The 72,089-nt window shown below is 37.9% G+C and overlaps 1 protein-coding gene across 1 annotated transcript; it reads right to left on the reverse strand.

Annotated features, from left to right (window-relative positions):
• Positions 1-10,164: 10,164 nt before the first annotated feature.
• Positions 10,165-54,539, reverse strand: LOC121309374 (transient receptor potential cation channel subfamily A member 1-like). The gene is made up of 27 exons (XM_041242261.1): positions 54,456-54,539; positions 53,656-53,827; positions 53,254-53,429; positions 52,852-52,959; positions 51,274-51,382; positions 49,194-49,339; positions 48,057-48,193; positions 47,125-47,173; positions 45,770-45,869; positions 45,161-45,261; positions 32,825-32,994; positions 31,994-32,158; positions 26,361-26,475; positions 25,811-25,977; positions 25,061-25,151; positions 21,680-21,739; positions 21,416-21,514; positions 20,965-21,035; positions 20,165-20,336; positions 19,327-19,416; positions 15,464-15,633; positions 14,832-14,961; positions 14,507-14,689; positions 14,325-14,393; positions 12,243-12,347; positions 11,655-11,764; positions 10,165-10,375 (listed from the first exon to the last, which is right to left on the reverse strand). The coding sequence occupies exons 1-27, from the start codon at positions 54,537-54,539 to the stop codon at positions 10,165-10,167; spliced, it is 3,360 nt and encodes a 1,119-aa protein (XP_041098195.1).
• Between the last annotated feature and the right edge of the window lie 17,550 nt (positions 54,540-72,089).

Genomic DNA, 72,089 nt, shown 5'->3' on the forward strand with positions numbered 1-72,089 from the left:
TGATATCCAATTATTCAGTGGCTTGAAGAATCAATAATGATGCTGCACTAGTCACAGGCAGGCAGTATACTCTAGTCACATCACTCTCCAGACAATTAATTAAAGCATCATACATACCCATATCTTTCTTCAAAAAAACATTTTACGAATGGTATTCCCATTAAGCATTTGTTCTTTTGTATTCTACTGAAAGGGCAGCCTGTCTCAATAAAAAAGGCTTCCAATTCAGTTTAGGTGTGGTCAATATAAAGACAAACTATAGCAGCATATCCTTTTCCAGATATTTTGAAAATGATTTACAAGCAGAAAGCTGAACCAACCTAACTGATTGCAGACACTATAATTTCCAGATGGGACCAGCACGATATGTACCTATTTTTAGTTCATAATGTAATGTCCTTGTAGTGATATAATGTTAGCAGTATGGCTGACCGTACTTACTGTTTGTAAAGTTGGCAGCAGCACAGTACATGTTATTTGGTTTGGTGAATGCATTCCACTTACTCAACATTCTACATACATTGTTTTATTGTGTGTTTTTTTTTTTTTTTTTTTAATACAATGGCTATCATTATTTAGAGCAGTTGCAAGTAAAAACAAGAACACGGTTAGGCTCTGGCAAGAGTTTAAAGTAGGCTTCTACAGCTAAAACTGCATTTGGGAAATGTAAACATGGGCTACATTTACAACAAAAATAGAGGTTGCACGCTATGTTACGCTATTATTCCTGAAAAAAAAAATCTTGACCCTGTCCTTTTTACTTTGACATGGTTTTATAGCAAACACCTAAGTGCCACACCAGTGGGTGTCAGTTGATTGAGAAGGGTCTATGGTCATATTTCAGGTACCAACAATTAAACATGCATTGCATTAAAAAGGGTGTTTCAAACACTTTGCAAGATTTTAGAATGATATTACAGAAATATTCCAATGTTACTGAGCTCATCGTGGTTTACAGCACACGTAATTGTAATTAGTTGATAAATGTTTCCATTGCAATTCCCTTGTAGCACCTTTGAACTTCTCTGTAAGGGGGTACCTCAGGGTTCAGTCCTTGAACCCATCTAATATACATTTATATGCTGAAAATACTATTTTGGCAGGATACTCTGTACAGGCAGCACAGAAGGATTTGTAGGCTGCATTTAAAATTGTATAGCATATTTCAGGACAGATTATTACTTAATGTATATAAGAAACTATACTGTTGTGTATCAATAACTTCACTGTAAAATTAATTTCAAGTTAAAACAAAATATGTCTGGTAAAAGATTTTTTTAAATTCTAAATTCAGTTACAACTACTGTAATTATACTAACAGAAGTGTTAAAATAACGTTCAATAGCGGGATTGCGCTATAGTAGCTGGTGATATTTCAGTTTTTGTAGTAAGCCATGTACATTTTTTTTGGAAGTAACATTAACAGAATTAGTGTATTTGAAATATACATTTATTAAAAGAAATGCACAGTATAAACAGATTAACCTGTTTTGAAATTATTCAGAGAAGTCTGATGTAGTTCTGGCCCTTTTCTATTTTTCTTGAGTAAGGAAGTATATCCCTGTCTCACTAAGATGACGACTCTTCAATTTGTCCCTTGAATTTTATGAATGTTGACCAATGGAACAATGATAATCACATCAATCTGGCACTGGCCTAGCCCCTCCAGGCGTTCCACTCTTGGTACGTGCATTCCCAAAATTTAGAAAACTACAGAACGATGACTGTATGATGACATCAAAATTCTAGGGAAAAAAAAGGTCTATACTGGGTACCAGAAATCATTGTAAACATAACCATATACCAACACAGTCAGCCAAAGCACACAGCTATATAGTATAAAAAAAACATACAAGATTGTAAGACAAAATATACATGTTTCTAAACTTTGTTTAAAACATATTTTTCATCAGAAAAGCTATTACTGTATATTTGATATGTGGTTTTATGCTATAAAAGGAGATCAATTGAGTTTTGGTATGTATATTTTGGAGACAATGGTGCTTTGGATGTTACATTAAATCTGTTAATGTTACATCCCAAAAAAAAATGTACATGGCTTAGTACAAAAACTGAAAGAGCTCCCTAATTAGATGTTGTAGAGTACATTAACAAATTGACAGGATGTTGAAGAGATTTAAAAAGCTGCAGTGGGAGAGTATTAAAGGAAGTTTATAAGATACGAAGGACAATAAGTGAGTGTGCAGTGCTCACCCTAAACAACATCTGCGCTTACAAAAACATGTTACAGAATGTGCCACTTCTAAATGTGGGTGGTGGAGTAAAGAGAATGTAAACAATAGATTTTAATGGAATAACACTTTCTGACCACATTTTTGAAATGTCAGATCCAGGTCTCATAATGCACTTCCTATCTACATCCACCTCTGCCTCTGGTTAATAACCACTCAATAACTGAAACCTCTGCATCAAACCTCCACTGTGGTTTCAACATTAATCTTTTAGATTCTACAGCCTTCAAGTTAGAGAATCTTTCTAATATTGACATCATGTATAAAATAAGTATTTCTTCCTCACTTATATATTTATTTTAGACCCGGAAACACACTATTGTATCAAAGAGGCAGAAACGATGTAAGTACTTTGACTGACTTTAATGAAAGCTTTGCAATAACTAAGAACATTAATTTCCGTTCTGATTCTCCTTCCTGTTCTTATACAGTAATCAGCATACTATGTCATTTAAGAGTGCCATCAGCTGTGCCTATTTATAATGTAAATCCCATGATCAATCAATAAATCATTATTTATTTTATATAGCTCCTTTCATAGTGGACCACCATCACAAAGTGTTTTACAAGATAGTGAGGGACAATGCATAATATATTAAATATATGGCATAGTACATTAAATACAGCCGTAAAAAAAAACAATGCAAATACATTAAATATAGGCACAATACATTAACTAAAAGGCTAGGATGTGAATTCTAAACATGTTTGTGTCAAGCAGAATTAAATGAATAAGATGGAGTCAGAAAAAATCTGAAATAGCAATTTAGTCAACAGCTAATAACATATCAGGCTTAGAAAGCATTACAAGCAATTGGCAATTTTGTAAATGATTAGGTCTTTCTCACATACAGCATCAAATGCAGTATTTGATTAAAAGCCACGATGTAACTTTTATACAGTTTAAATTGTATAAAACAAATTAATCAGCTCCCTTTTCTGCTGATTTTTTTTCAGGCTGGTTGGAAAACATTGTTTGCATTTTCTTGTGGGATTTCTGATTGAGGAATCAATTTGTATTACTATATCCTACCCACTAATTACTGGCCAGGAGGAACTAAGGAATACAGGATGGGATTGAAAATGGGGATGGAGGGGTATAAAGAATAAATAAAAAAATAACATAGCACACAATTCTCTTTTTTGATAATTTGAAATATTTATGTACAACACATCCAGGTGCAAATGGGTGACTGAATCTCTGTATGTGGATCATTATTGCAAAGCAGGACATTCACAGTTTGATAATGTCCGATTATGTTTTTACCTTCTTTTCCACCAAGTGCTAACACCATGTAACAATTTTTTTATTTTTGGTTCCTGGGTAGTAAGTGTTATTTCCTAATTGCTTATGCCTCAGAAGTATAGAAAATGGCTATTATTCCCCACAAACTTTGCTTTTGTGACCAGGACAGTGATATTTTGAAATTTACCTATTTTCCAGAACATTCCAGATAGATTCAGTGCTGAGTAAACTTGGAGTAACTTCTAGAACTTTCTAGAACTTTCCAGTAATATAAATAGTAGTATAAATACAGGGGCCTTAAGCCCACCAGTTCAGTTTAGTTCCAGCTGCCTAAGTGGATGCATATCTGCATTTTTCTGAGATGGCATCAAGAGGCTGAAATGGTGGCATTCCTGATGGGTCTCCAAGGCGGTTTTACCAAGTTTCCCTGCTATCTTTGCCTTTGGGACAGCAGGGACACCAAGGCGCACTACCACAGGCGGGACTGGCCACAGCGGACCGAGTTCTCTGTGGGGAGGAACAACGTCAAGTGGGAGCCACTGGTGGACCCCCGGAAGGTGCTGATGCCACCACTGCACATCAAATTGGGCCTTATGAAACAATTTGTCAGAGCTCTAGATAAGGAGTTGGCAGCCTTCAAGTACCTTCAAGACTTCTTCCCTAAGCTGTCTGAGGCAAAGGTCAAAGCCGGTGTCTTCGTCGGACCACAGATAAAGAAGATCCTGGAGTGCAATGAATTCCCCAAGAAGCTCACTAGTAAGGAGAAAGCGGCTTGGAACAGCTTTGTCGCAGTGGTTCGGGGCTTCCTGGGCAATCACAAGGCCGAAAACTATGTGGAGCTGGTTGAGACTCTGGTGAAGAACTACAGCACAATGGGCTGTAGGATGTCCTTCAAAGTCCATATCCTTGATGCTCAAATTGATAAATTCAAGGAGAACATGGGAGCGTAATCGGAGGAGCAAGGCGAGCGCTTCCACCAGGATATACTGGACTTTGAACACCGCTACCAAGAACAGTATAACGAGAACATGACGGGAGACTACATTTGGGGGCTGATTCGTGAAAGTGATTTACAGTATAATCGTAAATCCCGAAAAACTACTCACTTCTAAATCTTTTGTAGTCATTTTTGTATTACTTTAGTATAAATACATGTTAATTTGGATTCATATGTTGTTTTTTTCTGACTTTACGTGAAGAAAAAGACCGTTTTCTCATTGGAAATAGGTACGTTTCAAAATATCACTGTCCTGGTCACAAAAGCAAAATTTGTGGGGAATAATAGCCATTTTCTATACTTTTGAGGCATAAGCAATTAGGAAATAACACTTACTACCCAGAAACAAAAATTGTGTTACATAGTGTAATCTAATACAAAATTCAATATATACATGCTGCTAATGGTGTCTTTTTTGTGAAATGAGGAAATTAACCCTCTAACAATTCACAGTTCATACAGTAATGCAATTATTTCTTGTTACTGGGATGGTTTTTAGCATCTAAATGTTCCAACTAGATGTTTATTATCCTATTATGTTTGTCCTCTGTATTTATCTATAGTTGACCCTGCATAGGTCATTATTTATAAGGCATACAGATGTCCTTTTCCATTTTCCTGAAATGCGAAGAATGTGTTTCATGATAACCACAAAGCTATAGTGCTATTATGTTTCTTGTGGTACATTATTTTCTTTTTAAATGGATTCAGTGTTCAGAAATTTGAATAATGGTAATAGTAACCTCTAGTGATAGTGCTGAGATTCTTCAATCTGTCCTTATAATGTTTTATAACTGCCATCTCTGTAAGGGTGCTCCATGTTCATCCATTTTCTGTCCAAGGTACCCACGAGGGTGATTTAACACACATATATATATATATATATATATATATATAACAATTTATATTATATTAAACAATAAAAATGTATATATCTATAAAAATAGATTTAACATTTTTGTTCAAGCCAGGATAAACTCTTGTGCTGTAATATCACAAGTGTCCCTCAGCTCCTATAGTCTGGTGATGTGGACACCAATCTACTATGAAGTTAGCTAAGACCACCAAAAGGCACCTGACATCCACCATATTTTAGTTGACTATCAATCATCATAAATCAGCAACCTGTAGGTTGCAGACGTTGGCAAAGAAACACTGAGACATGACCGGCACACATTTTAAAGATATTTTAACGATCTGCTGCAGTATTTAGATTTGCTTCTGGGTGGTTTATGTAAACATCCTCCTAAGGGGAATAAAAAAACACATACCATGAACAATCATTGAGTATTCAGTTTATACCACAATTATATATTTAAAATAAATAGCTATGTATATAAATATATATATCCCTTTGGAATCTACCACGCTATCTCCCTCCTCTTCAGCAAAGAACCTTGGAGTAATCATAGACCCCTGCTTCTCCTACTCCCAGCACATCTCCACTCTAGCACGCACCTGCCGATTCATCCTGAGCAACATACAAAGAATCCGACCCTTCCTAACCAACTACTCCACACAACTCCTCATCCAGGCCCTGGTACTCTCCCGCCTAGAATACTGCAACTCCCTCAGGGCTGGCCTCCCTGTGTCTGCCACCCGTCCGCTCCAGCTCACCAAGAACTCAACTGCTCGCCTGGTTTTCTCTCTGCCTCGCTTCTCCCATGCTACTCCACTAGCTCCCGGTCACTGCTTGCATCCAGTTCAAGACTGTTGTACTCGCCTTCCGAAGCCTTGACCAGACTGCAGCCAGCTACCTCCAGACCCTCATCTCTCCCTACACCCCCACCCAACCTCTCTGCTCCGCCTACACTAGAAGACTGGCTGTACCTCAGCTACGGTCCCCTGCCTCCAGAGCCCCACTCCTTCTCCACCTTTGCCCTGCAGTGGTGGAATGACCTTCCTGTGGATGTCAGGACTGCCCAGTCCCTGACCACCTTCCGGCGCCTCCTCAAGACACACCTCTTCAGACAACACCAGTAAAATTCAACTCTTCCCTTCTGGACAATATAGCACCCTGCATTTAATGTGCTTGAACTTGCACTTATCTACTTCCTATTTTACTGTATTTTATCCTGCACTTAACCCAATCTGTAGTATCTTGTATTTCACCTGCACTCGTATCTAAACCCGATGTGACTCTCAACAATGTTATCTGCTCTTGAACTGCCCCGATATCAAATCATACTGTGTTTTATATTTGCTCTTATTCAACGCAGATTAATTTCGAACCCTGTTTATGGCCTTTTTGCAACCATCTTTTTAAATCGAACCTTGAGCTCAGCCTGTCCATTTGCAGGCATCTGTTGTTTCCTTTACTATCGTGGTAACTGGCCTTTAACTAAATTCACAAGGAAATCTGGGTCCAAATCAAAACAACAATGGAAATCTGAAATTATTTCAGACATTTTACAGTTGTAAAAAAGTTGTATAAAACTCAGTGGCAGTATTGTTTGAACTACCGGAGCACAGCTCTGCCCTGCTTTTCAATTAAATGGACAGGAGAATGACAGGGGGTGTCTGCTACCATTAAGCAAAGACTCCACCCTTATCACATCAGATTATGATAAGGAATTCATCCTCCACACCGATACTTCATGTGTTGGTCTGGGGGCAGTCTTGTCTAAGCAGGTCGACAGAGTAGAGCACCCCATCCTCTACATAAGTTAAAAAAAAATGCTGCCTCGGGAGCGTAACCACTTTGTCATTGAGAAGGAATGTCTGGCCATTAAATGGGCCACTCAAACCTTATGCTATTACCTATTGGGTCATTCATTCAATCTCGTCACTGACCACGCCCCACTGACCTCACCGAGCAGTACAAGTACCAAATGCTGTTAGGCCACCTCAAGCTGCCCCTTGCATAAAAGTTAGCCAAGGCCTATATGCACGACCCTAAACCGGACACTGCTGCACTCCAGGCCCTGAGGATAATTATGGACAGCCATGTCAACTTGTTCAGTGTGAGATAGGCACCATCATGAATGCTCCACCAAGTTTGAAGACGCCAAAGACTTTGACGACTTTGCGCTATCCGTGCACTCCATGGTCAGTATGCTGCAAATTCTTGAAGGAGAAAATAAAGAACTAAAGTGCGGCTCACAAGTCGACCAACTCATGAGCAAGCTACCTGCAAAATACCGCAATGGATTTGTAGAGTACTGCATTAACCATGGTATACTGAGAGCTGATGCCGACCAAACCTACACTTTCTGTGACCTGTCTGCCTGGCGGCCGACCAAGTCACGCGCTAAAGGAATCTCTAACCGGGCAGCCATCCTCTATAAGGGAGAGACCCAGAAGCCAGATAAGAGGGAGCAACTCTCTACATTCAAGAAGAAAGAGCAACCAACATCAGTCTACTACAACGCCGAGCCAGTGCCTATCAATCCAAGGTCATGCCCCTCAAGCAGTCGGTCATCAACTACAAAGATGAAAGACAAACTGAAGCCAATGGATGCATTAAGTTGAAGAAGCTCTCCACAGAACAGATTATCAAGTGAATTACAAAGAAAGAACGCTGCTGGTAATGCGGTTGATCACACTTACCAAAGTCTTGCACCCTCAAGATGTCTTGTAAGGAGCTTCACCTCACCGTCCTGCATGATGCTGTTCAGAAATAATGCAAGAATGTTCTTATGACAGGCGTCAAACCTAAAACTATCTACTTCGACCAGCAGGACTATCCTCACAAGGTGATGCTGAAGGTGATAAAAGTGCTTGTACACAATGCAGGCTGAGCCATTGAAACCTATGCTGTCCTCTAGGACAGTCATCTTAACTCCGGCAGTCCAGCAGCTCACAACCAGAGCAGCCTTCACAGTCAATACTCTAGGCCTCTCAGAGTATTCTCACCTGACAAATGCCCTGCAGAAGCAATACCCTCACCTGCATGGGCTCCCACTACCTAAGACAGACAAGTCTCTCTCTCTCTTTGAGTCTGCATGTAGTGTTTATATGCAGTGGTTCAATTGGCCAAACATGTAAGCAATCTGCACTCATTTATCAGCGTCCCATTTCTCACAGCTCCATTACATGTGTGTGCTCCAGGTGGAAACAAAAACAACAACATGAAATCATAACATGTTCACACAAATCAAAATAGTCTCCTTGAAACAATCAAAATAGTGAGAAATAGTGATAATAGTTCATGAAAAAATTTTAAAAATTAATAATAATAATAATAATAATACTAAAACGAAAAGAAAACAATTCATTATCACACAAAAAAAAAAATACAAATATCAAATAGTTTATAGTTATAGCTTATAGTTAAACGTGATACGAGTGTTTAACATTTACTACATTGATAGTGTTGCTTGATTACCACGAGGCAGCATGACCATATAATAGTAAAATGCACAATCTTTTTATTTACATTATTATTTTATATGGGAGATCAAATACATAGAATAAAATCCATAACAACAACTAGAGATTAAGTATTAGTTGACTTCAGCATACACTACAGATCGTCTGCACTTATTGCAATTTATAAAAATAATAGTAATCTGTTTCCTGCCAGTCAGCTTGCAGTGGCTTATCCAATCTAGACACTCAGCATAAAATATTATTAAACTGAGGCGAGGAAACGTTGTCATTGTAAGAAAGTTGTCATTTTATTTGGAATGCCTTATATTAATATATAAAGAAGAAAGTTTGTCTGTCTGTCTGTTCCTTTATGCATTTGGATCCCGTACGAGCCAGTGCAACCAAACTATGCATGGCCTCCTCTTTCATCCAGGGGAAGATCGAGGGCTATGTTTGGATCCAAAATGTTGACCTCCAGGGTACTTTATTTAGTAACCCCATTGCTGGATCACTACAGTAGCCATGTATCTCAAATTAAAGAAAACCACAAAACCATAAAAACAAAACAAAAAAAAACACAAAAAAAAAAAAAAAAAACAAAAACCAAAAAAAAAAAAAAAAAAGTTAAAAAAGGAAAAGGGGTCAGAGCGCATTGTGCGACACCCAAGATCAGTAACTTATATGTAGTACCTGCCTGTCTAGACAGAGCAGGGCAAGCGCCACAGAATGGACAAAATAGTTAGCAAGACTATGCCACGGAGGGAATTTCGCCCTCAGAATTATAGGGTTAAACAATAAACTAGGTCTCTTAATTTACTTGGTTCTTTTAAAGGGAGTAGAGTATGATTCAGGAGGAGAGAGAGGCACACTCACACAATAATTAAAAGGAATTACATGTTTATTATTAGAAACCTGTTAGGTTACAGGAACTCGGACGGATCAAATAAATAGCACACAATAAATATAAAATCAATAAATTACTACAAATCAAGAACAGCGTCAATAAATGCAGTGTTGTCGTGTAGAATAGTTAAAAATACAATAATAGTACCAAGTAGAAAGTGTGCAAATACGACAAATCAAAGTAGAAATAATCAATACATAAATCAAAATAAATCAAAAACAGTTGAAATCACAAATGTGCAAACCATTAAAAACAACAGTGTGCAAGTGGAAACCTCATCACTATCGCTAACTATTCTATTTCTGTACACACTCAAAAAACATCAAAACACTTGAAACAGGATCGTATTTTTTAAAGGGATATGCACCTAAAAGAACTGAACACAAAAAACCATAATAAGTAGGCAAATCAATTTACATAAGTCCTTCTATTGGTACACCTATTTGTTCATATGTTACAGACTCTTTAGTTTTTTGTCATGCACTGCTTTTACCAAAGAATTCCACTTGCTCTGATTGTGGAGCAGCTGCTGCCTCTTCGCATTGCCATACTGGAAAAGCTCAGTGTCATCTTGCTCATCAGCTTCTGACACTATTTCCATTTTTTGAACAACAAGTTTTAGAAGGTTGTGCTGTTTTTCCAAAACCTTTGAAATATCCTTCAACCTGCAAAAAAAATTAGTCAATATTTTTTTTTAATTGTGTAAATATTTCCGAGATGCATTAATTTCTGTTAAAGAACATGATAAGTTTATGTACTTATTTATTTATGTATTTATTTGCATTTAACACCAAACTGATTTTTAGCAGAGAAATGCTTTGAAGTGAATAAAACGTGTACAGTGCTCCCTCGCTATAGCGGGTCTTGGGGGACACACAATATGAGCGTTATAACCAAACAAAACACATCTACAAAATAAAATAACTCCCTCTCTATAATGCATATATAGTGTAGCAAAAATGTAATTTTCCGTGAATTAACCATGCATAAAGCACCAAGTAATCAACGCTATATTTTCTACAAAAAAAAAGGTAACATTCCCACTAATGAATAATTTAATTAGCAGTTTTTAACCCTTTGCTGTCCATTTATTCAGTGCTTGTCAGACGCGTCAGGTCCTTCAGAGTAAACTGGTTTAAAAAGCATTGAATTGTAATGTCGGACCTGGTCCAACATAGGACTGCAAAGGGTTAAACTATAAATAGCCTGGCTAAACGGTGGTCGGAAGTTCAGTTCGAAGCGACAGAAAAGCAAACCAAGTGCGAGATGGAGAGCAGGTTGGAAGAAGGGAAGAGGGAATGGGCTCACTCCAGGTTCGGCTGCCGGAGCAGGGCTGAAGCGAAGCTGAAGCGAAGCTGAAGCGTCTCCTCTCCCGGAGAAAGCAGCAGCTCTTCTCGCAGCAAAAAAGTAAATACTAGGAAAGATAACCACGTAATAGGCCTAATTATTTAGTTATAAAAAATGTGGAATAAGATGTGTGTATTATAAAGTGTCAGCTCAGCTTTTTTTCAGTTCAGATACTGTATCAAAAGGGAGAGACAGAAACAGAAGTTGGACTAAGAAGTTGTTTACAGTTTTGAACAACACTGGTGCTGTATTTACGGTAGAAATATTGCATGAATCACTAGTATAGGATATTGGGGGACATGGTGTAGGAGCGCTATATCCGAGGCTCGCTATAACCGAGAGTCTTATAGCGAGGGAGCACTGCATATTTGAATTACTGGAAAGCTATTTTTTCTGATCCTTCTAAATGCATCTCAATGTGAGTCCTGTAGACTGTGTATTTATCTAAGCAACGATCTGCAAAGGGCCAGTGCATTACTTGAAAAACCTGACTATACCAGGCTGTGCAGTTCTGGGGCTAGAGTGCTCTTTCGTTCCAAGTTTTATTTGTACAGCATTACCGTGGCACAACACCAGTGTCAAACTGATCATTGTTACCTGTACTTCTGTGTCTGAACTTCAAATTCCAGAGGCGTTGACTGACAATGGCCTGTGTTCAGCCGGGTTCTTGATTCAGGCTTGCCATTCCAGTTCCAGAAGGCATGAAACTGTTGAGAAATGTCACAAACATTATCAAGTAAAACAAGATATCTGGTACTCCACAAGGTTAAAGAAATCTGTTTTCAAGCCATGCTTTTAGACTGTCTTGCAATCCGGGGTAATTTCAGCTGGAGGGTGAAATTGCCTCCAACTCTTCACAGGCTTCTTTCATGTCAATTATCAATTAACTGTATCCCCTGTTGGTTGACATGCTTTCAGACAGTAGCATCCTGTTACCCAGAAGACACTAAAGGGTTGAAATGACCAAGAAAGTAAAGCAATAGACTTCCTTGAAGGCAAGGCCAGAAAACTGAATACCTAGTGTAGTACTAGATGTCTGTTTTACATTTAAAATACATGTGTTCTGTAACATGTGTTTTCTATAAAAGCTGCACAGTTGGCTACAATTCCTTTAAATGTGCTGTAAAAGGAATTATCAACCCAGTATTGTTTGCCTTATGGACTGTAGTACTATATTGTACATACCTTTGACCCACAGGCTCTGTTAGGATATACTGTAACTTTGACCTGATCCACTCGTTTCATAAACCAGTATGGCAGCTTTTCCTCCAAGTTAGTGTGGAGATCAATCTGTAGACGGAAAATTTTAGAATTATTTTATTTAATGACGTTTATAAACTAAAGTTCGGGAGGAGGGCCGGCTCCTACACATTTCGTCATCTCAGTGTAACCTATGAAAAACATATAAATACCCATGTAACACCTCTCTTCATCCCTCCACCTCCCCCACCTCCACCCCAGCAGCTTCTCTAGGGTACAGTCTATCACTGGGGTCTCCTGCCTCATCCAGACGGCCAGGTGGTGGACCCTCAAACCAAGCAGGTTTGATGCCAAATTGTTTCTTCCATACATTGTATAATCATCAATAACATATTTCCTTAAACTTAGATTTCTGTGTTGTGAGGTTTGTCCTGAACTACTGAACAAATTAATTTTTTAAAGTACCAGTAACTGGGTTGAGAACAACATTGCAACATAATCTATACTGCATGGGTGTTAGTGCACATGTCTGAGTCCAGTGGCACTCAACTATCCCACCCTACCCCAGGCCAGGTCTTTGATCCAACCAGGTCCTAAATTAATTATTTCAGCCTTCTAAGGATCAATTCACGTAATGACTTGATTGAAACCAACCTCAATCTGGAATGGCTTTCATAGGCGAAGGTTGCATCAATACTGTGCATGTAAGACAGTTACAGGTACATGTAGTGGGAGTGTTTCTTTCTGTGAATATTATGTTCATTCATCCTAGATACTGTATATGATCGTCTAAGTGCAAGGACAATGCCCTGTATATGATAAAGATAATACTAGAAACAAAATCTTTTAATCACACTGCCACAGACACAACGTTAATACCAAGTTTCATGACAACTGGAAAAGCGCTTCTCCAGATATATGCCATGTGTGTTGATTGAACATTACAGTCAGCATTTGTATATATAATACCCAGATACACATCAGTCACGTTTTATCATCTTTGTCTTAGACATGTTGCATTTTTCTACTCTGATGCATTATGAGCATCGACAATTTACTCAAAGCCTCCACTACTGTTTTCTACTATTATAACAACTTTGACTTGCATAAAGAAGGAAAAACATTGAGTGAAATAGCTTGCATCACTTGATTTTCAAGGTGTGGTATCCGAAGCATTATCAACAAGTACAGAGAAACATCATCTGTAATTGACTAACCCAGGACTGGAAGATACAAAAATCTGTCTAACAAGGATGAGCAATACTTGAAGGTTTGACAGGTGTCGTTGTCCATAAAATCAACACTACAAATGTCACTCTTGAAATCAGGACTTAAAGGACGTGTTGCAGTAAGAATACCTATGTTAAGAATGGGACGCAAGACTAAAAGGTTAAAATATGCACAAGAACACAGAAATTGGACTATGGAACACTGGTAAAAGGTGCTTTGGACTTCTGCCAGTTCTGTGGTCAATTCAACGCTTGTCTTCTTTCTTTTCCTTAAGAATATTATCTTCATGTATTTCTCATCCTTGTTAGACATCTTTTTGTGTCTTTCAGTCCTGGGTTTGTCAATTACAGATGATGTTTCTCTGTACTTGTTGATAATGCTTCGGATACCACACCTTAAAAATCAAGTGATGCGAGCTATTTCACTCAATGTTTTTTTTATTTTTTTTTATGCAAGTCAAGGTTGTTGTAATAGCAGAAAACACTAGTGGAGGCTTTGAGTAAATTGTTGATGCTCATAATGCATCAGAGTAAAAAAATGCACCATGTCTAAGACTTTTGTACAACAGTGTTTATGTGTTTAGTAATAAATGAATGCACTTACCCATCACAGGCGATTTCCGACTTCATAACCAGTAACCAACTACAGTACATCTAAATAGAAGTCTATTTATTTTGAATCGCAATCCTTTCAGCTATGTATTTTTTACGTTGTATCTTTTTTGTGTTCCCTTAAAAAAACAAGGGTTGGAATGGGCCAAAATGAAATATTTATACTCTGAAAACCCAAACCAAAATGAATCCAGCACTTTCTGTTCCTTCCAGGTAAATGACTTACCTGCATAGCAATCCTTTTTAAGCAAGCATTTCTCTGGACCTCAGCAATATCTCCAACAGCTAAACCAATCTAAATATTGAAATATTAACATTTTAGGTGTAAATTTGTGTACAATGGTCAGCACGCTTGATACAATATTTTAGGCTGAGAAATGTTTGAATAAAGTAAAAAAAAAAACCAACCAGCAAGTTAATGAAGAGGATTGGCATCAGTAGTAAAAACCAGCAGAGAATTAAAAAGGTGAGAAAAGGAAAAGGTAATCTATTCTCTATGAGTGGGGTAAGAAAATTGTCCTGGTAACCAATATCTCCCAGCATCATAGCAAAAGTCTGCATTATGGAACGTGCAGGAGTTGCAAATGTTTCCTGCAAAAAAAAAAATGGTGCCTTTGTTTAATGTTTCATCACAAATTAATACATACATCTTAATACATTTCCTGTTACAAACATACACTAATGTTTTTTACTAAATTGTATACATAAAGATATAGTTCATAGTTTGTCTAACCTGTTCAAGCATTAGAGTATAAAATGCTAGGGCGAAGGCCAAATTCAGGAAAAAGAACAACAGGATAATACAAAAAAGAGTTCGGAGGATCTCACTAAACATCACAACGTAAATCCCAAAACGTTCAAACCTGTGGACAGGGATAGAAAAATGGTCATGAGCCTATAGAATAATTCATGTATTGATATTTCACTCACCAGGGTAAGCCTCTTTAAGATATCTTAACTTCTATTAACCTGTGTAACAGTGTGTCTTTCAGTAATAGATTGAAGTACCATATTTTAGGGGCAGGGAATGAACTAGTGTAGCAGCAGCAGAGAATACAATACAATTTGTATTTATTTTATTTTATAATTAGCCTATTGTTGCTTGTAGACTTTAAAATTGTCAACATTTTTGCAGATATTATACATGTGTTTGTTGTAACTAATCAAAAATGTAAAGGCTCATCTAATTGCAATTTGACTCTCTCCATTAAGAAACGAATATTCAAAAAAGATATACTACCAACATTTGTAAATTTATTTATGAAATAAAGCCTCAATGACATGTACATACAGTAACATACACGCCCTTGTACGTAAATTAATATTATATAGGATCTAAAAATAAATACAATAAACACAATATACCTTTGCATATAAAGGAGAAAGTTGATCCAGGAATGAAACACAGCAATGGCCCCACATTGCCAGGGCCAGTGTTCCTGAGAGTTATACAAAAGGGGGATAACAAAGAGAAGAATCTCAACTGTTACACACCAGTCAAAATAATTTGAGTAGCCAAGTAAGTATCTCCAGCGCTGTGAAGAAAAACAGTAAAAATGTCAACAAAAAACAAACATTCTTGTGCGTACACAGTGACACTTGTTTAAAGTTGAACTGTCTGTCATGCTTCTTGCATCTGTGTATGCATCTTTAATTCTCTTTTAATGGAATGACAACCATTACCGAATGGGAAGAGCCCTCTCTGATCATCAATCCCTGCGCATATATAAAAAAGCTGCCCTATCAGGGCCCTGCTGTGAGGAGGAAGTACCTACCACGTCCTGCTGAAGAGGGACATCCTCACAGTAGCATATCGCCATTTCCTCTCTCACTTCACTGAGACAGATCACAGATTGCCTTGTGCTTTCTTTGTCCGAATTTGGCTGATCTGTTGATTTCTACCTTCAAATTTTAAATCGTTCATTGTAAAATCATGCTTTCGAGCATTAGCAAGAGTGCTCCTGCCTGATTCTCCTGCCAGTTGAATAGAGCTGGTTTTGACTCCTCTTATGAGATTGGCAAGCGGCCATTACTCTCTTCCACTACCTCGTGTATTTTCTCTACCATGTTTGGAGCTGTTGTGGTGCTGTAAGTTGACCCTGTGGGCTCGTGACATCGTCCTCTAGGCCGATTTTAATCGGCCACAGCGATGAGAAAAAAAAAAAAAAACAGCTTGGGCCTAGCGCCCCTCTCAAGCCTCAGGCTTTCCTAGCGCGGCTGCACGGCTACACAGCCCGGCATCGACCGCTGCGAAGAGAATGAGGTCAAGGGTCCTCTGCAAAGGTCCTCTAGGACCCCCCAGCCACAGTGACCAGGGAGCTCCCCCGCACACCTGAGTCACCCTCCCCTTCTCCACCACTGGTGCAGAGGCATAAGCGCCTCTCAGGTGAAGCGAGATGGTGGCAAGGCGGTACCACTCGAGTGGGCGCTCACCAGGGGACAGACAGACAGTCACCGAGCAGGTACCGCTCTCCTTCCTCGTGTAGACGCAGAGGCTACTCGTCGGAGCGTATTAGAGACACCCAAGCTCGGCTGAGCAACATTTTCAGGAGCTGGCAGAGACTGTGAGGGCTCAGCAGACAATGCTGGAGACCCCGTTTAAATCTCAGGGCAGACGGCCCCCTACCACTGGGCGCCCCAACTTCCCCAGTATCGCTCCCCATCCCCAGCACCTAGACACCCTAGCCCAAACAAGATGTCTTTTACAGCGTCGAGGTCAGACTTGACTTGTCTGACCCAGCCACATCCATCAGACAAGCCACAGCAGGGGGCTCTCTACCGCCCCTGTCGCATGTGTCACAAAGGGAAGAGTTTCGAGCACTCATGCAGTGTGCAGCTGCAGCCACGAACACTCCTTGGCCAGCAGAACAGGAGGGAAAGGGCAACAGCTTCTTACAGCAGAAAGGGCACCCACAGCATGCCCTCCCCTTGTGCCAGGATTTTCTCGAGCTGGTTCGCTCTTCCTGGAGCAACCCAGCCTCAGCCCTCTTAGCCTCTAGAACAGCAAAGGTCCTGCTACACACTGCAGGAGCCCAAGAAGCGGGCCTAGGCATGTTCCCCACTATCGGGGACACGGTCACAGTACTGGTGCAGGGATCTACCTTCACCAGCGGGGACAAAGACCCGACCTGCCTGTCCAAGCACTGACGCCAACTGACGCCATGCTAAAAAAGGCGTATGCGTCAGCGGCACTATCAGACAGAGCGGCCAATGCAATGGCTATACTGGTCCTGTACCAGACACAGCTGGCTGAGAGGCTGCAGGAGCGGGCACAGAGGCTGACACAGGGGAGCTACTGGTGGTAACAAGAGCAATGACCGACCTAATGGGGGAGTTAGGTCAGGCATCATGCAGGTTTCTAGCAGCGCTGGTAGCTGCTCGCAGACACCTCTGGCTACCCCAGGCCAAGGTTGTCAAGACTGAGAAGGTAGCGTTATTAGATGCCCTCATTACACCAGGGCAGACATTCGGAGCAACCCTAGATGTGAGCCTTGAGAGGTCTCACAAGGCCACGGAGGTCGCTTCGAAGTGCTTGCGCCTTCCTGCTTACCGCCAGCACCCAAGGTGGCCTTTTCCCAGCCTGCAGGGGCAGTGGGGCCTGAACGCTGCCCTCCACCCCTGAATAGACAAGCAGGCAGAGGAAGAGCCTTTGGCAAGTGACCACCGGCCAGGGGTAACTGGTTCTCTGGCTGGAGACCGAGGCCGGGGCCTAAGAGAGACCCGCCCCCTCCCAAGCCCAAGGGAGACCGCCCCTGAGGGGCTCCAGCTGCCACCAACCCCCCTACACTCCTTCAACAGGAGATTGCCAATCTTCAACAGAAGAACGTTGTGCACATCTAGCGCAGTGGGTGGCAGATGCTATACGCTTGGCATATGAACAGACGGACCCCCCCTTACCGGGGGACATTACGGGGCATTCTACCAGGGATCAGGCAACTTCGTGGGCTTTCCTTTATGGCGCCTCCTTGGATGAGCTATGCAATGCTGCTACATAGACAGGTAGTCAGATATTTGTGCGTTTCTACCGCCTTGATGTTGCAACCCGAGCGAGACCCTCTCTGGGCTCTAGGTTGATGCAAGCAGCATGCCCTTCAGCATCATGTGGGCTCTGAGGCTATTGCCGTGAGTCTGTACTGTCGGTAATCTGGAGCCATGACAGCTTTGGTACAGCTTCCCATTCAGTAATGGTTGTCATTCCACTGAAAGAGAATGTTAAGTCATTACCATAACACTGGTTCCCTGAAAAAGAATGACAACCATTACCCTTCGAGGTCGTGTCCCCAGCTGACCTCTGATTTCAAAAGAAAATGGCGATATGCTAGAGTGAGGACGTCCCTCTTCAGCAGGAGGAGGGAGGGACTTCTTCCTCACAGCAGGGCCCTGATAGGGATGCTTTTTTTTATATATGCTCAGTAATTGATGGTCAAAGAGGGCTTTTCCCATGCGGTAATGGTTGTCATTCTTTTTCAGGGATCCAGGCTTATGGTAATAACCTAACGTTGTGTTTCTTAGCTGCTTGCAGTACTTTCCTCATTCATCCACTAGATGATGCTGAGGACTTTTAAAGGCAGTGAAACCTGAAACTGATGGTGTATTGGCAGGTTACCTCTTAAGGAGTCATGGTAGTTAAACACGAACAACTGAGGAAAACTTGACCCCCTACGTTTTTATTAATGTTACTACTGTAGTTCTTACAGAAAAATTGGTACCAGTGGTCAGTTACTGGAGGTTACCATCTGCAGCACCAGGATATTTGACCACGTATAGCTGATGTAAAATCTGTTAAACTTAATTTAAATGGGCAAGATTTGAAATAAAAATAAATAAATAAATAAAACAGCATTTTGAAAATGTTTTCTACCAAAGATTTCGACTGTATATTATGTATATCATTAAAAGGTTTAATGATATATCCCACATTTTAATATAAATTGGGTCAATTGAAATTCAAAGGATAATTTTTCTTCCTGAAAGAAAACTATATGTAAACCCAAGTTGCTGTAAAGGTACTGCCAAAATAGCATGGCAGAAAGGTGACACGTATTTTTATTGTTACATGTAAACCAAGCCATAGGATGTGGCTGCTCAAGGCAGGTGCCTGCTTCCTTAGGAGTGATATGTGTACCCGAAGGTCACCCCACCACTTCCATGTGCACCCTTAATAAGCAACCATGCAAGCTGGTTTTGCCAGTAAAAAGTCAATTTTAAAGTGTGCTACTGTACATTACCTCCCGGTATAGCTGGATCATCTCTTTACCAATTGCATAAAAAGTCATGACAAGAACCAGTATCATGCAGGCTCTATAAAAATAGTTATGCTGTAAGACAGAACATTTCAGTTAGGATAGTCAGACATGTGTATTGTCTCAATATACTGTAAACCCCTTTTATTTTTCTATGTCCATTTTATTGCTACCTTAAATGGTTGCTTATGAAAACACAACTAATGTGTCGTATATACTTTTTTCAAAAATACATATTTTATTCTGTTTATCTAAATTACTATCAAAGGGTCTAACCTCCATCTGGAAATGAATACCAAACCTTCAATGGTCACTTTCAAATGTAGCTTTACAGCCAAACATTTCTCCTATAAGAAAGATACACACATGGGTTCTCTTGCAAATGCAGGACTGAAAGATAAGCTAAAAAAAAACAGTAGTATTCAACATTGAAAAAATATAGTGTGTAGTGTCATGATTGTCATATTAATGCCTCCAATAGCTTTCGCTTTACATACTATTGAAAGCTTGTTTACTGGTATTTATCAGACAGCTGAAAAAAAATCTCATAATCTTAAGAGTTCAGTTTGAACATCTAAGACTGCTGATAAGGAAATACTTGGGCCAACTAGATAATTTACACTTCCTCATACGGTATGTTTTTGTGTAAAGCACTTTTGAAATGTGATTGGTGACAGATGGTAAAATAGTAAATTAGTAGCAGTAATTTGGATATTTTTGGTCTGCACTAATGGCTTTCTAGCTTGAAAGTCCTGGACAAGGCTCTAAATATTATTACACTGGTAATTTGCCTATAATCTGTTTTTTTTTAGATTTGACATACCTTATTCAGGGCCTGAGTACTCATGGTCACCTGTTTAACTTCTGTTCCATTCTCTGCTGTTCCATTCACAGATATTTCTGGTCTCAGATTCACAATGAGGATTGTTAGAGGCACCAAACCAAGACTGTAGATAGCCAGGTTGAGAACATGGGCTTTTAGTCCATAGGCAAGCCTACACAGTACAAAGAATGCATTTCAATTTATAATGCAAAGAAGTCTTTTGTCAGAAAAGGGATAGGTTGTGTCTTTACCCTTTAAGGGTTTCTTATTTTTGCAATGAGGCGCACAAAACAAGGTTTACAGTTTACTGACATGTTGGATCTGGTCATCTAAATTGTCAGCTTCATGTTTTTAAGAAGAAACCATTTGATCAACCGCTCAATTCTTTGTGTACAGTACCTTAAATGGTTAAAAAAAAAAAGTGCTGTAGTATTAAAACTGCAGTATACTGTGTGCAGCAGCTGTGCAGTAGCTGTGCTGTAGTATTGCAGCAGGAGACACTTGAACTTGACTTTTTCCATAACACAATTAAAGCAAGAATCCAATTTGAGTATTTTAGGGGAGCAGTCTTTACACACTGATATTAATTGATCAATTAATTTTATTGTGTGCGTAACATGCATCTGAACACAAGGGCAGAAACAGTTTAGGGCTGGTTTGCAAATGTATGGCCAGTGGAGAAATAACATTTCAAAGATTGCACTATAAATGATGTAGAGAACCTACACTTTGTATTTTTGTATATGCAAACATATGTAGTGTATTCTATATTCCCGGTATACAATATCTTTACGACTTACCATTTCATTTCTAAATATTTCTTGCTGACAGGGTGGGTCAAAAGCTCAACACGGTTAAACTCTACCATGGCCTGAAAGAACACAGATTATCAGTTATAGGTTGTTTTAATATTGCATTTTCTGATTACATGATAACACAAAGCAAATATTTGACATAAAAAACACATTTACACACAGTTTTTATACTGGCATCAGAAAGGTCTCTGACCTGATCATAACTTCATAATATCCTAACACAAGACAGGCCATGTTCACAATTTTTTAAGAACTGTTTGAAGGAATGTTTTTTCAAACTTGGTTTTTATGACGCCTTTTTCCCCCGACTGTTTTGAGGTTACAAGTTTTTTATCTACTGTGAGAATATTCATAAACTCTTTAAAAAACTGTTCTTAACAGTCTTAAAACTTTTGTGAAAAGGGACCAGCATTTCTGTATTATTCTGACTGCTTACATTCAATGAAACAAGAGGCTGACACTTCAGATTCTTATCTTCATGTGGCAGCTTTTCATTCTTCATTGGACACTGAAGATATTGGAAATTGTACTCAATCTGTAGAAATAAAATCAAATATGTACCTTTTAATTGGAAATCAAAACAGAAATATGCAGAGATTTGTAAACAACAATAATAATAATAATATATAATAATATAATAATAATAATAATTATTACAGAATTGAACATGATAGAAATACACGTTTGATTTGACACTCACACAGTAGTCTTGACTATTGACATCATCTTCTGATTCTTTCATAGATCTGTCCAAAAGCAACTTTAAGAAATATAAAAGCATATTAGTAGAAGTGAGACCCTAATTTGATCATATACAGTACTGGCAAACCACCTTAAAAGTACAACCTAATAAACATTTTGAATAATTTAGTTCAGTTTTCAGATCATTAGACGTTGAGAATTGTTCTCATATATCAAAGCACTACATTTTCTAACAATGATTTTAAACATTGTGCAGAGTAGGGATAGGAAAATGTAGTCCTGGAGATTAAAATGGGTACAGGTCTACATCCCCCAGAATGCATTGGGCTTGGTATTGGAGCCAGTAATGGATAACACCTGGCTCTAATAGAATGAGGGACACCTGCCTGTAATTAGACAGGCAGGTATATAAAAGCAGGTTTAACTGTGTTAAGAAGGCTGTCTTTGTGAAGAGACCTAAAAGGGTGTACTTGTATGGTTCTCCTGAAAATGTAAATGGTACTGTTGTGAATTGTACCTTTGTGTTACAAGTGTTTTTGTTGAACTGGTAATCAGCTTAGCTTCAGGGATTTGGAAACATTTAGTTAGTACTCCAATGGGAGTACATTGTTTTGTTTATTTGAAGAGTTCTGTGTGTAGTTTTTTTGTTTAAACTATTGTTTTGTTACTTTGTTCCCTTTCAATTCGAAAACGCCCACCAACATTACTTTTGGGATATGCCTGCCACAGGTTACGTATTCACTGAGCATTTTATATCAGAGATGCCAATAGGCCACTCCGAGGAGTGACGTCCTTGGTTCCTCCTTCCAAGGGAACAAATAGTTACTCCACGGAGCTCACTTCCTCTTTTGCTTCTCACCCTGGTAAGCTAAGGTACTAACCTGTCCAGTTGCTGTGATTGAATCTGTATTAAAGAGCTCTCACTTGAGTTTTACTAGAGTTCCCCTGTTTTTTTTTTTTTTTTTTGTAAATATTGCTGGAAGTCAGCTTGCCACTTCCCTGGAATCAGCAACTCAGCTTCTGTGAACTGAGCTAATCGTTGTGCAACTGCGCTTTGTTATTCTTTCTCTCTTTTCACCAGCTTGCATTGCAGATCGCTTTCTAACCCACAGCAGTTGCTGTTTTATGTCATTTGCAGCTAAAATGTTGAGTCGACTCCACCCGCCTGGCATGGTGACTGCTCTACCCCCACAGCCTGGCTGTTGTATGTGCGTGTTGGTTTTTTTTTTCTTCTACTACTCTTGCAGTTAAAAAAAATGATAATAATAACATTAAGACAAGGCGTGCTTGCCTCCAAAAAAACAAAACAAGGGTACTGTGGCAATGTGCCCCGCCCCTGTGTGAATTTTTGTGCTTATATGCTGTGTGTGGTGTGTTAATGTGGGTGTATAGGTATTGGTGCACGGGATATAAATGGCTCTGTGTACCATGAGTGATTTAAAATATATAGTTCTAGTTAGGCACAGGGATTGCACTTCACTTCACGTCCTTTTAAAAAATTAATAGTATGTGAGCACAGGGTTGCACAAATTAGTTCACATGCTGGCATTCAAGTGAATAATTAATTAGTAATTGAATCCCTGCACAACAGTGTGTATATATAGATGCACATTTTACTTTCTCAGGGTTGTGTGTTTAGTGAGCAGAGAATGGGCATGGTGAGGAGAGTAAAACAAACTAAAGGAAAGTAAATAGAACTGTTCTAACTCGCCATGTTTGTTTGTCTGTTAGTCCACTGTTTAAGAATCAGTCCGTTTTGTTTGTCTTTATTTTGGCCTCAAGTACCGTGTGCTGGTTTTGTTTACACCTTTCATTTTTCATTAAAACACTGAGTGCAGCCATTGCATCTCAGTTTCAACCCCAGTACTGCCTGCTTGTGTGATTCTTTCTGGCCTGACGTCACTACTCTCTTTTTTCTTACTATCTGGTAGCAGTTAAGCCCACGCCTACTGCAGCTCTTTGAGCCAGTGCTTCACTCCAGTGTACGCTGCGCACTGACCCGGTCGTGTGACTGCATGCAGTTAAGGCAAGGCTATCATCCACGCTGTACCCCGGTGCAGCACCATGTGCTTCTGCATACTGCTCTCCTGTTGCTTAACTGCACTCGAGCCTGTATATGCACCTTGGCGTATGCTGTGCACTACCCTGGGTTGTGTGATTGCCCGCAGTTAAGGCTAGGCATCTGTCCCCAGTACCCTCTGTGCTCGGCATCCCCGGTGCTTCGCGCCCTCGGTGCATTGGCTAACAGCCTCGCTGCTTCGGCATCTTGGTGCCTCAAGGTACCCTTGGTGCTTCGACACCCTCAGGACCACAGAGCCTCAGTCCCTCAATTCTCTGGCGTTAGACGCACTTGCTGATTGGCACCCTCGGTGCTTTCAGCGCCCTCGGGACCTCAGATCCCCAGCGCCTCCATTTCGAGGCTTGGTCTTGCCCTCAACGATGCCAAGAGCCAATTAGTACCAGTGCAAAGTATGGTTTTCCTGGGACTGGCTGGACTCCCTTGCAATGTGATCCTGCCTGTCAGATGACAGAGTGGCTGCCAAACAAAATGGTCTATCCCAGTTTCAACAAGGATCGATAGTATCAAAAGTTGCTGGGTCTGATGGCCGCAGCCTCATCAGCCCTCCAACTGGGATTACTCCATATGCGCCTGTTTCAGGCGTGGCTCAATACCTTTCAGCTAAACCCCAAATGCAACAAGCACAATCGGCTGACTGTAACTCCTGCATGTTGGGAAGCCTCTCACCTGCGTGAAGGTGTAAGTTTATTCACCATTCCCATCAGAAGGGATAAACCCCCAGAACTTTTTAATTTTAATTCGATCAGTGATCACCCAGTGATCAATTAGATCGCCCCAGGTTGTCCACATATTGTGCCATGTATTGCTGGGCATACAAATTGGTCTGAATAACCAAGTACTCAGTCATCAGTGATGAACAACTGGAAGAACTTAATTGGGGTCAATCCAGTTTTGTTCACACTGGTACCTTGTGTGCCAGAAAAAGGTGGAATTTGAGGCTGGATGTTGTTGGGAGAGTCCAATTGTAGAGTGGCTGAAATCCACCACTCCTTGGTCCATGATCTACTATACCTTGTCCAAGTATGTCTATTAACTCCTCTTCCTCACTACTGCTGGATTTCTCACTGGAGGAAGAGTCATTCGGTACATATTTACTACCAGAGTCATCAGGCACAAAATCTCTCTCTGAGACTGCAACAGTCTCCCTCTGGTGCAAGTGAAACTCAGTTCCCAACCTTAGAGGCCCAAGAAAACCTTGCTTTGGGGAACTTAGCAAGACTTCTATAGAAAAGCTGTAAATCACATTAATAATACTGATCTTGACACTCTTTTTACAAACACAATTGAAATTAGGCTTACCTTAAAACTTTTTGGAATGAATTCAATCATCTCCAGTTTAGGGTCTCTGTTCGTAGATCCACATTTAAAAGTTGTAATAGCTTCATGGCACCTGAAGTACAAACACTTATCTAGGCCAGTTTTCAAATTGATATATGATTCTGTTATGTAACCAACGAATCACAGTTATTATATACATGTTTTTTTATTTGTTTATATATATATATATATATATATATATATATATATATATATATATATATATATAGTGTGTGTGTGTGTATATATGTATATAAATATATATATGTGTGTGTGTGTATATATATGTATATAAATATATATATATATATATGTGTGTGTGTGTGTGTGTGTGTGTGTGTGTGAAGTAATCATTCTAACAAAATAGTGTGTGTTAATTAATTTAATTGTCAATAGAATTTTAACCCATTTCTTTACATGTAAGTCCTGTGTGATTAGTCATCTCTGAGCTATTTCTCCCATATTTCCAGGACTACGTGGTTCTTGAAAGGTAGTGGCAACAATAATCTATTGAACTGAAAAAGCTAACATACTGTACATTTATATTTTGTTAGAATGATTACTTCACAAAACTTAAAACATTATGTCCCATTTCAGATTTGAACTAATAGCTCTATTGTATTTTTATTATTATTTTAAATACTAAATCTGCAATGCAATCCAACATACATTTCTAACATCTGTTACAGTATTTCTTCAGATATGCTTGATGTTTTTAGTTTTTTAAGTTACCTTTCACTCTCAATGACAACAGAGGCCACTTCATTTCTCTCTTGGTGTATAGCTTCATGAAAGAAAGTGGCCTCACTTTTGTTGAATGAAATCTCCGCTCCTTTATTCAACAGAAGGCTTATAGAACCGGCATGCCCTTCCCTTGCAGCTAGGTGAAGGGCTGTGTTCTTTATCAAGAAAACAAAATGATCAATTTCAAGAAGTCAATACAACTACATTTTACTTCAAGGTAATTGATAGTGGGTAATAGGAGAAAAGCCTTTTATGACATTCCACACTGTGAAAATCTGTCATTGATACAGTAGTAGGCAAAAAAAAAAAAAAAAACTATGGACTGTTGCATGTGAAAGTTAGTTTTGTTTTACTACAATTACTATGTACCAGATTTTGTTTTATCTGTAATAAGGAAAAGGTTTTGAGTTACAAAATGTAAATTCAATTGGCTTAGATCTCAGGGTTTCTACCAAATAGCTTGTATATGCTGAGACGATGAAAACACACTGTTCATGGATTAATTATTTCAATTTAACAGGTAGGAATGCACACATACCCCATCCTCATCAGCCTTATCTATAAGCTTTATGTTTTTTTCCAAAAGTATCTTCATTGTTTGAGTATAGCCCTTCACTGCAGCATAATGTAAGCATGTCCAGCCTTTATAATCACTAAAAAAAACAAACAAAAAAAAACACAACTTTCTTAACTTAGAGACAGAGATCTGTGATTATTTACTGGTAATTGATGTATTCTACAAATTGAATCAACATTTTGGACATACAACCATATACAGTGCCTTGCAAAAGTATTCAGACCCCTGACCAATTCTCCCATATTACTGAATTACAAATGTGTTCAATATTTTATTTTAAAACACTGAAACTCAAAATCAATTATTGTAAGGCGACATTGGTTTTATGTTGGGAAATATTTTTAAGAAAAATAAAAAACTGAAATATCTTGCTTGCATAAGTATTCAGTCCCCACACATTAATATTTGGTAGAGCCACCTTTCGCTGCAATAACAGCTTTAAGTCTTTTGGGGTAGGTATGTACCAGCTTTGCACACAGTGTCGGAGTGATTTTGGCCCATTCTTCTTGGCAGATTTGCTCCAGGTTGTTTAGGTTGGTTGGACGACGCGTGTGGACTGCAATTTTCAAATAGTGCCACAGATTCTCAATGGGATTGAGATCAAGACTTTTACTGGGCCACTATAGGACATTCACCTTTTCGTTCTTGAGCCTCTCCGATGTTGCTTTGGCTTTGTGCTTGGGATCATTGTCCTGCTGAAAGGTGAATTTCCTCCCAAGCTTCAGTTTTTTAGCTGACTGAAACAGATTCTCTTGCAGTATTTTTCTGTATTTTGCTCCATCCATTCTTCCTTCAGTTGTAACAATATGCCCAGTCCCTGCTGATGAGAAGCATCCCTACAGCATGATGCTGCCACCACCATACTTCACTGAAGGGATGGTGTGTCTTGAGGCATGGGCATAGATTTGCGCCACACATAGCGCTTTGAGTTTTGGCCAAAAGCTCTATCTTGGTCTCATCTGACCACAAAACCTTTTCCCACATCGCAGCTGGGTCACTCTCATGCTTTCTGGCAAACTCCAGACGTGCTTTCAGATGGTACTTTTTGAGTAACGGCTTCTTTCTTGCCACCCTCCCATACAGGCCAATGTTATGCAGAGCTCTTGATATGGTTGACTGGCGCACCATTACTCCACTCCCAGCCACTGAACTCTGTAGCTTCTTCAAATTGATTGTTGGCCTCTCTGTGGCTTCTCTCACAAGTCTCCTTCTTGTTGGAGCGCTGAGTTTTGAGGGACGGCCTTTTCTTGGCAATGCCTGGGTGGTGTGATGCAGCTTCCACTTCCTGATTATTGATCCAACTGTGCTCACTGAGACATCCAAATACTTGGATATTATTTTGTAACCTTTCCCTAATCTATGCATTTGTATTACTTTATCTCTAACTTCTGTGGAATGCTCTTTGGTCTTCATTTTCCTTCAGATTCACAGCCTTACCAATGATCCTTCAACAGTGGGGTTTTTATCCAGAAAATGTGACAGCAACTTTAATGGTTCACAGGTGGAGGCCAAAGGTAAGGTAATTGTGTCCTCGTCAGGGCAATTTCTTTCATCGGTGCAAACTGGGAGCTTCCACAGCACAGGGGTTGAATACTTATGCAAGCAAGATATTTCAGTTTTTTTTTTTTTTTTTCTTAAAAATATTTCCCAACATAAAACCAAAGTCACCTTACAATAACTGATTCTGAGTTTCAGTGTTTAAAAATAAAATATCAAACAGAACAAAATTTCAATGTACCATTTCTAATTTGGTATTATGAGATAATTGGTCAAGGGTCTGAATACTTTTGCAAGGCACTGTATGGACAATCTTATCAGAGATGGTGTTAAGCTGTGAATCAGGTTCTAAAAGAACTACTTTGTCTACTGTATACCAAAAGAAAGGGAAATATGGTTGATACATAAGCAAAAAGGCCTGATACAGAGGGCGTTACCAGGCATTGTGGATGGTCCTTAAAGTCCAATGTGGAGGCTTTTATACTTAAATGTTACAGCACAATTAATTTTTATTTGCATTTATTTTGTTTTTGTATGTATCCTTCCACAGAAGCACTAATGAATGAACATTCTACAAAATATAGTCCTCCATTATGCCTATTTTATTTCGCTATAAAATTAGTGTACGAAAGAGTTGTCATTACGTTACTGATTTTATTTCCTCCGAATAGCCTGCAAGTATATTAGATCATTTTTTGGTTGGTTTGTGGATAACCCTAGTGGATTCTTCAGACATTTAAATATTTCTCCAGTGACTTGATGGGGCAGTTTGGATCATCGCGGCACTCGTACATTTACCGATCGCATTTTGATATGCTGTAAATAAAACATGAACCTTTTAAATGACTCCTACGTGTTTTATTGCAGTAAGGACTTGGTGCTCTGGGACAGCTGCTCAATCACTGCCTTCCACTTTTGACAGGCGGTTTACAGTGAGAGATGATGTTTTTAGAGGCATGCAGTGGCGGTTGGTTAACAGTGTTGGCATGTTTGCCAAACCCCCAGCATTTTTGTAAATGAATTGCGCGTCCCATTGTCTAGGTGACGTGCATTTCATTTCCCCCGCTCACGTGACACTGGCACATCAACAATGCAGCTCATCCCATCTGTTTAATAGACTGAAGACGGACTATGTTCGCTCAGAAATGCGAGCACCTAAACCCGCTGTGCACATGCGCAGTAGCAACCAGTCGTCAGCCAGGACTGGTTATGATTAGTTTAAAAAGGTGTGGATGGAGCACTGCCTGGTAGTGAACACGGTGATCAGTGCGCATGTGTCAAGATAACCAAGGCTAAATACAAACTGCACAAAACTTTGTCTCTGTCTTGCGGAGTGTTGCTTTGCAAAATGACAGAACACGTTTAAGCTGTTTCCATATTGCTATTCTGATTATTCTAAAAGTATCTAAAGTCGAATTATTCTTGTCTATCTTCGTCTGTCTTTATTTCCACATATATTATTGTTTTCATAGTTTTGATTTGCCTTTATTTTGTGCCATTTGTCCTGTTTTCTCCCGAGGCTGCTGCTCTTAAGCAATGCTTCTTGCCACGTTTGGCAGTTTTATTGTTAATTTACAGAGTACCAACCACTACCTGTTTAGGATAATCAGTTACTAAATATAGCATTACAGTATATGTGTATTTGATATTTATAGTATTTTATATATTTATTAAATCCTGTTAATCTATGTCAGGTCTTTTTTCTTTATTTTCTAGATTTTTTTATATTACATCAACAGTCTTCTCTGCCAATTCTGCCTGTTTGAGTAAATCTGTTAATAAATAAATATAAAATCCTGTCGATCAGAATCAGGTCATTTTTCTTCTTAATTATCTATAGTTTCTTGAAAATACACTTTTCTACACTAAATCTACGTGTTGATTACATTTATTTTTCATCCATTTGCCTTAATTAGGACTTCCATTTAAGGTTTTATCGTTTCCTGTTCTAGAATTGAATTGGATTAGATTTAAGTCATTAATAATTTAATTATGCTATACTGGAGGAATTGCAGAACAAATCAATAGGTTGGGACAAAGCAGACCTCCCATAAAATTAGTGCAGGTGAAGAGTGACAGAGGACGAGCATACACTCGAACATTTAACAAGTCCTGGTTTAAGCCGAGGCCATGGGGTTGTGCAAGTGAAAGCCACAATGCACTGTTTTGCTTTCTTTGTCTCCCTTTTGCTAAGGCTCGGGGTGACACTGGTGCAGCATGGTCAAGAACTGGAGTTACAGACCTGAACCAGTTCAAGCATATCCAATGCTTGGAACTACCTCTTATGCATTGACTTAAACAGTGTATGAAACTAAAGATTTTAAGTGCTGAAAATGCATTATGTGTGCTTGAACTGATGATATATAACAACTTGCACAAAACATTTCCGGAGATTACAAAACTACTGAAGATAGTTGTTACCACTCCAATGACTACAGTAGAGGCAGAAAGGTGCTTCTCAACACTGAAACGGATAAAAACCTTCTTGAGAAACAGTATGAAAACTGAACAATTCAATGATTTAGCCATGTTATCAATTGAAAAAGATATGATGGCTGACATTCCTGACTTTAATAATAAAGTAACTGAAAATTTTGCCAGGATAAGACATCACAGAGCAAACTTTTGTATCACTTCCAGCAAGAAACAGATCCACTAGATCAGGGGTTCCCAAAGTGCGGCCCACGAGGACGTTTTGTGCGCCCCCCCCAAAGCCTACCCTCAACCACCTGCCCCCTTTCTGACCATTTACTTTATTATTACATTTTCTGAAAATTTTCGTAAAAAATTGCGCATGTAATCTGGTAGGAATTAATAATACACAGCAATTGAAGTTCATAAAAATTCCCAAACATACATTTTTTACATGTTTTGGATTAAATCTGGACCATCTCAACTTAATTTTATAAATTAAGTTGTTACGGTCATTATATGTGCACTGTCCCTTTAAAAAGAAATGGTGCCTACAGTGCACAGTAGATTTGCCGTGCTGAAGGAAAATAACATAGAACCTCCTAAGAAAAGAAAAAGCGCTTTAATTATTATTTTGTCATCTCCTATCGCTTTCCAAAGGGGAAGATGCTCAAAGACTGTGATATCAAGATGTGAAGATGGTAGGTGTGGTACCAATCAACAATCGATCGATTTAAGACATTAGCTAGCTGCTTCTGTCGTTGTTTTGTAACAGAGCGACTGCAAGAAACATTTCGGTTCAGTATACAGGCACTTTTCTGTTTGTTTATTTTATTATTTTCGAGCAAAACTGTATTCGCTTCAACTATATCGTAAAATGCTCTCCTTAAATATATATATATATATATATATATATATATATATATATATATATATATATACACACAGTTTCAGGTAGTATATTAAAACTGATTAATAAAAATTATTTACAGTTTGTTCTGCTTAAATCTAATAATATATTTAACAGCCCTGCTAGTAGTCATTGGTGTTTTAGTTTGTGTGACCAGTACTCTTTTACAGCATCGGTAGATCTCAGAGGTGCTCGTATTCTCTTCCGGGAAGTTTTGACTTACCCATTATTCAATGAACATGTTATTAAAAAGGTTGAAATTTACTTGTTACATTTTGTTAAAATAAAACTGGCAGAGTGATGTTGTTTGATTTGTTTTTGTAATGCGGTTACAAACATTCTAAGGGTATATACTAGGGATTATTTTGCTCTTGCTCAGCCAGTCAGAGTGCAGGAAATCTTTCCACTGACGTATAAATCTCTCAAGCTTAGCCAATCAGTGTGTGGGTAATCTTTCTGTTGAAGTATAAAGTATAATAGAACTTTGGACTTCTATTTGAAATGTAAAACTGGAGTCCTGAAAATTTTGATTGTTATGCAGTTACACTATAAAACTTGTCTTGTCTTGAACAGGTTACCCCCCCCACCCCCCCCCACCACTCCCCACCACCACCATAGCATGTTGTACAACATTATTTCAATCTAAAATACCAGTGTAGTCAATCAGTAATATTTGTAATTACGTAATGCATTTGTATATAGTACTGAACAGATATAATAATAATAATAATAATAATAATAATAATAATAATAATAATAATAATAATAATCTTACCAAAGGAATAAAGCACCCTTCCTTAGCAGCAATTCAACAACCTTAATGTGTCCATTCTGAGATGCTAGATGGAGTGGGGTCATTCCTTTCTCATCTCCTTCATTAAGTAGTCTGCTGTCTCTCATGGTCTCCAGCAACTGGTGACAAGTGTTGAAACGCCCAAACCTTTATCAGACAAAGAAAAACCTCAATTAGGTGTCAATTTGGTATTTTGAATTCGTCAATTGAAAAGGCCTTTATTTTAGAACAGCTGTGACTGCTTTTATTTGTTAGTTATCAAAAAATATGTGGTATTATTAGATGTAGCCTACATTTTCTAGACATCCTCAGGTAGCTCAGAGGTTAGGATTAGAACATTTAAGTTACACATTTTGATATCATGTATATTTTAGGTGCACCAGAAGCCAAAGCACAGACATCAAACCTATTTACAAGGGTCCACCAAATCTATTAATGACGATTGAACTAGTCTCCCTATAATCACCATGCTTCACCAACATACTTTTGAAATTCACAGAACCATTGTTGAGTGTGTTGTGCTGTGTTCTGTTATGTTGTGTGGGAAGCGGTTCTATAGGGCCATTGTTTCAGAAGTATTGTATGTCATTTACAGTGTTGGAAGGAGATAAAAAGCATGTATCTCTGTATGATATCTTCCAGTACTGAATTAATGTATGGATTGAACAAAACAGAGATAACAAACAAAAAAAGCATGTTAATAATAATACTAATACGACCACGACTACTACAACTACTACTACTACTAATAATAATAAAATAATAATAATAATAATAATAATAATAATTCAGACAGAAAAGGAGAATACTTGCCCAGCTGCGAAATGCAGTGGAGATTTCTTATCCTTTGATTTTAAATGGAGGGATACCTTCAACCCCAGCATTTTAGTTACTGAGTCTTGGATTCCTAGTCTGCATGCATAATGAAGTGGAACACACCCCTCGTTGTCTTCATCATTCAGAAGCTCCTTCACATCTTTCAGCTGAAGCAAAGTCAATGCAAACAAATTCTTTCGTGAAACTCGAAAATAAATATTTTAGTTCAACTCTACACTGCTGCACATATGGGCATTTTTATATTATTCCAAGTCTCTTCTCCTTTGATAAATAATGTAGTAATGAAGTTTACAAACTTTGCTGCTTGAAACCCTTTTAATTTGTTCTACAAAATGTTTATTAATTCAGTTTCATTTTGGAAAGCACTGTTTTACCGAAGACAACATTTATAACGACTTCAAATAATCTTTAAAACACTAGGGCAAAACGTGTTTGCCCCTAATTTTGATGAAAAAAATTGGTGGAAACTGCCTTTGCCCATTAATGCGATTATGGTTACATTCGGGGTGTAGCTTTGAGCGATTTCGGTGACGGCACAGGGGGGGGGGGGGGATGGGACTGTGTCTCAAACTAAACAGGTAAGGGGAGCTTTATTTGAAATGCTAGCACTGTCGCTGCCATTACGAAAAGGGAAATAGCAATCAGTGACGCCATCATCGGGGACAATTTGGACGGTTGTCCCCGGCCCAAGCAAATAATGTAAAATTGTCAAAACACTTGTCCTTTGACGTTCTGACAATATTTCTTAATTAATTTATAACTTTACATTATGATTTTGTCTGCATTTAAATCATACTCTAAACTTTTTGGCTGAATGGCAATAGTCAGGGATCCTTGGAATCTCTTAGCTGCGGAGATTTTTTTAGTTTTACACTTGGGGAGGGGCAAAAAAAACATGCAAGGCTTTCTTTGTTTGTTTGATAATAACCAAATCAATACATGTATTGTATTTAAACATTAACACAGGCAACTTTGCTTTAAATTTACCTAAGCATACCTCTCTAATAACTGCTTCCGGTATTTAACTCTTTGCGGTCCTATGTTGGACCAGGTCCAACATTACGATTTTCCATTTCCACTCTGATGTCGGACCCTGTCTAACATCATCAAAAATACGTAAAGCACATATCTCTATTTGTTTTTACTACGGAAAAAGTAGAGAAAACCTTTCAGTGGCCGAGTGAGACCGATAGGAGCCAAATGAAGCTGAAAAAAGGGCCTATTTGAGGAATACACATAGCCCCTGCACCACAGAGATAACATGGACACAAACAAAGGAGATAACTGCTTCTGCAACCAGTGCTCAAAGAATATCACAGGCATTTGCAGAGCTTTTTGAGATGTTATATAGTAATAAAATAATGACAGGAGAGGATTTATCAGTATGCACATCTATAATGAGGTATGTGAAAAATACAGCGAACAAGGGGTGGGGCTTGGCTGGAGATGCAGTACTGATGTCCTTTTGCTGTGCAGGGCCTTTTAAGCCTGTTTTACTCTGAAAAAAAATTATGTGTAAAATAAACAGCGCGTGTGAAAATAAATTGGACCTGACGAGCCTGAAAAGCGCTGAATAAATGGACCGCAAAGGATTAAGTTCAGTTTACTTCAGTCAGTATCCAGAGCTGTTCAAAGATGTCAAACAGTAAAAATCACCCCTAAAGATCAGGTCAACGAGTTTGGCTAGGACCAATTTCACATCGAAGGTAATGCGTTGTTTTGTACTTCATGCAGATGGCTGTAGATTACACTTATAGGTAGACCACTGTAGAACACATGGGAAGCGCTGAAAATAAATTGAATGAAAGGAAATGTAAACACAATGTTTTTACAACAGGGAACTATGTAGGTTTGTTTTATTGACTAATGGTGCTGGTAAGCCTATAACTTGCTTAGAATTTGAAAGTGTAACAATTTTAATATATTTATTTAGCAGATGCATTTATCCAAAACTACTTACAAGTGTTACACTGTAATTCAAGGTTACAGTTCAAGAATAATTAAAGTTATAGACTAAAAAACAACATAGAGGCACAACAATAAATACTTCCTGTGTTTACGTTCCCCAATAGTACTACTTGTGTGTCTTATAATGTGGCAAGGAAAAAACATTTTTAGCTTTTTTATTTTACTTTTACTTTTTATTTAAATGTTTTTACTTTTATTCAATTTTAATGTTTTTAAAGATTTTTTTAAAGAGAAAATAAAGAAATAAATTGTTTTCTAATCATCTACCACACAGTAGAGCCTGCATTGACGGACTATCGCTTAATTATAAAATGATTGAGTGTGAAAGGCCAATCAGCTTCCAGATCTAGCGGGCTTCTATTTTGCATAGATGCCCGCTGGAAGTGCTTAACTGTGAATTAAATTTTAAATCAATCCGTGCATACATTCCAGCTTTTCCCCTTAACGTTCTAATGTACAAATAATCTGGTATCATAAAAAGCTACATAAGCATTGATACTTTCTGACACTGGCCTAGAGACAAAGGAAATCATGTCTGTGACTGGACACCGTAAATGTGGCTCAATTCACAGCTACTGGACAGCAGAATCAACAGGAAAGACACAATTGGCCCACAATTCTGTCATCAGCTAGAACCAAACAACACCATCCCTCAAAACCAGTCAATCAAACTGCCAACTCTGTTTCAGTTCTTTCCGCACCAGCAAATCCACTCCCTGCCTTCTTGAATGATGTCCCGCCTCCAACAAGAAGTTTTGAGTCTGACTCTATACTACACAGACTCTTCAGCAATCCTACGTTTAATTTATCTGGCAATGTCATAATAAAAACTGTTTTCTCAAAGTGTATGTAATTTTTCTGTTCTAATTATGTTAGGGACTATTTTCTTCAGCGGAAGGTACCTGGCAAAAATCAGAAGTTCAAGGTAAATATAGCTTTTAAAGTTTTTTTTTTTTTAAATTTTAAAGAGAAAATAAATAAAAAAATAATAGTTTTCTAATAGCGATAGAGCCCTCTCGATGCGTGCTCTATTGTATGGTAGATGACCTTGTTTACGGCTCGGGAAGCATAACTCCAGTCGAGGTCATCTACCACACGGTAGAGCCCGTATCAATGGGCTCTATCACTTAATTAACAACCCTTGGACACAAGAACACAAAAATGCATGCAAACAAACAACAAATAATTAAAACATTAGCCTATACCTTGGATTGAAGGGTTAGTCTATGTTAGACAAGAATGACCTTTTATACAAATAATATCTATGTAGTTGAACTCTTAAGACTTCAGCCTTTCGAATGATGTATTGGATTAGCACAGGGGTTCTCAAACTTTTTCAGTCTGGGACCCCCTTTGTCTGTGAGTGAACAACAGGCAACCCCCAATTTCCATGTAAGTAAAATTAAAACACAGCTATATTTTTAAATAAATGTATGATTTCAAAATATTTAAATCACACACTTTAAAAGGTAAATTTGCAGTTAAAGACTAATTTAGTAATCTACACATTTTCAACTTAAATACAAAAACACAATACATCCTACCTTTTGTGATGTGTGCGCCTGCTTTTCTGAACAAAGGACTTCAAGACAATGCTCTATGCTGGTAATAGTTGGTCATCTTCAACACTGATACGGTTACGGTATTTGCTTTTGATTGCAACCAGATTAGAGAATGCAGACTCACAAAGTTATGTCGATGTAAAAGGCACAAGCACATTCATGGCTTTGTATAGCAGTTCTGAGTATTCCATGCGCAGATAACCAAAAATCACAAAGTAATTGTTTTGAAAAAGTGAGCTTCAGGGTATTATCTCAAGATAAATCCACAAGCTTTTCCTATACTGCTGGGGAAAAGGCTGCATTTTTCATTCATTGGGTTTCTTATCCAAAGGCTACGTGTTGCTGTAATTTGAGGAAAATAATACCTCTACTGGTTTTGTAGGCCTAGCAAGTATGACAGGATGATGTCCTTTATTGTCAACTCACAGAATTAATTCTCCCATGAAATCTGCCATCAGAGAGAAAGTTTCAAAATTGCCATCCTGCACACATGAACATCAGATATTAAGCTTTTGAATGAATGCTTCGATCTTATCATTCATAAAAATAAGGTTCGAATCATGTCCTTGTAGACTTTTGTTGAGCTCACTGAGCCAAGGAAACACATCTGTGAGATAAGCAAGCATTGCAAGCCACTGTTTATCTTGGAGAAGTCATAAAGAAATCATTGTAAAGCATGGAAAACAAATGTGCATTAATTAGTTAGTTGGTTGACCTTTGATGAAGTTCACCATTTTTACAGTCACATCAAGAACCTTGTGAAGCTTCATGATGTATTGAACAATGAGTCCAAGTAGCATTGCATACAAAATGCTGAATCTGAGTCACCAGACCACTTATAGCTCTGACACTCTCAGTACATATAGCAATATACAATATAGAGCTCGACTTGAAAGTGGACCACAAAACAATACATCCTCCTGCATGGATCTGTCGTGAATATATCTTACAAAAGCTTAGAGCTGTGCAGCCCCTGACACATCAGTGGATTCATGTAAACGTCGGCAGCCATTTCATGAATGCGCCATGCAACCGAATCATTTGGAAAGGGTATAACTTTTAATTTACTTGTGGAATCAGGTCCCAGCACAATGATTGCCATGTCAGCAGCACATGGCGCTACAGTGATTCAGCAATGGTGTGGGGCTTACCACTTTTTGCTATCCTTAAAGCCACCATGTAGGACGCACATAGCTTTCGTATTCACACTGCTGACTTGAAAAATGACATCCAATTCTTTCAGATTCGCTAAATTCCTTTTTAAAAATAAATTGGTTCGTCCTTCAGGAAAGGATGCTTGGTTTCTAAATAATGGCGCATCCTTCATATGTAAACCGCAGCTTGATATATTTTTGAAACATGACTTCTATGCTCACATTCCTCACTGGCTGTCTTAGAAGCAGGCTTTTTCAAAAACTGATCGATATTACAACGTAGTTCGCTAATACTAAAACTCATCCACAAATAAAGCTTGTCTTTGTAAAATGGTCACTTAGTTTTTTTATGTTTTCATACGAGATTAACTCTTTTTTGCACCATTGATTGACTCCTCTCTTTTATAGTTATCGGAAAAATCAGTAAGAAATGTCAAGGAAAGGACCACATAATTATCATACCCAATTCTAAAGAGACTCACCCTTCACAGCTTAGCGTGTAACCTTCAAAAACAGTGGTATAACTGTAACTAAGTAACTTCTGGTTATGTTAAGATATAGGTGGGACCCACAGATATGAAGGAAGGAGAAGAAAGTAGAATGTACTAATTAATAGTACTGTTAATTAGGGAGGGTGTGTTTTTGTAAGTCGATGTGCATAAATATACCGTACTGTGCAAAAGTTTTAGGCAGGTGTGAAAAAATGTTGTAAAGTAAGAGTGCTTTCAAAAATAGACATATTAATAGATTATAATTATCAATAAACTAAATGTAAAGTGAGTGAACAGAAGAAAAATCTAAATCAAATCCATATTTAGTGTGACCACCCTTTGCCTTCAAAACAGCATCAATTCTTCTAGTTACACTTGCACAAAGTCAGGGATTTTGTAGGCATATAGTCAGGTGTATGATTAAACAATTATACCAAACAGGTGCTAATGATCATCAATTCAATATGTAGGTTGAAACACAATCATTAACTGAAACAGAAACAGCTATGTAGGCGGAATAGAACTGGGTGAGGAACAGCCAAACTCAGCTAACAAGGTGAGGTGGCTGAAGACAGTTTACTGTCAAAAGTCATACACCATGGCAAGACTGAGCACAGCAACAAGACACAAAGTAGTTATACTGCATCAGCAAGGTCTCTCCCAGGCAGAAATTTCAAGGCAGACAGGGGTTTCCAGATGTGCTGTCCAAGTTCTTTTGAAGAAGCATAAAGATACGGGCAACGTTGAGGACCGTAGACGCAATGGTCAGCCAAGGAAACTTACTGCAACAGATGAAAGACACATCATGCTTACTTCCCTTCACAATCGGAAGATGTCCAGCAATGCCATCAGCTCAGAATTGGCAGAAAACAGTGGGACCCTGGTACACCCATCTACTGTCCGGAGAAGTCTGGTCAGAAGTGGCCTTCATGGAAGACTTGCAGCCAAAAAGCCATACCTCCGACAGGCGACTCAACTATGCACAAAAACATAGGAACTGGGGTGCAGAAAAATGGCAGCAGGTGCTCTGGACTAATGAGTCAAAATTTGAAATATTTGGTGGTAGCAGAAGGCAGTTTGTTCGCCGAAGGGCTGGAGAGCGGTACACGAATGAGTGACTGCAGGCAACAGTGAAGCATGGTGGAGGTTCCTTGCAAGTCTGGGGCTGCATTTCTGCAAATGGAGTTGGGGATTTGGTCAGAATTAATGGTCTACTCAATGCTGAGAAGTACAGGCAGATACTTATCCATCATGCAATACCATCAGGGAGGCATCTGATTGGCCCCAAATTTATTCTGCAGCATGGCAACGACCCCAAACATACAGCGAAAGTCATTAAGAACTATCTTCAGCGTAAAGAAGAACAAGGAGTCCTGGAAGTGATGGTAAATACTGATTTGATGTAGATTTTTCTTCTGTTCACTAACTTTGCATTTTGTTAATTGATAAATATAAACTATTAACATGTCTATTTTTTAAAGCATTCTTACTTTACAGCATTTTTTCACACCTGCCTAAAACTTTTGCACAGTACGGTATATATATATTTTTTAAGTAATCTACCAAATCATTTCTGACCCCCTTCAGACATCCTGGTGACCCCCAGTTTGAGAACCCCTTGATTAGCAAACAATTTAATTTATAATGACCTAAGTAGTACACAAAGTTACACATTAATTGCCCCCTTAATCTGTCAAATAGACGTCAATGTATAAAGACAGTTGGCAAATGGAGGGACCCTAGTTAGATTTTACTGGAGTTTTGTAAAACTATAGAATACAAATAATATCCATGTTTTTGAAATCTAAAGACTCCAGATTTTTGAATGATGTAGTGGATTAGCACATGATGTAGCCTGCTTTACACTGGTTCTGAAGTAACAACAATCACTAAGGCCTTTTTCAGAGAGCATTTTCAAAAGCAGGACACACCTCTCTATACCGTAGGTTGGATTCGCCTAACCACAGCCAATGGTCTGGAAATACCCTTTCTAGGATGCATGGAAGCTAATATCGAGTTCAGGAGACAATCCTTCAAGTCCTTGTTACCAAAGACTCCATGTCTAATTGGTAGTCACTAGATCTGCGTAAATAGTGGGGAGGAACATCAACAAGTACTGTAAAAATCAGTTGCTCAGCTGCCAGGGAAGAAATTATCTGAAGAAACTTCAAAGAAAAGGTGACCATGCCAAGTTAGCAAGATTGTTCTGGGACTGCAAGGAGGAGGATCAGTTTGGTGGTCCTACAAGAATGGATAGCGCCTTAGAGACGATGTAGCTGTTGCTGTACCAACTAAGACATAGCTTTACAATAAACTAATGCGATCCATTTCCGTCTTTCTGCCTGCTGTCGATGGCTGAAGTGTAATGCCGGCTCCAGTGATCAGATTATTTTGCCTCCCCAGCAACGGCTGCAATGCTGCCTCCGGGAACAACCACAGTGCAGTCTCCCCAGTGCGTCAGCATGACAACTGTTTGGATTGAGCTAGGTTGGTTACATCTGTGGATTCTTCAAGTGGGCACTTTCCATCCTCAGTGTTTCATCGACAGTGATTCTGGCGTCTGAGCTTCACCATCCTCCGTCCCCTACTCAACTTACCCATACATCAGCGTTGCTTTTGTTCTACTGTGCTTGAGAGCCCCAGCCAGAATCTCTCCCTCTCAACCACAGCCAGTTGCTGCTCCTTTCTGCTCTTCAGATATAAGTTCACTGTGCAACGCAACTCTTGGCCACTGAACCCGACATCTCTGAGAAACTGGGTTGTAGAGTGTGCCACAAATTCACAACAACCAATCTATGTCCTCGCTGTTCCACTTCAGTAGCTAGTTGATCATACCGAAGTTTCTTCCTCTCATACGCCTCATCCACAGCATCCTCCCATGGCACTGTTAACGCTACCAGATGAACAAGGCATGCTGATCCAGACCACGAGACAATATCTGGTTGAAGGTTAGTGGTGGCAATCTCTGGTGGAAAAATAAGCCGTTGACCAACATAGGCCAGCATTTTCCAGTCTCTAGCAGTTTCCAGTTGTCCTGGGCGAGGCTTGGTTTTAAAACCTTTTCTTGGTGGTTGCTCTCCTGGACAGAGGAATATTGTCCTTTGTGTTTAATGCTTTGATGGAACTGGTGGCAACTTATTGGTCATGTTACGCTTGTCTTCCAATGCTAAGGCCAAATATCGCAGGACCTGGTCATGGCGCCCAGTAAACCGCCATTGGCTAAAACTCCCCTTACATTCTGTCAAAATGTGCCTTAATGTTGCAGGTTATGAACCCAAAGGACATGGATCCTCACCTACCCAGAGGGTTAGATTCTGTGGTGTTAGGAGAACATCATATGTTGATCTGATGAGGAAAATGATCCTGCTCTGTTCCATTGTCCATAGGTCTTGCCAGCCGGTCTTGCATTCTTCCACACTCTCCCGTCTCATCCATTCTCCCTGCTTGGCCCGGGATACAGCCTTTACACACCTCATCCTCTCCTGCTGCTTTTGCACCTCGTTGAATACCAGCTTCCTCTGTTGAGCTGAGGTTGCCTTGTGCCATGTAGGAGGAGCTGAACTGAGACCAAGACCCCCATCTTCCATGCTGAACTTGCCCCATAATATCACCAATTTGAAAGTCAGTCGTTGCATCTTCCACAGCTTTTCAACATAGTTCTTCCAGTTTTCAACATAGGTGCTGCCTCCCTTATGCATTTTTTGCGTGAATCTACTAATGTCATTTCCAGTTGGACCTTGGTGCACTTAAACTCGTTTAAAGCAGAGATTGGTAGCTGCAGTATTCCTTTACCATAAAGTCCCACTCTGCTGAGGCAGCATGGAACTCCCAATCATTTCCTGACGTATGAACTGATTAAAGCTTCCAGCTTCTCAACTGTTGGAGTTTCAGTTTGCCTGGTAAAGTGGTGCTGTCTATGCTCTTCAACTCTTCCACTGCTTGTTGTCTAACTTCTCCCACATAAACTGTGTCCTTTAGATCCCTGTCGTACCATCTTCCAAGACTTTTCACTGGCTCCTTAGACACTGTTGGTATTGCCAAACCATTAATGTAGGAACTTTTATCTACTACTTTACCTTTAATTATAGAGCTGCTCCTTGATTTAGTGGGTTTGAATTGCATTCCTGCCTATTCGATGTAATTTGCCCAATTACCGATTAGTGCAGGCTACTGTTGTAGTCATGGTTGTCATGAGAACCATGTATACTCGAATTGGTGGTAGTCGCATTGCAGAAGCCAAGCGCTCTCCTCCCACTACCCATTTTGATGCCCTAATAATTATTTCCATTGCCATGGTAAGACCAGTGGAGAAATTGAGCATCCTGCTATTATTCCAACTTCTAGGCATTGTCATGTAGTGCTGAATTCTGAATTTGAAAAACAAAATTGCAAATCCCAAAGTAGGCTTTCACTAAATTGTTTATTGTCATCGGTACACTGAAGAAATTAAATGCTGCCCAAAGAAGTTAATGTGGCACTGAACCATATGCAAAATCCAGGAATGTCACATGCCACTCCTTCTTCTCCTTTTTAGCTCATTTAATTGAATCATGCTCATGTGTTCTAAGCACCCTGGGAAACCTGAAATGCCCGCTTTTTGTACTGAAGTGTCAAGCACTACAGAGATAACATGGACATAAACAAAGGAGATAGCTGCAGCTGCACAAAGCACTCAGAGAATATCACTGGCATTTGCAGAACTTTTTGAGATGTTATAATAATACAATAATGACTTGGATCGCATTGTTGAGGAGTTTGGTGATAAAACAAGTGATCAGGAGAGGATTTATCAGTATGCGTGTCTATAAATAGTTATGTGAAAAAAACAGTGAACAAGGGGTGGGGCTTGGCTGGAGATAAATTACTGAGTGTCCTTTTACAATGTTTTCTAAACCTGTTTTACTCTGAAAGAAAATTTAAACAGCGCATGTGAAATAAACATGCTGGCCATTCTCGGTGGAAGTGTACAGTGGATTCAATGCAGCACTGTTACTACTGGCCCACAGTGATGGTGGATGTGCAAGCTTGGACTGGGCAGTGTACAAGATGTCCTTACTCTATCTAGAGATGTACTTCCTCATACTAGAACTCCTTTAGTGTGCATGAACTATACAGTCTTGGAAAAAAAAACATTTGATTGTTATGGAAATGTTCTAGTACTCACTGACGTGTTCACTAAATTTATTGTCGCTATCCCAACAAAGAATCAGACAGCAGTTACAACTGTGGAAGCCATCATAAAACATTGGTGTGTCTACTTTGGTTGCCCGGCACACCTACACTCAGAAGATGGCAGAAATTTGAAATCCTCTGTCATTGCATACCTGTGTAAAGTTTATGGCACAGAGAAAAGTAGGACCGCACCATATCACCCACAGGGAAATGCATACTGTGAAAGATTTAATTGCACCATCCATGATATGCTGAGGGAGTCCTTGGCATCATTCTGGAAGAGAACCTCTATAAAGATGAAGCTTCCAATCTGGATGCACACCGTGCACAACTCTGGACAGCATGCAAGATAGTTCGTAAGACAGCTTCTGAGCTGCAGCTAGTTGGAAGAGAACATAAGACTGTTTCTGAGGCACTAATTCATCCTGGGGACAAAGTACTCTTGAAAAACCACAAACCAAGAGGAAGAAACAAAATTCAAGACATTTGGGTACAAGATCCCTATGTGGTTGTTTACCATACAAACCCTGAGCTCCCCGTTTACAGAACACATCCTGAGAAAGGTAGTCCAACGCATGTTGTTCACCATGTACAGTTGAAACACTGTACATTCCCCATGAAACCTGAAGTTAGAGAAAGGACCAAATGCAAAGAACCTGCTATTGATCCCAATGCAAAATTGAATGAAGAACAGGCAGATTACAGAAATGTGTTATGTTTCTCAACTCCATGGCAGGACCAGGAGTCTGTACAGCATCCCACTCTGCACTGCAGAGGAACCAACTTCCGAGAATTGTGAGACTTTGAACCTTTCAGACATTGATAGCTGAGAGCAAAATTCTACTTTGATTGAAGGGTCATTGCCTTCTGCTGATATGTCTAATAATTGGACCAGCAGATTAGCTTTGAGTACAGCTAATGAACCTGAATCATAAGTTTTGCTGACATCACCTGAGACATCTGAGGACAACAGCCCAAAGTGTTCACAGAAACCATTGTTCAAGGACTGTAACCCATTAGCGAGGGTCTGTTTAACAGACACTCCTCCACAGTTAAGATCTCAGAGACATAATAAAGGGATAGACTTTACTTTGACAACCTTCAGATGCAGGCAAGCCAAATAACACTTAAAAGACAGCAGGCCAAAAAGACTGTTCTTCAATGAACAGCAGAAATAATGCAGAAGTCAGGACTCCTGTTGGTTTAGTAAGCTTATGGATTAATTCCAGTACTAGATTGTTTTCTTATGAACTGTAATGGTGTAAGTTTGACTTTGTAATGAGGTATACAATTGTGACTTTGATTTTTTTAGATCATTGAGGATAATGATAATTCACAGCAGGGAGGAATGTAAGGAATCAAGTGCAACCCCTTAGTTTTCATTTATTCAGTCAGACATGGCCACCAGTGACATGCAAAATACTCCCTTACATACTGTATGATCTAACTTACATCCCAGCATTTTGTCACTCATTTTGTATAGGCTAATGTAAATACAAGCGTAGAAGTATTAGGAGTAGACCTATGAATTAAAAAAAAAAATGCTTCTACAAATCTTCATTTTTCTCAGCAGTACTGACTGTAAAAAAGACACTTTCCAAATCACAGTTCCCAGGTATAATGTAAATGATGAGAACTGTGGAATGGTAAATATGCTCTGCATTGCAAAGGCTGGAATTATATATTATTAAAACAATTAATTAATGTTTATAAATATAAGAAATCACTGCATCACATGTGACAAGATTGTTCAATGAAACATTTCTAAATACTGCATTAACAAATAGTGCTATGGCAATAAAAACAAAATAAGATCAAGATTACAGCAAAGTAAATCCTGCACAAACAAAGTATTGCTCTTATGTTTGCATTTCCCTGCGTTTCATCAAAATCGACCCCCTAAGGTTCTGTGAATAGAATCCTTGGTTCAATAGCACAGTGACAGAAGAAAATGGCAAACTTTACCTGTAGAATTTCCTGAGATATATTCTTCAATCCTTTGGGCTGCTGCACAGCCAAGTGTAGGAAGTTGCAGCCACAAGAGTCTTTTAACTTCACATTTGCTCCTGAAATAAATTAAACACACACATGATATATATATATATATATATATATATATATATATATATATATATATATATATATATATATATATATATATATATAGTATATAATATAATATAATATCTCAACAGATTACAGGTATATTTAATAAATAATTTTTGAATTCTTATAGACTTCATATATTTAATCAGTGTTATTTCAATAAGAAACAAGTTACTTATAAACGCTAATAAAGCAGATGGTATTTGTTATTTTACAAATGTTTGTTTCATGTTTGTTTAATTTAGGAACTTAGATTAGATTTTGCAAATGCAGTGTTATTTCACAGTTCGATGACTCATTGTTTGGCCCTGTTGAGAGTAGAGTACATTTTACATTTTTTTTTTTTTACACTGACTGATTTCTTGTTTTAATTTTCATTAGGTGGACAGAGGAATAAGGAGGAAACACACTTTAATCAGACCTCCATTTTTTCTTTTGTTCTTGCAAAATGTAATCTTAGAATCCTACCTCTCCATATTAAAAGCTCAACTGTCCGCCAGGCTCCACAAGCTGTAGCCAGTACAAGAGGGGAGTGGGACTCACAGTCAAGACTGTCAATGTTGGCACCCTACAAGCACAGTAAATACAAGGGGGCAGATTCAATCGAACTTGTGTACACTGCCTGTTGGTATTAAAACAAAAATTCACAATGCCGTCCAATTGCTTGGTATTAAAACAAACAAAAAAAAGTTTGTAGGCTTTGGATGAAAACTATTTCAAACAAACATATTTAAACATATTGAAAAGCTGATGAAAAACAGTCATTTACATGTATTTAACACATTAGAAAGTACATTTACAGCAAGATGAACATGAAGTGTATGAATAGAAAACTGCTTTGGCAGAGTGTCAAGCTTTATTTCCTTATTTAAAAGTTTAATAATGTTCTACAATATCATTGCATGCTACTCACCTTCAGCATATATTTTACAACCCCCTCAGTCACTGCGTGCATAATGGTACCATCTTAATTTCCTATCTATGTTATAATGCATAAATATTTTTTTTTCTTTCAAAGATTTGGCAGGACAAGTTCTCGAACCACATAGAATTCACACAAACAGTTTTTAAAACATGAATTAAAAATGTTAACAGAAGGGGATAATTTATTGAAATATTGATTTTTGAGCTTAATTACACACAGCCACTCTTCTACTATGATAGGCGTATTGTAAATAATATGTGTGCTACAGCATAGCAACAAAAAGTGAGCAATACTGAGTCAATATTAGTTCATGTGGAAGAAGAATATAACACCTTTTATGTGCTTTGTATGTATATATAAATCGGCACACACAAAAGACAGTCACATGCTTCCATACTGGATTTACTAACATTTGCAGCCTCAGAAAGGGGAGCTGCTCTTGTTGCCTAGGTTATATCAGTTAAATTGTCTTTATATTGTGCTAGCAACAAGTGTACTGTTTATTTCCAGCAATAGAAATGGAAACTTGATCTTTACCTCTTCTATAAAGACACTTTGGCTGATCTTACATATGTCAATGACAGACATCAAGAACTGAAGAGCAGCTCCTAAACTCAGAGCTTATACATTGGATATTTACATGTTAATAAGGCAAGTTGCTGTTTAATGAGCCTCCATATTGCTGATTAGTATACAATCACATCTTCTTACAGCACCAGGTACAAAACATCACGTGTGTACATCACATGAAAGTTACATGCAAAAAAGAATGTTATGTTTACTCCCTAAAGACTGTTATATGAATAACTTTTTTGTTCAATGAGATGATAAATCCCTTTCAACCAGTGCGATTATAAAACACAGGTTAAATAAGGTTAAAACTAGGTAAAATATTTACCTTCACCAAAAGGTATTCCACCAGTTCAACGTGATCAAACATTGTGGCCCTATTAAAAGAAATACGTATTCAGATTTTTTATACTGTATGCATAGGTATTTAAAGGGTTAATCACTGGTGAGGTTTCCATGGAAAAAATACGTCTCACCTTTTTCTCACACTATTTTAGTAGTATCTTTCAAGTAATTTAGGTTTTCTTGTAGTTTTCTATTAGGGAGAGAAATTATCCTTCAAAATGCAAATTACCTAATAATATTATAATATGGGAGGCTGTATTTGAATGTTTCTGTCTGTGTTTCAATTTGGCCTTGTGTGATGACTGACATTGTGCTGCTTTCTTAAACAGGGTTTACAAGACATTTTTAGGTTGTGTTGAAGAATCACAAATGCAGCCTGCCTCATTTGGCCACCAAAAATTTGATTAAACATTACAAAAATACAACCTCCCTATAAATAGCTAAATAATTTCCTGGTACAACCTTCAGTTACAGTAGAAAGTTGTGCAAGGTTACGTCACAAACGAGATCTTCACTGCTGCACTCTCCTTTTATTTATTAGCTTTGTTTTGTACAGTATTTTGTTTTGCATTTTTGTTTTGTTTCTCTGTTCCCATGCTGTGTGTGTGTTACCTGCTTGCTTGGCTACACCCAGTGGTCCTACCAAGGAATTACACCTGTTGTGGAACTTACAAATGTGTCCTTCCACAGAGGAAAATAAACTCACGCATGTGGTGCATTTTAAAGGAATCACTTTATATTTACATTAAATATATTTAAAGAGTTTGCTTTATGAATGCAATTACCTTTTTAAAAGTATTTTAAGAGTATGCTTGTGTTATTAGAATGACTAAATGTTTTAATGATTAATTTCAAATTTAACAATACATGAAAACAATTGTATAAAATAGCAGATGAAATGTAATAAAGTCTAACTTATGCAACAGTGTCTGATGAGCTCCGTCGATAAGATTGACCACATCCAGTCCTCCGTTGTATGTTGACAGCATTAGTTTGACAGCTTCAATGGCTCCTTGCGTACAAGCGAAATGAAGTGCAGTGGATTTGTCACTCTGTATAATAACATTTGAAGAAAAGGAAATGTTTAATTCTGGGTTGTTAGTGTTTTCTTTGTAAATATAAAAACACTTTTTTTTTTTACAGTTTTTACAGAAAACTTGCTGGAAAAAACAGACTTTAACCATGTATAATAGAATGCTGGCAATCTTTCTGGCAATCAGAGCTCACGGTTTGTCTGCTGTATTCCACAAATTCAAACATATAGAAACCCAATTCCTTACATTATGCGTACCATACTGAGTTTTTACTGTGCTGCATTCTCAATGTTGGTACAATTCATGTCACCTGCTTTAAAAAGTCAACTGCAAAGTCAACATTTTTCCTCTTTTCAATGAAAATCACAATGGACTGGGTTGGTCGTGAAAAGAATAAAAATAATAATACAAATATACACAACGATATATAACCCAATCATAGAACTGCGAGCAGCTATGTGGGTTAAACCGACACATATTTTGTATATATCGACATATATACGAAATTATCTTGAGTCACGAATTTGGATTCTGTTGGTCTATAAAGACCATGTGCGGTTATTACATATGCAATTCATGGAACATGGTATAAATATATATATATATATATATAATATATATATATATATATATATATATATATATATATATATATATATATATATATACACACAACAGTTGAATTCCCTAGCTCATACACATGTCAATAAGTATGCCATGTTTAGTAAAGATACAACTTCAGTTATTATATATTTTGATTCATCAACAAGGAGAATAATAACTTTTTGTCCACTTTTAACTGCCTAGCTCCCCTAATTTAGTTTTATATGTTATTTTATAGTGTTTAGAGCTGTCCAGAAAAATTATTTGAACGGTGCCGAAATAACTGGGATAGCTGTGGCAATACTTTAGATTTTCCATAAAGTTCAGTCCTGTACAGGTAGTTACAATAGTTTTCCTCCAACATTTATTCTGACTTGAGAGTCAATAAATATATTTACAAATGTAAATGTTTTACCTGTTGCAAATCAATTTTTGCCCCATTTGCTATGCATAGTTGAATTACTTCAATGTTCCCACCATGGACAGCCAAGTGAAGGGGGCTACTACCGGATTTGTCCACATAGTTAATATGACGCTCAATTTGATGGCCCAACTCTTCTCCTTAACAGATACAGAATAAAACATATGTTAAGTTTTAAAGAATATTCTACACTAGACACCATTGAAATAGAAGAGTCAACAAAGACATAATGCAGGATTAGAAACTAAATTAATATTTTAATATTAAATATTTTTATTAAAGTTTTTTTTTCCCCAGATTTATAAATATTTAGCAAATCGGAATATTTAAAATATTTAGCAACTTTTCAACATTTAAATGTTACATCTTTATTTTAAATATAAATATATATTTTGTTATTAAATATTTCTTTTGAGAATCAAGAATTAGCTGATCGCAAATAAATATGGATTTTGTGAACTTAAATATTTAACTCAATCTTAAATCTCTTAACACAGTTTAACATTTAGCTAAATATTAAACTCGCCAGCTAAATATGGAGTTTGTATGCAAATGAGCTCCATCCATTGTGCTTTCTCACGATTTGTTTGGCTTTTGCAATGCTAAATGGGAAATATGCAAATTTCAGCATTACAAGAGCCAATGAAATTGCGTGAAAGCACAAAGTGGGCGGTTTCATTTGCATACAAACTCAAGATTTAGCTGGACAGTTAAATATTTAGCTTTAAAAGGTTGCGACCCCTGACCTCAAAAGAAAAAAAAAACGATGATTCGCAGACACAAGGAACATGATAGTGAAAAGAGGCAGCGCACTTTTCAGTAACCTGGCTTCACAATTTGACTCGCTGCAGTTAGTCTACACCTTCAGAAAATAAGATGTACTGCAAGGTGTGTGTCCAGTATGACATAAACCAGTGTGGCAGCTTTAAGATAGTCAATTTTAAAAACACATGAAAAATTATGCAATCCTTATAACTGTGAAAGACTGCCAAACAAGGCACATCAAAAATGTAACAATTACTGCACACTATAAACACTAAAAGCTAAAAGTGCTTTTTAGAACATCTCACGCCCTTGCAAAGCATATACAACCATATTCTGATTTTGAATTGATGTGTGACCTGGATGAGGCAAAAAAATTAAATATGGGGAAACCTATAGAAATTCTAAACATTCACAGGAATGAATACACACTATTGCGAAGACTCAGTGTCCAGGCCAGTTAACCAGAATGGCAACTGTTAAATATTTGTTGGTTATCTTGGTCGGTTCTACAGATAGTTCCATTACTGAGGCAGCGATATACTATGTGATATATGCTGTCAATGGTGTTGTCCACAAAGACTTTACTGGGGAAGGCAGATGCACAAACCCAATTAATATATCTGAGAATGAGCATTAATGTTTATTGTATCTATCATTTGTATTAAAAAATACTTGAATAAATAATCTAAATTTATAAGTGTTAATTTTTTAGGAAAATAAAATGTATGCCTAATAATTTTGGGACCACAACAGCTGTTATTAATTTAACTCTTTACATAAGGCCTAGCAAATTTCAAAAGACCATTGTCTTAGTTTCTAATCCTGCATCATGACAAACAAAAATGTCGTCCGTTTTGTTTTCCACAACAAACTTGAACCAGCTCTTCAAAAGCATTTACTTTCAACAGTACCTCACAAAATCCTGACATGCTTTTGTGATTTATCTCCTGTGGTGCACAGAAACTTTAGAACTTTAAAATTTAGAACTATAGCATGGCAGCCACGAGATTAACTGAAGCAAAACCTTTCTAAGAAATGCAAATAGGCTGACATCTCACAAGATTACAATTTACAGTACCAACAAGATCAAATTGAGCACCACCATATTGCTGAGAGACCAGGCTTATTTTGTTGTGGTGTACACTGTTACCCTTTATTTTTGAACAAACTATTTAAGACAAAGACCTCTGGCATGGACACTAAAAATGCACAAAAGCAGCTTTAAGTAAACATGGTATCTTAATCACATCCTACATTTGAATTAAAAATAAATATATAATAATAATAATAATTGCATATATAAACCAACCTTTTTTTAAAACTATTTCCATACATTTTTTTGAACCTGTAAAAGCAGCTGCATGGATGGCAAAATGTCCCAGCTTGTTTTGTCTGCGCAGATGTGCACCATGTGTGAGCTAAAAAGTAAAAAGAAATAAAAAGAAATGTAATTACGTTAACACTAGAACTACCAAGGCAGTCATTTTGACCTTTTTTAGAATTTACATTTAAATTGCTGTGCGTGTGTTTAAGATACAGAGCTGTGCTAATTAACCTGACAAAGAAAGAATCACATAGCTGTAAAAATTAGCGAGATAAAATACTGTCATACCTATTCTAAAACATATTATTATTTGTATTTATCAGTTGGGGCTTGCAGATATGTATTGAAGTTTGATTATATCAGTGAGCGGTCTGTTGACATTTCTATAACACATTTTTATACATGTATCTCTAAGCAGAGTACATAATAATAAAAAAAAAATACTTAAAAAAATAAAGTTACGTTAAGGCAGACTCACACAGATATTGGTTTATTAAGTCAGGGCTACACTTAAAAATAAAGCATGCTGCTTTTCCAGCCAGTGGGCTAGCTACAGCTGAGCAGTGTAGTGCCACTCAGACTGTGACAAAATAATAAAAGAAACAAACTGTTTTGGCCATGTGCTACAGCAGTCTCCAGTTTTTTTTTTCTTGGTTTTCTTATTCCTCCACTGTGGCTCTCTTTTGCTGTTTCTTCTCCAGTTATCTCTCTGTTTTTCAGCTCTTTTTTGTCTCACACCACTTGTTCGTCTCACCAGCCTGCTACTTATCCCCCTGCCCAGGCCACGCCCCTGGTGTAGCAACCACCAATCTCATTTACTGCTTCCCACTTACGATCCCTTGATCGTTGCAACATCTTATCCCTTGATTTGTGACAACAATGTTGCAACTGGTTCTCACTCCCGCATGAAGTCGAGCTTCTGATTGGTGGCGAATTGCCACTGACATCCCTGAACACTGCTGCAGTTGAACCTTTGACTCTTGGTCACAGAACCTTTCTGAACATGGTAACAACAGACCCAGGGTTTACAAATTACAATATATATATATATATATATAATATATATATATATATATATATAATATGAAAAAAAACAACTATTTTATGGCTTTTTATATGTTTACAAAAAAACCAAAATCTTCTTTATAATGTTCCCCTGTGTTCTGAAAAAAGGACATCAATTCCAAGATGCTACTTTACAAAATAGAATTTTTATCGGAAGAGAGTCAACTACAGGCAAAAAACCCTGGTCCTGGGGGAGCATCCCACTGAAAAACACTTGGTCCTTAAAACGTTAAATTAAATTGTGTAAATAAATAAATAAATAATCAACAATGACAAGTTTACCTTTTCCTGTACCTTGCAAACCAAACTGAGCTCATTGCTCATTATTTATTTTTTTATTTTTTATTTTTTTGTAAAAAAAAAAAAACTCTGTAAATTGTAAAATTTTCCCATTTAGCAAAACACACACATAAACCTGCATCTATGTAGGCTGAAGGATATATAACATTTAAATAACAAAATGTTGAGTAGGAGACTTTGGCTAGAGACTTTACTTGCCAGGAGATTTAACGCTTCATGGTTGTCGATAGAACAAGCCAACATCACTGGGGTGTTTCCAAGATCTCCTTCCAGGTTCATGTCTACATTGCTGTGAGACAGTAACACCTAGAACCATATGAGCATAAATAACCACACCAATGTGTTACTTTCATATTAGTACCATACTAACACAAGGGTTTATATTTGAAAATACGTGATCAATTAAAAATAAGGAACACTCAAAAGTGTTCCCCAATAACAAAAACTAAACATGAAAATTATTCTACTGCAAAATGAAAGTTCTTACCAGTTAGTTGAACCTGCATATTCCTGGTAACTAATCACATCAAATGCTGTTTGTACCAAAGATTCTGCATCTATAGTCATTTGTTACTGTTTTTTTGGGGTCAGTTGACTTACCTCAACAATCTCATTGTGTCTTAAGTTTATAGCCATGTGTAAAGGAGACATTAGGTTGGTGTTCAGGATGTTTGGGTCTGCTCCTAATTCCAGCAGTGTTCTACAGCTTTCTGACTGTTTGTTTTTGACAGCCAAATGCAGGGGTGTATTCCCTTTGTTATCTGTTATGTTTAAACCTGGGTCAAGAATAATTGAAAATGAAAATTACAAACATTGAAAAAATAAATGTAAATTAAGGACTAAATGTGAGCAGATGTTAATGCATAACTATTAGTTTATTCCTAAATGTGTTGCAAATTGTGAATTTCTAATTAGTAAGTGTATATATTTTAAAAAATGTGTCCATGGACCTCAATGTCTTTAAAAGGATGCAAGCTAAGAGAGATTCAACTAGTATCTTACCTTCAGAGCCAGTTGTGTTTATGATAGCTTGTATCAACTGAATCCGTCCACCCCCAGCAGCATAGTGCAAAGGGCTTGAATTGGGTGAATCTGCACTCCTCAGGCAATCAGGCTTCATCTTTATCAAGGCATCTAGCTCAGCTATATGACTATCAGACACCACCTGGTATGCCTAGGAGATATAAGAGTATATAATAAATTAAGCTTCTGGGATCTACACATTATTAAAAAAAAAAAAAAAAAAGCGTCTAATCTAAATAGACTACCATTAAACCATTAATACCATAAAAATACCAGACAATTTTCAGGCAAATTAGTTTCCGGTAACCTTTCAAAAAGTTTGCTTTATGGCAAAACTTTAAATATTGACTACAGTAGCTTCAAATCACTTTTTGTTTTCTTTGTCTCTTACGATTTTATGGTGTTTGCGATCATTCTGAGTAGTTGTGTTTCATCCTTCGTTTCATTAAAAATGGGACAATTTAAATAGACAGAAAGTAGTAGGGCTGGCAGAGTTCACATTGTTACTTGATTTGAATAGACTGCATGAGGTCAGCTCAACGCAAGGTGAAGGCAGATTTAGAGAGAAATTGCAATATTTGGTAATGATTTTCACGAACAAGTCTTCCCACAATTGCTGAGGTAATCCATTGTTAATCATTTACTTCCAATGCAATACTAGTGAGTGGGATATTTGTTCTTTATTATACCACCCCTGAACTTGTCTGAGTCTTGCTTACTTAATGTATTGCCCATTTTTAAAGAGGGGATATATAGAGATATGAAGATAGCAAACTTACCTGGAATATATCTGCTGAATCATCTTCATTGACAACATATTCATCGAAACTGCTCTGTTTCTTCTTTTCATTAAGCAAATACATTGGGCAGGATCTCATTTGTTTATTTTTTATAATTTGTCTAAAACAGGAGAAGTAATAGTCTATGTAAATCCGATTGAAAAGAACATCAATTATTTCTCTCTCTGTTTGTAGTACTACTATACCAGTGTATACGGTATATAGGGAATACAGAGTACATGTACAGGATCAGTATTTGGTGAAATATCCATAAAGGCAACATTGGCCCATTTTTTTCATTGCAATAAGTGATACTTGTGTGGTTGTTTTCTTTTTTGTTCACAATTTACCTTAGTCCCTTGTGGTTTCAGTGGTATAGCTCACTTGCTGACCTACACCACATAATAGCCAGTTAAACCTGCAGGTGCAAAAAAAAGTTTGCATTTACATGTGTTTGCATAAGCGTACGTTGAGAACCAAGATGAAAGGGGTGTAAAGACGCGCTGGGAGAACGTCGTCACACTTTTGCCATACATTATGTGTTTGCAAGGCACTGAAAGTTACCTGTTAGACACACTGAGTCACTGGAGGCGTACAATTACTTTCTGGCTGGACATGTTCAAGACTGTTCTGCTGGTGTAACATCAGAATATGAGCAACGGCTCTGTTGGACATATGTGCGTGCCCTTTATTTTTACTTTGGCCAGCATGCCCTTTATTTTTACTTTGGTCGGCATGCCCTTTATGTTGTGTTTTGTACAAACTGTTTGTTTTTGTTTTAATTAATAAAAAGCTGAGCACCCTTGCTCCTCAGTTTGCCCCGTACGTTCTGTGTTATTGCTTCATTTCCCAGGTCTGACGTCACCCCTGCAGCCATCTCTGCCATAGGCAGACACAGACTAGTACAAATTTTATATAAAGCATGATATATAGCATTATTTTTATATAAAGCATTATATTTTTCAAAATTATAAACATTCCGTCTTCTGTAAGAGCGACAGTCCAAATAAATAAATAATTTTAAAGGCGATCTATTAGGTACCAGTACTTCATTTTAGGAAGTGTCTCCTCACCTGGCACGTCACATTGTGCTATAAACAATAACCTGGAAAATAGTCCATACTCTAGTAATCCAGTGGGAGAAAAAAAAAAGTTTTTTAAGTTTATGCTGTAGTTTAATATAATAATGTTATCATGCTTACTGGGTTTATTCACTTATTTACATTCGCTTTGATTTAAGGACCAATGATGACTTTGAAAAAGACTCATATATATATATATATATATATATATATATATATATATATATATATATATATATATATATATATATATATATATATATACACTGAACAAAAATATAAACGCAACATGTAAAGTGTTGGTCCCATGTTTCATGAGCTGAAATAAAATATCCCAGAAATTTTCCATATGCGCAAAAAGCTTATTTCTCTCAAATTTTGTGCACAAATTTGTTTACATCCCTGGTAGTGAGCATTTCTCCTTTGCCAAGATAATCCATCCACCTGACAGGTGTGGCATATCAAGAAGCTGATTAAACAGCATGATCATTACACAGGTGGACCTTGTGTTAGGGACAATAAAAGGCCACTCTAAAATGTGCACTTTTGTGACACAACACAATGCCACAGATTCTCAAGTTTTGAGGGAGCATGAAATTGCTGACTGCAGGAATGTCCACCAGAGCTGTTGCCAGAAAACTGAATGTTCATTTCTCTACCATAAGCCGCCTCCAACTTCATTTTAGAGAATTTGGCAGTAAGTCCAACCAGCCTCACAACCGCAGACTATGTGTAACCACGCCAGCCCAGGACTTCCACATCCAGCTTCTTCAATTGCGGGATCATCTGAGACCAGTCACTCAGACAGCTGATGAAACTGTGGGTTTGCACCACCGAAGAATTTCTGCACAAACTGTCAGAAACCTTCTCAGGGAAGCTCATCTGCATGCTTGTTGTCCTCACCAGGGTCTTGACCTGACTGCAGTTCGCCGTCGTAACCGACTTCAGTGGGCAAATGCTCACCTTCAATGGCCACTGGCACGCTGGAAAAATGTGCTCTTCACGGATGAATCCCAGTTTCAACTGTACCGGGCAGATGGCAGACAGTGTGTATGGCGTCGTGTGGGCGAGCGGTTTGCTGATGTCAACGTTGTGAACAGAGTGCCCCATGGTGGCGGTGGGGTTATGGTATGGGCAGGCATAAGCTACGGACAACGAGCACAACTGTATTTTATCGATGGCAATTGGAATGCACAGAGATACCGTGACGAGATCCTGAGGCCCATTGTTGTGCCATTTACCCACCCGCACTAAAGGAGAAGAAAACAGAGTGGGCAGCTAAGGAGAGGAGCCAGAGTTTTTTTTTTAAATTTGTTTGCTCAACTAATTGAAATTAATTTGCAATTTTTTTGTTACTATTCATGAAATATTGCATATATAATTACATTTTATGTTATGGTAAAGGTAAAAGGTTATACGAGATGAGGTAACCGGGTTACAGCTAAAATGACAAAATGTATTTATTGAGAATAACCGTACACTCAAATAGCCCTTAAATTGATTTTATTGGACCAAAAATAATATTTTGATAATATTTTAATCAAACACAATTAAAAACAAATAAACAACAGGGAGTAGTGTACAACAGTAATATAGAATGTTAATATAGAATTTTAATATAGAATAAACACTAATACCAGGATCTGTTCCATTTAAAACTTTATACAAATACTTTCATTACTTAAGTTTTTTTAATACATTTATGTTATAATGTCAGTTTTCAAACAACAATCCATTATTTTAAAAAAGTGACTCCTGTAAACTACACATAGGGCCAGACCTAATCAAAGTTAGCACTTAGTGAACGACGATGTGAAACCAATCGCGGTAATAAAACACAAGAAAAGTTCCAAGCGAAATCTCACAGAACCAAAACAAGCCCTTTTCACCCTTCAAAAAGCAACTATCGTTTGTTGACTACAAGTGGGTTGAGAAAGGGGAGTGGTTTGCTATCACCGACCAAATCTACTCAATTCCAGCTATAAATCACGTACTAAGACTTTTGTAGGACTGGATTTTATAGTCAGCTTCTCAAAGGAAGAAGAATAAAGGTCAGGCTTCATAGTTAAAAACATATGTATTAAGAAGAAACAAATTAAAACATTCAAGGAAAAGTAATGCATTGTTAAATGTTCATAATAAATCCTTGTTTTGCTCTCTGGTTATATAGTTCTGCATTATGAGTGAAGCAGTCTTTATAACTCATCATGCATTCTACGATTCAATTACACATTATGTATACATGTGCCAACTTCCACGTGGCTAAGTACGCATGTATAGTGTTACATCTAGTTGAATTACGTATTGTGACGACATCAATATCATGGCTTCAGTTCAGTTATTAGTAAAAATTCAATAAAAGTTTGATACTTATTCTGTTGGTGCGATGTTTAAAACACAGCTGCCCTCTGTAGAAGTTAGCTGTGCAGCAGTGCAGTGCGGTATCTCTGTGAAGTCTGTAGGCAAAAGCTTTCGTCATTCCGGAGAGAGACTATTTTCTCCGGGACAGCTTTGAAGATTGCATCATTGCGTCTTCGTTGAAGAACTTCAGAATTTGAGTTGAAGAAAGACGTTTTTAAGAAAGAGTGAATCCAGAGGGAGTCCAGCGTCCAGAGAGAAGAGCATAGACCAACTGAGAGTGTGAAAATCCTTGTTTTGAGTTTAAATAACACGATATATAGGCATTCCCATGTACTGTAAACAAATCCTGTCAGTCCTTCCATTGGTTCACAGTATTTGATAGACAGTTGTGTGTCACACAAACAGGGTGAGTTAGAAATAGAATGTATCTGCCTTTTTGATATCAAAGGATTTTACATTTATCCTTTAAACCTCCTATTCAATATAACTTTTGTTACATTCATTGGAGAAGCATACGAATTTTAGTTTCATTCTCTTTACAAAATTATGATTACAAGCATATAAAACACATCATAATACAATCAAAGGATAATATTTAAAAAATAGTTATTAGTTTATAATATTCATTTAAAACACAACAAACACTTCAGATTTATTGGGGAACTTACTTAAAATAATTAGTAAACCTGTGTCCACAAGTTTTGTAATTAAAAAATGATTCTTAAAGCATTTTAACTAACTTTTAACACAATAATGATTCAAATGCATTGTAGCTATGGCTTGCCTTAGTAAGTTTTCTGACCACTTACAATCACATAACATTTTGGAAGACAAGCTTCAAATAGTTAACACAGTTTGTGTTCTGTGCCTTATCTAATCAGCTTTGATGAAACAACCCATTCCTCACAGCATGACACACAGACATTTAAATATCTGGAAAATGGTTTTATTAAAATGAATTTAACCATGAATTTCCTTGACAAAGTAGACATGTTAATTTGGATGAAGAACAATTAAATGAACTGGAAGATAGCAAACAAAAATCAATGTCTTTACACTCAGTCACCCTGACTTAGTCACTCAAAGTAATGTATTTTTAGCGGTTTGTAAACACTACAGAAAAACACAAAGACCTTCTGCACATTATCCCCCCTCTCAGACACAGACCTTGAAAAATTATTGAAATCTGAGACGTCGTTGTATTTATTTTTATTCCTCCCGTATGTTCTGCTCAAACATGTCTGCACTGTCAGTGACAAGGGGAAAAAGATAACTCTGTGCCATCTCAACTCCGCCCCCTGGTGTATCTTTTGAATGGCAATGTACACAATATTATACAGACGTAATTTCTTTTGCATGTTCCAATAAAATTATTTTACTCAACTTCAAAACTTAAATGGGACTACTTCATTGGCGCTAATTATACTTAATAATATATATATATATATATATATATATATATATATATACAGATATATCTATTCTGACGTGGATTATAAATGCAATAAGGCTCTTCAGGGCATGCCTCACAACGCCCTAAGACATCCGTATATTGCGCCTTTTGCCTTGAATGTCAAAGGTAACTGCGCAGAATGCTGACGTTGAAGTGTGTCCCAAAGTGAACGAAGGGAAATACACTACGTAGGTCTTAGAGGATAGTGCATAGGAAACGGTTTAAAACACAGCCATGGTCACACTTTTTCAGCAAATCTGGTTCCAGAAAAGGATGAACCTGCCTACTTTTTCTATCAGGATTGGTTACACATATTCAGTGCGGTTACTTTCCTGAAGTCAGATCTGCGTAATTCTCTGTCTGTGCACTTTAGACAATTTGCTGAGGATTCACTTAGCTCTACAGGCAGATGGGATATGCTGTGACTCAATGACTTTTTGAAAAAGTTCAACACAGCTAACGGTAGTTTCTCGTACAAGTTAGAAAAACTTGTTTGAAACTACCGAGAGTCTCTATACAGCTCCAAAAGTTTTGCTATTTTCACCATGTTGCAGTGGCAAAACTAAATTACTTAGAATTACCATCTGTACCAGTAGCAAAAGTCTGAAACTTTCTTACATCAAATGTGAAAAAAAAAAAAACATAAATACCTCTTTTACACAATGAGATATAAGTTGTCAAACTAAGGTTAAATTGTTATTCTTCTTCCTCTTCTGTTTACTTTTTTTAAAGTGTGTATCAACTTTTCAAACAGAAAAGCTAAATAACTGGACATCTACCAATCATCTACCAATCATCAACCAGAGATAAACCAGGGATCGCAAGCAGTTTGATATCCACAACTTTTATATTAAACAATCTATTTATGTTTTAAAACAGCGCATATTGCAAAGAAAAAAATTAATTAAAAAATTACCATTTTTTGAACTTGCAATATGACGTCCTTGAAGAGCACACCGCCTTAGTCTGCTTCACTACTGGGCAGTTGTTGAAATACGTTCATTTGTTAAGCTTATATCCATGCCTGACCAGCTTTTGCTGAAAACCTGAAGGTTCTGCTCGATTCCAGAAAGGCTCTATTTCCTGTTTGAAAACATCTGGTTTCCTGTTTGGTAGATACCATAGAATGGAATCGCTGATAAATTGTAGTTCCTCATTTAATTAAAAATAAATAAAGAAATAATTTATTAGGTAGAAGTAAATAAATGATTTTAAAAATGCATAGAGGAATAAATATATTTATAAATAAATATTTATAAATAAATATAATGTAGAAATTAATGTTTATATTATAAATGTATAAATAAAATAATAAATAGCAAGCCAGAAAAAATATGTCATATTAATTGATTTGGCTGATGTCTTTTATCCAGCGCAATTGACATTTGTATACCTATACAAACAGTGCATTTCATGTAAATAAATAAATAGATAAATAAATAAAACTAATATTGTTACACAACAAGACATTACCAATACATTAGATCCAAATTCAGCAGATGAAATGGCTAAAGAAATCCACCGGTATCCTGTTTTATCCTACCAACACAGTGGCTCTTCGACAAAATCGACCTTCCATATCAGCCACAGCGGTACAGTACTCGATCATGCAGCAACTGTAACTAGTATTATGACCTGCATTTCCAGTACGTCTTTGTAAAGATTGACACGTTCACAGAATCCTGAAAGCTCTGTTGGTAAAAGGTATTTTCTTTTCTGTTGCCATCCAGTACTAAAGCAGCAACAGTGCCGCCAAAATTTTACTCTCAGTAAGCTCAGTGTTAGTGATAGAAACGCTAGAAGCCCAGCGGCAGTCATTTTGACAGTTTTTGGTTTTAAAATTTAATTCTCTACTTGTGTAACACATTTGAGGCTGCATGTTCATTTACATTTCTGTCCATATGTATTAAATATTCTCACAAAGCAGGAAATGTGGGAGTGCAGAAATAAAGGAGATATATTACATTATACCTAAAAGCTCCGGGAGCAGTCACATTGACAGCCACACAGAAAACAATTGTATTGTGATTATACTGAATGGTATTCTACTTTATTATTTTATTTACCAGTCCGCAGTGTGTTTAGCTGTAATTAGATTAGCCTCTACTTTCTGCCTCAGTGAGTCTATTGTTTTTCAATCAGCTGAAAGCTGATCAAAGCTGGCACCTGCTTGCTAGCTGTGCTGCTTTGGAGAGTCAGTTAGTAATGGAACTAATGAAAATAAATACCAGAGATGTTTTGGATCAGATGGCACAGAAGTATTCCATGAAAGCTGGCTCCCAACGGTGGTCTGTTCAGGTGTTTTACAATGTATTGGACCTAGCTGCCATCAACTCCTGTGTACTTTACAAAGAATGCCCAGAGAAGAATTTACCAAGGAGAGAATATATTTTACAGTTAGCACAGGAACTCACAAGAAGCATTTGGAACAGAGGGAGGCTGCCAAGTGTTTACTTACAGCTGAAGCTGACAACCCCACTAAGAGCTGAGACGCCAATACCAGGTTGGCAAGTGCAATAAAAATAAAACTTCGGACAGCTGTGCTGTGCAGAAAGGCGGCGTGGAGAAGTGCATTATTTGATAGTGAACAGCACTAGACTCAAGGTAAAGGAATATCCTTTTGTCGAAAAAAACTTCTTGTGCTGTGTGCTTCTATAAAATGTTTTCTTCTAAATTTATTTATCTACGTTGTTCAATTGCTTCTACGCATCTGATAATAAACCGATTGCTGTTGAAAAGTTAAAAGTGTATTGCTATTGTTTCAGTCTTATAAATACTTATATTGTAAACCAATGTCTGTTATATATATATATATATATATATATATATATATATATATATATATATATAGTAGCGGTTTCAGGGGTTGTGTTATGGATGGACGTTATGTGCCTGCAAGGTTTCTTTGTTTTTTGGCTGCCAGGACCAGGGACAGCAATGTGAAGTATTCCACAGAGGCAGGACCATGGACAGCTCAGTGGAAACTTCTAGACTGCAGCAGAACAGCCACACCTGTCTCCAGTTGTAATCAGAGCCAAACTGCAGACAGGTGATACTAATCAGTTGCTCTATTTAACCGCACCCTGGATTTCTTTCCTTGTCTTTTTTTGACCCTGGCAGGTGAAGGAGTAGGTGGTGCTGAAGGAGAGAGAGAGAGAGAGAGAGAGAGAGAGAGAGAGAGAGAGAGAGAGAGAGAGAGAGAGAGAGAGAGAGAGAGAGAGAGAGAGAGAGAGAGAGAGAGAGAGAGAGAGAGAGAGAGAGAGAGAGATGAGAATGTGAATTGAATGTGAATGTGAATGTGAATGTGAATGTGTGAATGTGACACTTACAATGTGAATGTGTACTGTGGAGAAGGAGGTTTTACAGAGATAATTACAACAAGGATTGAACACTCAACAACAAACTAGGACTGGACTGGAGAACTCGAACGGCACTTGGACCCACCTTCTGTATGAAAACGACCCTCGGTAACAAACCCTGGCTTGAAAAGACAACGCTTGAAGGACCTCCCACTGGCAGCGGATTATTTACTTTGGTTGTTTTGATTTTTGTTTATCAAGAACGCTGTCAAAGCCTGAAAATAATAAACAGGTTTTAAACCTTTACTTGGACTTGTGTTGTGTGGCTTTATGTGTAAACCCCGCCTTACAAAGAACCCGCCCCAGAAAACGCTACAATATATATATATATATATATATATATATATATATATATATATATATATATATATATATATATATATATATATATATGCGCGCGCTTCAGTTGCTCAGATGTTTATGTGACGTACTCAATAAAAAAAAACTAATTAAATCAGACTGTTTCTCCTTTCATTATACTATTTACAGTGTTTTGAATACAACCGTCAGAAAGACTGTTGCAGGGCTTCTAGGTATGAGTGTATCTCCGGTCCTTCTAGTGTTAAGCATCGCTTCATTTACCTCATAGATGAGGGTTCTCCATGAGTCAGAGAGTACCCCTGGCCACACCCCTCCTTTAGCATACATGATTCCTTGTCTTCTTCTCTTTCAGGTTCTGATGCCTCTATTTATGCAAGGGTTCCAAGCCCTTCTCTTTTTTGTCCCGTCTCCTCAGCAATGGAACCCCCCTTCTATAATGTTAGGCTTTTGAAGAGGCGGAATACCCCGCTCTATATGTTCTAACATCTACTAACTTTGTTTCCTTTCCGGTTCACATGCCGCTTTGTATGTTGGGTCACCTCAAAGGCGGTGGTCCCCCTCCTGTTTTTCGGGTATCCTCAGCGATGGAACCCCCTACTGCATATGTTGGGCCATTGAAGAGCTGGAACCGCTTTTACGTGTTAATATTACTAATCTGTGTGTTTTCTTTCTGAATCGCGAGCTTCTTCGACAGTGACTTCCCTCCTGTTTGTCGGGTTTCCTCAATGACAGAACCCCGCTTTATATGTGTAGTGCCTTTGAAGGACAGAGCCTCTCTCTTTATATTTCTATTTGTTACTAGCTTTATGTCCTAAACATTATAGCAGGTGGCCTAGCTCTGGTGCCCGGTTTCATCGGGTAACAAATTGCAGTGCTTGTGCTATTATTTTGAAATAAACAAGCAAAGCAGATTGGTAATATTTAAAAAAAAAAATGTTTATAGCATTGCATACCTTTTCTTGTAGCACGTATTAAGTCCTAAATGTAACTACTGTTTTTTGGCTGGTTTAAAAAACACAATTTAGCTACACGATTTTTCTTTTCTTAATTTCCCAAATAATTGCACAGGATTTATATTCTGCCTTCCTGCCATGTTAAGAAAGCCATGTTCATATGTAGGAAATAAAACAACATTTATAACAAATAAAACTAAATACGTTGATGGCATCTAAATGCCGTGTTTCCCTTGGATATATTACAAAAAGGCAGTTTGCAGCCTTTATGCCTTCTATTGCTGCAACTTATGGCACAACAACTCTCTGGCATTTTGCTTAAAAAACACACAGAAAAAAAACCCGCCAACATGCTTGACAGACTCTATACAAATGCTACTAGCGAGTCAGGCTGCCCAGCAGCAAGTGGACTATACCAGAGTTTCTCAAAATAGGGGTCCGACCCAAAAGCTATTTTCACAAGGCTAGTATGGGGGGAGGTCACGTGATCACAAAAAATACTGACATAACCTTAAGATTCTGGTTTTCATTTTAACTGGTCAAACACCTGATACGATTACTCAGTTCACGTGGTCTTAACCCCTTTCCCATTAAAAAAAAGCAAAAAAAAAAAACTACTACAGTACAAAAAAACTAAAACAAAACCACTTTTCCCAGTGCAGTTGGGCAATGTCCCTCCTTCCTGACTTGTATCTATTATTGATTCGTTCTGAATACTTAAACCCGCCCCAACTACTGAGTGACAGCACATTGTACATTTCTATTGGAGACTCCGCTTGCGAGATTTAAAAACAAGTAGTTGTCTCGTCTTATCTTGTACGTTACCAGACAGTTCCAGAGCTGTTGCCAGGGGCCAGCACAAAACCGGACAACACTGCACCTTTGTCACAAATATAAAACTGTATCACGCACCATGAGCACTACCGCACGCGCCCAGGAATGGTGACTGTGTTGTACTATTGTGGGATGGATATTTGTTTATTATTTGGGACTGTCTGCTCTTGTTATATACCCCGTGCTGTACATATTGGTATGTACTGCCAGGGAACTATTGTTTGGTCGCCAGACCTGGAAATACAATAAAAACTGTTCTAAAACTGTATTACAATTATCCCTGCCTGCTTCTTTCATGCACTGCCTACAATAAACCACTTTGCTACATCCCTAAAAAAACGATGCAGATGTTTGTTTGTTTGTGTATAAAGCTGTGTATAAAGCTTTTTTTTTTTAGTGTTCAGGTTTCTCAATTTGCCACAATCCTTGGACAATGATATGATTATTGCTACAATCATTGACGAATGCTACTTGTTTGCAAGTACTGTACTTCCAGTGCCCAGAATTGCCTGTGTTGGCTGCGAAAGGTTAGACGCACATTTTTCAGACAGTAACACGTGTTTCTTAAATGTCTACATACCCCTGAAGAAGAAACTTTGAAAGTGGAACTTAAAGAAGCAGGTCTTATTTACAAATCCGAGATGTCTACAAGTAGACGGTACCGATATTATATGCAAGTTTTCGATGCTTCGTTCCATTTCTGATGGCAAAGTTAAATCTTAATTCGCAGAGAACAACCATCTTGAAGCAGAAACACAAGTGACACAAATGTTGCTGTTGATTTAAATACTTCTGCTTCTGTGGGTCAAGTATTATGCCATGGTTTCATTTTGTAATATGGTTATTTATTTTACGGTTGAACCAATCGTTTGTTTATTTTAAAAATACATTTTATACTTAACTTAAAAACAATACTTTTGGGATAGGCCTGTCACAGGTCAGGTACTTACTGAGAATTTTATGTCAAAGCTGCTGATAGGCCCCTACGGGGAGTGACATACTCAGTCCTGCCTACTGAGGGATTAAGTAGTCACTCCACGGAGATTACATTCTCTTTTTGGATCGAACCCATGAATGAGAGTGATGCGACTAGTGAGATGTCAACGTGAGCGGACAGCGGATGAGGGATGTCTCGCTACCACCAAACTAATCTTTGTGGTGTGAGCGTGCAACCTCAAGGACCCTTATGCCTAATGAAGACATAGAGGGATCTACTATATTGAGTTGGTAAACCCTGGTGAATGTATGCGGAGTAGCCCTATAGCCACAGCAAAGATATCAGTCAATGAGGCACCTCTAAAGAGGGCCCATGATGTAGCCACTCCTCTGGTAGAGTGCGCGGCCAACCTCCCAGGTGGGGGTAGGGTGGCATTAGTATATGCAGTCGAAACTGTTCCCTCAATCCAGTGGGACAGTCGCTGCTTCGAGAGGGCTTGACCCAGGGTCCTTTCATTGTGACAGATGACTTGTTGGTCAAACTGAAGCAATGCTCTCATCCTATCCACATAACATCTCAATACCCGAACCGGGCAGAGGAAATTCAATCTCTGATCCTCCTCCAAAGAAAAAGGAGAGGAATGAAAATCTTCTAGTTCCATTGATTGATTCAAGTAGAAAACTGTAACCACCTTAGGGAGGAAAGCGGGGTGTGTGCGTAATGACACCCTGTTTCCATCATCCCGATCGTGCATACAGTAGCTGTGCACTGACAGAGCCTTTAGCTCACAACCCGCTTAGCGGAGATGATGGCTAACAAAAAGGCTGTCTTCATAGTGATATATTTCAACTCCATGGAATGTAGAGGCTTAAACAGGGCCTTAGTGAAAGCCTCCAATACCACATCTAGACTCCATTCGGGGAGGACGTCCATCTTAGGAGGACGTAACCACCGAGCACCCTTTAGAAAATGCGTTGCCAGAATATGAGTGCCTGGGGAAACTTAGTCAATGGGGACTCGGCATGCAGATATAGCTGCTAGGTATACTTTCAGCATAGTGAGGGACCTGCCCACCTCCAGCAGATCTTGCAGAAACTGTAAAATAGTTGCTATAAGGCAATAGATGGGATCATGACCTCTGGTCATACACCATTTTTGAGAATACCTCCACTTGTAGGCATACAGGCCCTAGCATTTTGCAGTGCACTGATGACCACATCTGAGAGCCCTAAGGCGTACAGATGGTCCTATTCAGGGGCCAGACCCACAGTTAGGAGTCTGCCCGGTTCTGGGTGCCAGAGAGTGCATCTCATCTGACTGAGGAGATCCATGCGCAGCTGGCAAACCACCAGGAAAAACGTTAGTGATTAACAGAAACACTTTGAATACCCGAACAAATCAACGTTATTAGGAAAGATAACCATGTAATAGAGCAAACATTTATTTAGTTATAAAATGAATGCTGAATAAGATGTCTGTGTTATAAAGTACCAGTGCAGCTTTTCTTCAGTTCAAAGGAGCTAATGAGAGGCCGAATGATAGCACTGAAAACTCGTAAATGCTTCCCTGAAAGGCGAAGCGGAGGTACATCTTGAGGTCGGGATGAATGAGAACGTGGAAGTATGTGTTCTGTAAGTCCATGGTAGTAAACCAGTCGTCCTGCTGGATGGATTGGAGAATGTGACAGTGAGTCAGCAATTGGAGCCTCCTCTCCTTCAAAAACTCATTGAGACGTCTCACGTCTAGGATCGGGTGAAAGTATCTCAAGCAGAACCCCTCTCCTTATATAAATATGAATCCAGGAGTAACAATGGAATGTGAAACAAGCAATGTGATTGGTCGACTCAGATAATAAAATAAAATAATGAGATATATTCAAAGGGTTGTAAATCAAGCAATGGGAATACATTTTTTTTTCACTTATTAGATCTGCATTCTAGACTTAATTAATTATCAAACTTATCAAATGTTATTCATAAATAATGTAATGGATAATCTCTAAAGAACTTGTGAGTATACACTTTAATGGGCAATACTACTCTACTGCTTGTTAACATTTCAGTTTCTTTTTTCAATATTTTTCTATATTACACATTTATTTATATGAACTTACTTTGTATATACTGTACACATACACGATAACACACTGTTTCACTTGCTTCACATTAGATAACTTGAAGGTGAATTTTCAAAAATTCAAAATAACATAAATTTACATATAATGCAACTTATTTGTTTATATTTGGACACTAGATTGCTTACTATATCTGCCATACAGTTACTATAAATCGAGTTATACATTTCTACCCAGCAAAGACTGAAAAGTATTTCAAGTAATTTATCTGCTAAGTAGTGTACACTATTCTTCACATACGAGTTCTAACATGCATACAGGGTATACACTTACAAATAATAAGTGAATGCCACCTACCTTTACTTGATATTTTCACCAGACGTCTTCTCACTGCATATAGAGTACTGTACACTCTTTGAATACTCATTGGGAAGTGGGTGTTTATATAGTGACAGTGTTCAGTGATATCCAATTATTATTCAGTGGCTTGAAGGCAGGCAGTATACTCTAGTCACATCACTCTCCCATCAAGTAAATAAAGCATCATACATACTCATATCCAACAGGGCAGAGGAGACCCCTGCACGTACTTAGTGGTACAGGGCAAAGCCCTGCTGTTAAAAAATAGAGCTCCATGCTGTTGATGGGAATTGGGCCACTATACATTTTTTTACAGCTGGATTTTAAGTTGAGTTACAAGAACACAAATCACTTTACAACACCATTTCCACGTTTGTTTTACTTGAAGTGTTTAAAGTTTAATTTCAGCTTTTGTTTGCTTCAGAAAGGCACAAATAATGCTCATGTTATTACTTAAACGTGTCGATGGCCGAGTGTTTACGGTGAAGAAATGACAATGGCAAAATGCGTTGTCAACTTTATTTTATGTACTATTTATTTCGGAAATAAACAAAACAAAGTTTAACTTTGAACAACAAGTTGAACTGCTATTTGGCATCCTTCGTTTTGTAGTAAAGTAAGTCCTACACAACTTATGCTTTACTTCTGAGATATTTTTCTATTTTAACGTGTTTTATATTATAAGGAATTGCTGTAAAATAAAGACATACCCACACACACAGGGGCCACAGCCTCGGCCCCGGCCCCGGCCCCTGCTGTTATGCTGTCTCTGCCTGCGTTCAGAGTAATACAATGGCTTTTATTACTTTGTGAAAAACAAACGAATATCCAAACAAATATTTAAATTATGAGCGAATATGCAAACATGAAAATCATGTGTTCGTCCCAGCACTACTTATATTTGTATGTCATGGTGAAACATTTTGTCAAAGAGAAACATGTTTATGGATATGCATTTCCAGCAGGCATTTATAAACACTGCATATCCTATAATGTGAGTCTTGCATCGGAAAACCAAGGGGAAACTATTTTTCACGGCTGGATATGCTGTATATTGCAGCTGTAGAAAGTGGCTCCCCTTAAGAAGTGCGTCTTCTAGCGCACTTGGAAAGGTAAAATGCACACTGTCCACTCCTGACATTTATGAAAACTGCATAGCCTATAATGTGACTTTTGTATTAAGTAACCATAGGGAAACCATTTCTCACATCTGGATATGCTGTATATTGCTTAATACAAAAGTCACATTACAGGCTGTGCAGTGTTTGTAAATGCCTGCTGGAACGTCAGGAGAGGACAGTGTGCATTTTACATTTCCAAGTGCCCTAGAAGATGCACTAAGGCTGCAATGTACAGCATATCCAGCCATCCCCTTGGTTTTTCAATACAAACGTCACATTATAGGCTATGCAGTGTTTATAATGCCTGCAAGAAATACATATACAACTGGGAAGAAAAACGCAACACTCACGATGTAAAGAAGACTATTTTATTAATTGTTATATAAAGAAAGAGATGACTCTGACTTTTCGGCCAGCTTTGCCTTCATCAAAGAATAAAAGCAACTAAAGAAAAAAATGCTTTAAACACAAACAATTCAAACATCAATCAATTACATAATTACAAAGATATGTCTACTCATCATTAAACAGCATATATTTATATAAGCATGTGTTTGGGCTTGCCATTTCTGGCCGTTTATTTAAAAAGTGCAGATATTACAATTAATAATAATAATAATAATAATAATAATAATAATAATAATAATAATTTGCCTTGCTGCCTTGTTGATTTAATGTAATAACAGTTCAATTTCCGTGCTTTTCAAGTTACTCTTTCAATGTCACGTTGTGTATTTTTGGTGCATTATTAAAATATATATATATAGTTGGTTGAGTGTGTATCTCAGGAGCTGCTGATCAATGGCAGCTGCTGCACAGTACCACAGTAGCTGCTGAACCGCCGTGAACCCGCTGTGACAAAATCAGCAAAGCATGTGTAGTGACTGGAAAAAGATAGTTCTGCACATGCGACAATGAGCAGGGGGCACTGAATTCTATGGGGAGCAATTCGATAATACACCTGGGTTGCTTACCATAACATTAACATTGCCAAGGCTGCTAGTTTTGGAAAGCATGTCTGGTTATTTTTCCACCACAGCTGTGGATCTTCAATAATGTTTAATACTGTTTCAGGGGTATATGTCATCACCTCTTGTCTGAAAATGTGTGTGCTTATGTTTGTGTGAGGGCAGGGTTTTGAATGAAACGGTTAAACAAAGGAAGCAAAGGTGGGGAACTAGAGTACAGTTTTACATAATTTAATTTTGTCCTAATAAAACGGATTAATGAAACAACATGTGGTTTTACGTTATTAATTTTGTTTTGATCCATTGACAGGCATTTTATCCGTTGATGGGTATTTGACCAATTCAATGCATTGATCCATCGTTACAGCACTAATTTCAACAAAAATAGAGTTGGGACATTATCACTGAGTGTCCTTTTTACTTTGACATGGTTTTACAACAAACTTCTAAGTGCCACGCCAGTGGGTGTCATTTTATGATAATTAAGGAGGGTCTATGCTAGCATTTCAGATATCATGCATCATAAGTTAAATAGGGTGTTTACCATGACTTTGCTAAATTTTAGAATGATATTCCACAAATGTTGCAATTTTATTTACCTTGTCGGGGTCATTTGGATTTACAGCAGATGTAATTGTAATTATTTGTTAAATGTTTCCTTTATGATTCCCTCATAACATCTTTGAACCTCTCTGTAAGGGAGTACCTCAGGGTTCAGTCTCTGTTAAAATCAACTTGTTCAGATCAGCCTCTGTGGCAACAGGAAACAAGGCGTTAGTAAGCGCAACCAAAGTCTTCATTAATTGAGCTTCACAGATTACTGTTTCATGCTGAAGTTTCAGTGTATTTTTGCCAAGACCTTACAGGATGCAGTTGATGAGGAAACTGGGATTTAAAAGGACACTAGAGGTAATTAAGCAGGATTATCAGATTATAGGCCATCATTATCTGTGGATTAGTGTATTATTAATCCATTAGGTATGTTTTTTCTAAACAATCCCAATCAACTGACAAGAGTGCACTTTATTTGTCTTTTTTAAGTACTGATATGTAATTGTTGGAGATGAGGGTCAAATATCATCAAACAACATTGCTGTAAATTATATCTATAACAAAAACATTGTCAATGTAAAAAAAACAAACAAAAAAAAAAACAAGTTAGAAGAATGCAACAGCCATTAAAGTGGTGATATCAAACACAAAAGCCCAAATAAGGAGAAGCAGTTGGGGCAACCTTGTCAATAATCAAGCAAATAGGCACAATTGTAAAGGTGCTGGGGCCCAACATTCACACAATTGTTGCTTCTAACTTGGCTTTTTTAAAAAAAAAATTGATTTTGATATTTTTTTTTTACTTGGGTCAAAGTATGCGATTAATAAGGACATATTCCTTTCTGAATTTACATTACATCTTTTCATCTGCAATCGGCAACACGATGGGGGAAAAACAGTTAGTTTATTTACTTATTATTATATAACTTTTTTAATATCAGTTTGTCTGGAGCTGGGGAGCGGAGCAGGAATCACAAGGAGTAGAGCAGGATGAAAGAAAGAGCAGAGGATATTATGAGCGAAAATGTCACCGCTTCGCTCCGCTCACATTCTCTGAACATAACACAGATGCTTGCTGTTAAAATATATTGCCTTTAACACAAGATTTGCACATCCCTTATATAAGAAGTGGGTAAACGATATATTGCTCAAATTCAAAGTAGGTAAACGCCGTTTACCTGCATATATCCTCGACTACACCACAGAGTAAAACTCCAAAGAAAAGTTTAAAGTACCTGCTATTGTCAGGCAGTCTCCCA

The sequence above is a fragment of the Polyodon spathula genome, chromosome 3, assembly GCF_017654505.1.
Source record: "Polyodon spathula isolate WHYD16114869_AA chromosome 3, ASM1765450v1, whole genome shotgun sequence".
NCBI classification, from domain to species: domain Eukaryota; kingdom Metazoa; phylum Chordata; class Actinopteri; order Acipenseriformes; family Polyodontidae; genus Polyodon; species Polyodon spathula.

What these genes read in the sequence shown, in the direction of transcription:
- LOC121309374 (XM_041242261.1), bottom strand. Translation starts at nt 54,539, where the DNA reads ATGTATTTGCTTAATGAAAAGAAGAAACAGAGCAGTTTCGATGAATAT. An exon ending in CAAAAATTGATTTGCAACAG is followed by an intron (nt 48,194 to 49,193) that starts GTAAAACATTTA and finishes GTTATTATACAG; the next exon opens with AGTGACAAATCCACTGCACT. An exon ending in TATCTCAGGAAATTCTACAG is followed by an intron (nt 32,995 to 45,160) that starts GTAAAGTTTGCC and finishes ACTTTGCTTCAG; the next exon opens with CTGAAAGATGTGAAGGAGCT.